The sequence below is a fragment of the Oncorhynchus keta genome, chromosome 22, assembly GCF_023373465.1.
Source record: "Oncorhynchus keta strain PuntledgeMale-10-30-2019 chromosome 22, Oket_V2, whole genome shotgun sequence".
Lineage (NCBI taxonomy): Eukaryota > Metazoa > Chordata > Actinopteri > Salmoniformes > Salmonidae > Oncorhynchus > Oncorhynchus keta.
In genome coordinates this window covers 19,582,660-19,654,748 of record NC_068442.1, presented here as the reverse complement: position 1 = coordinate 19,654,748, position 72,089 = coordinate 19,582,660, and the positions used below count along the sequence as shown (strand labels likewise).

Below are 72,089 nucleotides of genomic sequence, written 5' to 3'. Positions count from 1 at the left end.
GTAAACGCACCCCCCGCCAGCGGCCCGGGGCCAAGCCTGCACCCCCAGAGGACAGCATGGACGTGTTTGATGCAGACAGCGCCACGGCCCCACACTTTGTTCTGTCTCAGCTGGGCCCAGACAAAGCCAGCCCCAAGCCCAGGTTGGTTGAATATAATGCTAGTCTCCTTTTTAGGTGCCTTTGCTAAGAGCATGAGGATTTAAGTTGCCATACCATTGACTCTGTTGCACACACAGCAAAGCAGCGGCATCACCTGGAGGCCTAATAAAGAGGTCCTCTGAGTGAAGTATGTTGTGTGCTCTTCAGTTCTCTGGAGGCTGGGTGGCTGCTGAAGGGAGGCCTACTGTCAGGTCAGTGTCCCCAGAAGAGTGAGGGCAAGGAGCTGAAGATCCTGGTGCAGCCAGAGACCCAGCACCGGGCACGTTACCTGACCGAGGGCAGCCGCGGCTCTGTCAAAGACCGCACCCAACAGGGCTTCCCCACGGTCAAGGTGAGAGACACTTAATTAAAAAATATATATATATAAATATACCATTGGTTAACCGTAGACAATTGTGCTATGTTGGGTTGAGCTGTGTTGCCCTCTACTCAACATCTTCTCCCCTTTCTCTCTCCAGTTAGAGGGCGTCAGTGAGCCGGTGGTGCTGCAGGTGTTTGTGGCCAGTGACACAGGCAGAGTGAAGCCTCATGGGTTCTACCAGGCCTGCAGGGTGACAGGACGCAACACCACGGCCTGCAAGGAGGTGGACATCGAGGGAACCACCGTCATAGAGGTCCCTCTGGAGCCCAGCAGCGCCATGTCACTTGCGTAAGGGACTCATCCATTGAGTTAATGAACATTGAAATATCAGTGGGGTGTTGTTTGTTTCATCATCTGAATGTTCTGTAATGTTGAATCTTGACAGGGTTGACTGTGTGGGGATCCTGAAGCTGCGTAACGCGGACGTGGAGGCTCGTATAGGAGTGGCCGGGTCCAAGAAGAAGAGCACCCGGGCCAGGCTGGCATTCAGGGTCAACATCCCCCAGCCTGATGGGTCTGTCTTAACCCTACAGACCACCTCGTCACCTATCCTCTGCAGTGAGTCAACCAACTATCGCCCTATTCATACAAACACAAATAACTGGTTACCCAGTCAAAAGTACATTTGAATGTGGATGTGTTTGTTTGATGTTCATTAAATTCCGTATATTCTTGTCGGGCTGGAACGAAAGCTGGCCAACCACGTAGTGTCAATGGTAGGGTTTTGTGAACAGCAATTCTTCACACTCTGCGGTGTGCGTGTGCTTCCCCAGCCCAGCCAGCAGGGGTGCCAGAGATCCTGAAGAAGAGTCTCCACAGCTGTTCAGTGAGAGGAGGAGAGGAGCTGTTCATCATAGGGAAGAACTTCCTCAAAGGAACCAAGGTCATCTTCCAGGAGAACTCAGCAGGTACCAGCACTAACCTGCCTGTCTTCCTCCTTTCTTCCCAGTCCTCTTTTCCTTTTTTTCACATCCTTTTCTGCCTCTCGGTGGTGTCTGTGATGTCTCCTCATCGTGACCTTGTTAAGACATTGATTCCTTTTTTTCCAGATGATGAGTCGTGGCGGGCCGAGGCAGAGATTGACATGGAGCTGTTCCATCAGGTATCAGATTGATATTGATGCATGAGGAATGCATACGGGCTCGGCGCTGACTGTTCTAATTCTGACAATGTTCTGTTTCCTCCAGAACCATGTGGTGGTGAAGGTTCCACCATACCACAGCCTGTCTGTCTCCTCTCCTGTCTCTGTGGGCGTCTACATCACGACCAATGCCGGGAGGTCACATGACATCCAGCCCTTCATGTATATCCCAGACTCAGGTATGTGTGCTGATACTTTCCTTCAGTATTTGGATAGAAAGTAGTAAACGATGGGATGAAGAAGGGAGGGATGGGTTTGAGTAATGGCGTGGTGTATGCTGTATGTTTGTGCTCTACCAATAAGGTCCTCTCTTTTATTTGTCTGTGTGTTTGTTTCTGTTTTATCCCACAGTAGATAAGTCCCTGAACATGTCTGTGAAGACAGAGGGTTCTTCTCTGGCCAAGGCCTGCATCTTCCATGACCAGATCAATTATCTGGCCTCTGACCCTGCCCAGTCTGCTGGCGTACTGGTTAAACGACAGGAGGTCACCCCTATGGAGGTCTCCAGCAATACCCCATCCACAGCACTCTTCAAGGTAGGAGCCAATATACAGGTCATATTTAACCAAGGGTCCTTGTATGTACATTTAGATCAGATGGTTTGGCTGGGACATCACCCATTAGTTGTACAATCAAAGAAGACATCTTGAGTCATGGCCAACTTGCAGGGAAGTGTGTAGATTCTAGAAAATACCTCTATTCAAAATTATTTCATGACTCTCTTTTTGTCTCCTCCCTCAGCCACCCTCTGACACCCTTATCTTAGTCCAGCAGACCCTTGAGCTGAGCTCCAGTACCCCGCCTAGGAATGAGTCCTTCTCCGGCCCCATGCCCCTCCAGCCTGGGGACATGGACCTCCCCCATGCCCCTGTCTTTCCCTCCCTGGAGCCCTTCAGCACCATCCAGAAGCAGGACATCACCCCCATAACCTCCTTCCCCGTCTCCAGTGACACTACCACCCTCCCCCCTGTCCCCCCAGAGGTACCCCAGCAGTTCCTCCGGGACCCCCAGGAGAGCCTGCCTCAAGAGGCCTCCAACTCCTGCAGCGGGATGATGGGAGTAGGAATGTCCCAGATGGCGCCCCCCTCCCAGGCCCCCCAAGTTCCCCTGTTTCCCCAGGATGGGGTGGCCCAGCTGGAGAGGGCAGTAAGGGAGCTCCAGGCAGGGGGCAGCAGCCTGGTACAGCAGGTCCTAGAGGCAGCAGTGGCTCAGCAGCAACTCAACTCAGTGTTGTACAGCCCCACGTCCTCCACTGACTCCCTGCAGCAAAACGTACAGGACACCATGAACAGCCTGAGACTGGGGTGCACTGAGGGCTCTCTGGCCACACAACAGCAGTTGCAACAACAGCAGATCCTTGGCAACATGCAACAGATACAGCAGCAACAACAGATACAGCAGATACAGCAGCATCAAGTCCTTGGCAACATACAGCTACAACCACAATTATTAATACAGCCACAGGAGCAACAACAGATACTGGGGAACCTACAACAGCAACAATTACAACATCAACAGTTTCAACAACAGCAGCAGCAGGTCCTAGGAAACATACAGCTACCGGATCAACAACTTCAGCAACAAGTCCTGGGCAACCTACAACAACAAAACCAGGCAGTAGGCAGCATTCAACACTTACAGCAACAACAACAACAACAACACCAGCAGCAGGTGTTGGAGAACTTTCAGCAGCAGCTCCAGGCTGAGCTCCTCCAGCCCCAGATCCACTCCTCGTCTCATCCCCAGCAGCAGCCTGTGTCTCTCCTCCAGCAGGCTGGGGAGCTGCTCACCATCCAGACCTCCAGCTTCCACCACCAGCCGCCCTCCCACACCTCCCCCCAGCAGCTCCTCCAGTCCCCCAGGCCTCTGTCGGAATCCCCCAGCCCGCAGCACCAGGTCCAGGCCGCCCTGCTCCAGAACACTCTCACTGTGCTAACCAGTGGTAGCCGAGATCATGAGCAGCAGGGCACGGGGTCCACGCTGTTCCTCTCTCCCAACACTCTCTCGAGCCACGGTAGTCAGCAGCAGCTAGCATTCCTGTCCTCCATGGAGACTTCAGCCAGTGATCCCCAGACTGTGTCAGTGTTCCAGTCTCAGACCAGGCAGCAGCAGAGTACCCCCATGGACCAACAGCAGTCCCCTCAGCAGGCACAACCACAGCAAACCCAGCAGCAGCTTCCCATGGCACAACAAGGCTCCTTGTTCCAAACTAACACTCTGTCCTCCAGCCAACACCCTCAGCCCCAGCCCACAGATCTGCTCCTCTGCACCGCCTCCCTCAACCCCCAGGCTCTGCCTCCAACCCTCCTCTTCAGTACCCAGGGCCTCTCTATGGGCAGCAGCACCCCTCACCCCCAGGACACCCCTGCTCCCCTCCTGTTCTCCCAGCCCACCATGGTCGGGATCAGGGTAGGGGTGGCCCAGTCTGACCCAGCAGAGCCCATGTCCTTCCAGGACCAGAGCTCCACAGTAGGGGGGACCACAGCCTCCATCAATCCCCCTCAGCAGGGCCTGTTCCAGGCCCAGCAGCCTATGCAGGTGAGCTCCAGCTCAGGCAGTGGCCCTGACAGCCAGCAGGTGGAGCTGTTCCTGCCACAGGGTTCTCTGTCTGGTCTGCAAAGCAACATGGCTACGCAGGAACTAGAAAACCAGGCTGCAGCAGCTGCAACTATCTTTGTGATGCAGAGCGGACTGGGGGTGGTGGAGCTGCAGAGTACCGCCTCCCCCCCCGGTCAGAGACCCCCAGAGCAGCTGTTCCAGACGGGAGTGAGTAGGAATGTCGGCCAGCCAGGAGGACAACCCAACCTTTTTGTGTTCGGCCTCCAGAACGGTGAGACTGCTTTACCTGACAGGATCAGTACTCATTGTGGACTGTAATGGAGGAATATTTACGTATATATACTGTATAAATTGTTTTAAATGTTAAAATAATCTTTGTGACATCCTCCTCTTTCTCCTCAGATTCCTGCCAGCTGATGACGTCCACTGGTTCAACACTGTCAGCCCAGAGCCAACCCCAGAACGCCAACCCTGTGATGGCAAGCCACATCCAGTCTCTACTAGACTCAGACATGGCCCAGACAGCCACACCCATGCAGACCAACCTACAGACCCCAATGCAGACAAACACACAGACCCCAACGCAGACAAACACACATACTGCAATGCAGACCAATATACAGACTGCCATAGAACCTAGCCTGCCGACCCTTATGCAGACCAGCTTACAGAACGCCATACAGACCACCTCCCAGAAGATGGAGGACCTGCTGGACAGTCTTCAGAAGCAGTGATCATTACTGGGACCACAGACACATTGCTGGGGGTTCTTGTGACGTCTGCCCACTCTTAGACTGGGACAGGTTGTGTCTTCTGCTTACAGCACAACCCCCCCCCACAGATGCAGAGAATGGGATAGAGTCTCACTATGCTACGAGCCCCCTAGGCTAACAACATGTCATGATGTTTTTAAAGATTTTTATCAAATGTACTCTTGTGCCCTTGGCTCATATTTTGATGTGATTGTACATGCATTCATACAGACGGACAGGCACTGTGATGATGAGTTGGTTGAGTGACTGCACCTTTTGCTCAATCAGAGGAAAGTAACTCCGGTATCCATCAGTCTAACTTATACAGTGGTTCTTCTTTTTCATGCTGTACTGTGTTATTGATGGCCTAAGAGTGGAGGGAGGGAGGGAGGAGAGAGGGATACAGAAAGTTGGACCTAGAGAGAAAGACAGAAGAGATTGAGGGAAAGGGGTGAAAGAAGGGTGGCCAGAGAAGGGTATCTCGTCCTGTTCTTGTTTGTGATTGCAAGGCTTCAGTCCAGTCACACAGCAGTCTGTGTGTATCTGGTCACACAGCAGGCTGTGTGTATCTGGTCACACAGCAGTCTGTGTGTATCTGGTCACACAGCAGGCTGTGTGTATCTGGTCACACAGCAGGCTGTGTGTATCTGGTCACACAGCAGGCTGTGTGTATCTGGTCACACAGCAGGCTGTGTGTATCTGGTCACACAGCAGGCTGTGTGTATCTGGTCACACAGCAGGCTGTGTGTATCTGGTCACACAGCAGGCTGTGTGTATCTGGTCACACAGCAGGCTGTGTGTATCTGGTCACACAGCAGGCTGTGTGTAACTCGTGTTGCTTTGACATTTCAGTCTCCGTGTGGTCTCTTATTGTTACAAGTGGTTACAGATGCTTTCCATGTTTTTGAAGCATTTGCATATGTCGTGCGACTTTCGTTTGGGGGGATTTTAGAGTTGGACTTGGAAGTCTTTCCAGTTCATTGTGAATAGAATGGTGGTTTTAAACATTAAGCACTTTATAAACTGTTTTGTGTGACCAGCAAATCCTTATATCCATCCATAGGCGTTCTATGGTTAGTCACATTGTACTGGTTGTTGTCCATTTAAAAAAAAAATACTCTTTTTAAGTTGTCACGGTATACATTTAAACACATTGACCATGCATTCATACATTTTTCATTCACTATATTTTTGGAGTTATATATGAGATTGTTTGTGTCAAGTGTTCATCTAAAGCCTATTTATACTGAGCGGTCCATTCAGTGTCTCTGTCAATACCGTCATTCCCATAGCGAGTATACATTGTTTGTTTTAGTGTAACTAGCTACTATTCATAGGCTTTCATATCTCTGGCACACACCATTTTATTTTGGTCTGATACATTGTATGTGTACATTTATGTGTGTGTTATTTTTATGGAGAATGTACAGCACATTGCTATCTGTAGCCTACTATTTACCTTGTATTTTACAATCTGTGTAAGTTAACCACTGGTGTTTTACCTTGTCGTGTGTGTGTGTGTGTGTGTGTGTGTGTGGTTGATGTTTTTGGTTGGTTTCTGGTCCATGTACGGACAGATGTTGAACCATTACTGTCAGCGTTCAGGGCAGAGCTGTGTGAAATAGACACAGTACCTGTCCCGTGCACTGTCACCAGGGACTCACTGCTACACGAAAACTCTGCTACAATAGCCACTACCATACCACTTACTATAAAGCTATGTTTTGGGCATGTACTCTGTGGTATGCTAGTATGGACATTGGAATGTGGCCTAAAATCTGTTACTTAGGCTGCGTTTACACAGGCAGCCCAATTCTAATCTATTTTTTTCAGTAATTGGTCTTTTGAACAATCAGATCTGAAAAAGATCTGATGTGAGTGGAAAAAATGTCAGAATTTGATGCGTGTGTAAACATGAGAATAGCCATCTCTATGGCAAGTTATCTATGGTGCTATGTGCAGCAGTGATGGACACTTCTAATGTGATGTTTATACTTACATTTATACTCATGTCACATCAACAGTACTGATATTAATATTGTGGTAAAGTCTGAATTGTGTTTCTGGAGTAATTGCTGTGAGCAGGCAGTGTGAGGGGAGTGTGTCCTGTTTTCAAACTTGTCATATTTGTTCAATTTTTTAAATGTTTGTTTACTCATTTGTAATTGGTTTACTCATTTTAAATCATGCAGCTTTCATGGATAATATTAACATTGTTTTTGTACAAATTACAAACTTTAAATAATACAAATATTGGATAGCACTGTACATGTGGTAAGGTACTCTCCTCCCAAACGTTTTGCCTATGTCATATCCATCCAAATGAATATGCATTTTAAACCATGTTGCTCTACTTTGCTTTAGATGCAAGCAGCCTAATTCTGAAATTTCCCCCCACTAATTGGTCTTTTGACCAATCATTCCAGATCTTTTCCAGAGCTAATCTGATTGGTCAAAAGACCAATTACTGAAAATAAACATCAAATGGGATGCCTGTCTATGTTCAGCCATTGACACAAACGGATAAAACGAGAACCATTTGATTCCTACATGCTCATGTTTACATTCTGTCTTGAAAAAGTAGGATTATTCCATTTAAAAATGTAATTTAGAAGGTTTCTTACCCATGAGTCAGATTACATAGTATTTTTATAACAGATGTTCAGTTTTATATACATGCAGTATATAATTTTTCAAACGTCGGACTGAAACCCAGTGAGCAGTTTGGGGGTGTGTATACTACTATATCGCTTCATGTAGAACGTGGGCCAATAGTCACGATTATACTCTCATTCTGTGCAAACCATATAAATGGAATATATGCAAGGGACACCATTCTAAGCATTGACTTAGAATGAGTTGTAATTGTGTAGTTCCATATGAGATACAGCTTGTCAAAGATAGTGGCACATACTCTGAGACCACCCACAGAAAACGTCAACTATTTTCAACCTCCCATCTGGTTTCACCCATTCAAAATATCAAGTAGGCCTAAACACAATAGATAATCACCTCCATTACTGATGTCCAAGCATTCCATTCCATTTTTATTGGTGATTTTCAAGAGCACATGATGCCTCACTAAAGCCATACAAACAGAAAAAGCCAACCTCTGAGTATCTCCTCTGTGTGATGAATGTAACTTTATACTATATATACTGTTTTTAGAGGAAATATGAGGTAGCCTAATCTTGAATGTTCAGTGCATTGTACATGTGTGTAAATACATTGTTTCGTGGTTCTGTCTGGTTTCATGTTCCAAGGTCAAGTGCTCTTATTTGGCTTGATCGATTGCTTAGTTTAACTGTTTGAATGACTACATATTCATTTGAAAATACTAGTTGAAAATGTTAACTTTAAGGTGGCAAAATATCACACATGCTCTGTCATTAACTCATTAATATCCATGTTGAAATATGAGATGGGGGGTTATCAGTTGTGAATTTCTCAAGTGTGCCTTGACAAACCATCAGTGTAGTACGCTTACCAGATCCCCTTTGTCATCACTGTTCATGTCCCTTGTCTGATGTCCCTCTACCCTAGATGATCTGACTTCTCATACTTCAGTCTAGCCAGTGTCCGTGTTCTGCTTTTGGTTACATGACCACCTAACGTGTTTTCATTTCATCCATCCCTGGTTGCGGTTATGTTGCAAGTCTAAAGTGTGATCACTAACTCTATAGTGGTTTCCAATTCCAGTCCTCCAGTACCCCCAACAGTCCACATTTATATTGTAGCCCCAGACAAGCACAACTGAATCAACTCGTCAGCTTAATCATCAGGCCCTCAATAAGTTGAGTCCGGTGGGTTTTGTCCGGGGCTACAACAAAAATGTGTGCCGTTTGGTACTCAATGGCGAGTTGGGAACCACTGCTCAAGGACTTTGTTCAGCCTAACCCGTCGACTATATACCTGTGTGTGTGTCCCTACTTCATGCCTGTTGAGATTCATAATGGTGAGGTGAAAGGGAAAAGAGGTGGAGATTGTTCTGATCGGGTGTTGTGGAATTCTCTCTTAACTGTGTGTTTGTCAGCATAACTGTTGTTGCCGTGAAGAGCTTGACATGAGATGAAAAGGTGGTAATAAAGACTCCTATTGGAACAGTGTGAGCTGTGTTGTCAGTCAGTTTGCTTACTCACATTTCACCCCGTGTCTCACGTTTCCTCTGTTCAACTGTTCTTTGTAGAGCTTTAAGGCTACTAGATTCAATGAGATCAAGCATTAACCGGGGATGGCTGATTTCAGGGCGGGACTATGGTATTAGGTGCCCCGGGGGGTTGGTCTGATACGAGGCTGAGTTCAGGACCAGCGCCCTCATTACCTCTTAGTCGGTGACTGACAATCACCTGTATGTCCTAACACTAACACCCCCCCAATAACGTAACGTACATAGAATAAAATGTAAAAGAATTGCATTATATTCCAGGGGCCAGATTCTTATTTAGTATGCCTAAACAGTTTTACCAAAGGAACAAAAATGTGACGTGCTGGGTGAACGACTGTTAGGTTTCCTATAAATCATTGATAATTCAGTGCCAGTCTCTCTTTAGCCGTGTTCACATTGGCAGTTTAAAGTTAAAGACTCAAATCCTATTGATTTGCACATCCAATTAGAAATCGGTTATTTTTCCTGCAGTCTGAACAGCCAAAAAGCACATGGAATAGGATATAGGTTGTTTGAAGTCAAAAACAAATCTGATTCCTGGCCCTGTGACTTGTCTGAGCGGTAAAATCTGATTTATTTGCCCTCAAGTGGTTTTTAGACTGTTATTTGGCATATCTTGTTGCTTGCTAGCTACTCTGTTGACAGTTTGACAAGAACATATGGTAGAAAACTAGCTTGTTGTTTACAAACAAATAGTGAATGTGCCAGAAAGCTAAACAGCTAGCTAGTTGACTACTGTGGCCAAAAAGGACTTGTTTTGAAAGTTGGATCACCTTTTCCTTTGAGGATTTAGAAGTGTTCTTACACTATGATTTTGAACATTCAAAGCAACTGGGAAACCTCCATGGCAGGTATTGTCACCTGAGCCTGATTAGAAACCTCCATGGCAGGTATTGTCACCTGAGCCTGCTTAGAAACCTCCATGGCAGGTATTGTCACCTGAGCCTGCTTAGAAACCTCCATGGCAGGTATTGTCACCTGAGCCTGCTTAGAAACCTCCATGGCAGGTATTGTCACCTGAGCCTGCTTAGAAACCTCCATGGCAGGTATTGTCACCTGAGCCTGATTAGAAACCTCCATGGCAGGTATTGTCACCTGAGCCTCCTCCATGGCAGGTATTGTCACCTGAGCCTGAAAAACTTAGGTATTGTCACCTGAGCCTGCATAGAAACCTCCATGGCAGGTATTGTCACCTGAGCCTGCTTAGAAACCTCCATGGCAGGTATTGTCACCTGAGCCTGATTAGAAACCTCCATGGCAGGTATTGTCACCTTAGCCTGCTTAGAAACCTCCATGGCCGGTATTGTCACCTGAGCCTGATTAGAAACCTCCATGGCAGGTATTGTCACCTGAGCCTGATTAGAAACCTCCATGGCAGGTATTGTCACCTGAGCCTGATTAGAAACCTCCATGGCAGGTGTTGTCACCTGAGCCTGCTTAGAAACCTCCAATGGCAGGTATTGTCACCTGAGCCTGATTAGAAACCTCCATGGCAGGTATTGTCACCTGAGCCTGATTAGAAACCTCCATGGCAGGTATTGTCACCTGAGCCTGCTTAGAAACCTCCATGGCAGGTATTGTCACCTGAGCCTGATTAGAAACCTCCATGGCAGGTATTGTCACCTTAGCCTGATTAGAAACTTAGAAACCTCCATGGCAGGTATTGTCACCTGAGCCTGATTAGAAACCTCCATGGCAGGTATTGTCACCTGAGCCTGATTAGAAACCTCCATGGCAGGTATTGTCACCTGAGCCTGCTTAGAAACCTCCATGGCAGGTATTGTCACCTGAGCCTGATTAGAAACCTCCATGGCAGGTATTGTCACCTGAGCCTGATTAGAAACCTCCATGGCAGGTATTGTCACCTGAGCCTGATTAGAAACCTCCATGGCAGGTATTGTCACCTGAGCCTGATTAGAAACCTCCATGGCAGGTATTGTCACCTGAGCCTGATTAGAAACCTCCATGGCAGGTATTGTCACCTGAGCCTGCTTAGAAACCTCCATGGCAGGTATTGTCACCTGAGCCTGCTCCACAAGCACCACCACCAATCAGCCTACACCACTGCACACACACGTTGTTACAATGACAACTAGTGTAGTCTTTTCAGAAAATGCTGCTGTCTGAAAACACACAAATCCGATTTAGTCAGTTGCTGTTTGGACAGTCAGTAGTCTAAAAACATTTAGCATTAAGGCCTGCAGTGTGAACAAGGGTTTTCACTCATCAGGTGGTTGATAGTATATCAGTCTATTACAGAATTTAAACTGAACTACAAATGTATCGGGATGCATGGGAAGGATTATAATGTGTAGGTGTAATTTTCCACCTGTAGCCCACCTTTAGATCTAGCCAGAGTACATTTGTATAACATTTCCATAGACAATAATAGAATACCACTGTATTATTTTCAAAGCTGATAGAGCAGCTGAATTCAACTATTCACATGACAAAAAAGAAAAGTCCATAAAGCGCTAAGCAGCTCAATATCTCCATCGTCCACAGCGCTCCCCAGCCTGATGTCCAGAATGAAGGTGAGCAGGTGGTGGAATTGACACCCAATAACGGCATCCAGCTCCGAATAAAATGGGCATTGGGTTTCCAGTTCCCACTCCTGCTATTACAGTCCTTGACCTTTCTGTACAATGTTTTCAAATATTTTATTTTGCATTGGACATGGGATCAGGAGAACCACTTCTCTCTCATTTGGGACGAGATCGCTCATAAATAGCCTATCAAATTTCGATTGGACTATGGCATCTGACTGCAGTGCCAATAGTAGGTGCTTGGTTTTTAATGTCGACCATGATCTTAATTCAGGAGGAATTGTAGAGGCATCGTTGTCCATAGGCCAATTACTACCATCCCTGTATGATTTATTTTTAGAGGGCGGGACAACCGTACCCTTGGCCAGAATGAGATGCTTGTGTTGTCAGGATTCGTTGATAGGCTACTTCAAATCCATCAACATGCTTCTTTGACAAGGGCAAAGTATAAATGGGATCCTTGGGATGGCCCAACTCTGACGTCACCCCATAAACTTTTACATTTAAAAAAGGTAAGGTTTAGGGTAGGGCCGGCCCAAGGGTTGCACTAACCCACGTGTCAATCTCATTCAACTGAGGTCCAAGTGTCTGCGGGTTCACTCCTCGCTTGTACTTGATTGATGCATTAAGCTCACTAATTAGTAAGGAACTCCCCTCACCTGGTTGTCTAAGTCTTAATTGAAAGGGAAAAAAAACAGAAAACAGAAGACTACTAGGCCCTCCATGGAATGAGTTTGACATCCCTGCATTACTGGAGGTGGTCAGGAAGATCCAATCAAAATTGGTTCAATGTGTCTTTTAATAGTCTACACCTGTCGAAAAATGTGGGCACAATCAGGGCTGCATTCAGTACGTTTCTACGTCCTGGAACGTTCTAAACGGTGCTGTACTGAAAGACCAGTTGAAAAACGGGAGGGGTTGGGTTGTGGGTTCGGGAACCGCTGTCTTCTTTGATGAGATTTCATGTTTGTTGGCATCCAATAAATGTTGCATTACCGCCACCTACTAGACTGGAGTATACATCCCTTATACTTTGCTGTTTTTACTTTGTCATTATGTGGTTTTGTGTGGAGATTGATGAGAAAGAAAAAAAAATGAAATAACAAAATGTGGAAAAAGTTAAGGGGTCTGAATACATTCCGAATGCAATGTAAATAGTCCAGGTGGCCATTTGATTAATTATTCAGCAGTCTTATGGGTTGGGGGTAGAAGCTGTTAAGGAGCCTTTTGGACAAAGACTTGGTGCTCCGGTACCACTTGCCGTGCGGTAGCAGAGAGAACAGTTTGTGACTGGAGCCTTTGACAATTTTTTGGGCCTTCCTCTGACATCGCCTAGAATATAGCTCCTGGATGACAGGAAGCTTGGCCCAAGTGATGTACTGGGCCGTACGCAGTACCCTCTGTAGCGCCTTACAGTCAGGTGCCGAGCAGTTGCCGTACCAGGCAGTGATGCAACCGGTCAGGATGCTCTCGATGGTGCAGCTGTATAACTTTGAGGATCTGGGGACCCATGCCAAAGTCTCCTGGTGGGGAAAAGGTGTTGTCGATCCCTCTTCACGACTGTCTTGGTGTGTTTGCACCTTGATAGTTTGTTGGTGATGTGGACACCAAGGAACTTGAAACACCTGCTCCTTCAATGTGAATGGGGGCATGTTCGGCTCTCCATTTCCTGTAGTCCATGATCAGCTCCTTTGTCTTGCTCACGGTGAGGGAGAGGTTGTTGTCCTGGCATCACACTGCCAGGTCTCTGACCTCCCTATAGGCGGTTTCATCGTTGTCAGTGATCAGGCCTACCACGGTTGTGTCATCAGCTAACTTAATGATGGTATTGTACAGTTGATAACCATTGCTATAAAACTTTAAAAATCCAATCTTACTGAATCATATATCACTTGTTTTGCCTATTTTTTATTTCACCTTTATTTAACCAGGTAGGCTAGTTGAGAACAAGTTATCATTTGCAACTACGACCTGGCCAAGATAAAGCATAGCAGTGTGAACAGAAAACAACACAGTTACACATGGAGTAAACAAACAATAAACAAGTCAATAACATAGTAGAAAAAATTATATTTACATTGTGTGCAAAAGGCATGAGGTAGGTAGGTAATAAATAGGCCATAGGAGTGAATAATTACAATTTAGCAGATTAACGCTGGAGTGATAAATGATCAGATGGTCATGTACAGGTAGAGATACTGGTAGGCAAAAGAGCAGAAAAGTAAATAAATAAAAACAGTATGGGGATGAGGTAGGTAAATTGGGTGGGCTATTTACAGATGGACTATGTACAGCTGCAGCTATCGGTTAGCTGCTCAGATAGCAGATGTTTAAAGTTGGTGAGGGAGCTTTTTTTTAAAGGCAATTCGTTCCAGTCGCTGGCACCCGACTGGAGCATACAGGTCGCAGTGGTGGGTGGTATAAGGTGCTTTAGTAACAAAACGGATGGCACTGTGATAAACTGCATCCAGTTTGCTGAGTAGAGTATTGGAAGCTATTTGTAGATGACATCGCCGAAGTCGAGGATCGGTAGGCTAGTCGGTTTTACTCGGGTAAGTTTTGCGGCGTGAGTGAAGGAGGCTTTGCTGCGAAATAGAAAGCCGACTCTAGATTTAATTTTGGATTGGAGATGTTTGATATGAGTCTGGAAGGAGAGTTTACAGTCGAGCCAGACACCTAGGTACATATAGATGTCCACATATTCTAGGTCGGAACCATCCAGGGTGGTGATGTTACTCGGGCGTGCGGGTGCAGGCAGCGAACGGTTGAAAAGCGTGCATTTGGTTTTACTAGCGTTTAAGAGCAGTTGGAGGCCACGGAAGGAGTGTTGTATGGCATTGAAGCTCGTTTGGAGGTTAGACAGCACAGTGTCCAAGGAAGGGCCAGAAGTATACAGAATGGTGTCGTCTGCATAGAGGTGACATGTATGTGTAACTGATAGATGCACACATACATTGCATGTTAATGTTTTTAAATTTACATTTTACATTTAAGTCATTTAGCAGACGCTCTTATCCAGAGCGACTTACAAATTGGTGCATTCACCTTATGACATCCAGTGGAACAGCCACTTTACAATAGTGCATCTAAATCTTTTAAGGGGGTGAGAAGGATTACTTTATCCTAGACCATAACAACATTAGACCATAAGACCATAACAACATTAGACCATAACAACATTAGATCATAACAATATTAGACCATAACAACATTAGACCATAACAACATTAGACCATTAGACCATAACAACATTAGACCATTAGAACATTAGATCATAACAATATTAGACCATAACAGCATTAGACCATAACAACATTAGACCATAACAACATTAGACCATTAGACCATAACAACATTAGACCATAACAACATTAGACCATAACAACATTAGACCATTAGACCATAACAACATTAGACCATAACAACATTAGACCATAACAACATTAGACCATTAGAACATTAGAACATTAGACCATAACAACATTAGACCATTAGAACATTAGACCATAACAACATTAGACCATTAGAACATTAGACCATAACAACATTAGACCATTAGAACATTAGACCATAACAACATTAGACCATTAGAACATTAGACCATTAGACCATAACAACATTAGACCATAACAACATTAGACCATAACAACATTAGACCATAACAACATTAGACCATAAATAACATTAGACCATTAGAACATTAGACCATAACAACATTAGACCATTAGAACATTAGACCATTAGACCATAACAACATTAGACGATAACAACATTAGACGATAACAACATTAGACGATAACAACATTAGACGATAACAACATTAGACCATAAAACATTAGACCATTAGAACATTAGACCATTAGACCATAACAACATTAGACCATAACAACATTAGACCATAACAACATTAGACCATAACAACATTAGATCATTAGAACATTAGACCATAACAACATTAGACCATTAGACCATAACAACATTAGACCATTAGAACATTAGACCATTAGACCATAACAACATTAGACCATAACAACATTAGAACATTAGAACATTAGAACATTAGACCATAACAACATTAGACCATTAGACCATAACAACATTAGACCATTAGAACATTAGACCATTAGACCATAACAACATTAGACCATTAGAACATTAGACCATAACAACATTAGACCATAACAACATTAGAACATTAGATCATTAGAACATTAGACCATAACAACATTAGACCATTAGAACATTAGACCATAACAACATTAGACCATTAGAACATTAGACCATTAGACCATAACAACATTAGACCATTAGAACATTAGATCATTAGAACATTAGACCATAACAACATTAGACCATAACAACATTAGACCATTAGACCATAACAACATTAGACCATAACAACATTAGACCATAACAACATTAGACCATAACAACATTAGACGATAACAACATTAGACGATAACAACATTAGACGATAACAACATTAGACGATAACAACATTAGACGATAACAACATTAGACCATAACAACATTAGACCATAACAACATTAGACCATTAGAACATTAGACCATTAGAACATTAGACCATAACAACATTAGACCATTAGACCATAACAACATTAGACCATTAGACCATAACAAAATTAGACCATAACAACATTAGACCATAACAACATTAGACCATTAGAACATTAGATCATTAGAACATTAGACCATAACAACATTAGACCATAACAACATTAGACCATTAGAACATTAGACCATTAGACCATAACAACATTAGACCATTAGAACATAACATTAGACCATAACAACATTAGACCATAACAACATTAGACCATAACAACATTAGACCATAACAACATTAGACCATAACAACATTAGACCATAACAACATTAGATCATTAGAACATTAGACCATAACAACATTAGACAATAACAACATTAGACCATAACAACATTAGACCATAACAACATTAGACCATTAGAACATTAGACCATTAGAACATTAGACCATAACAACATTAGACCATTAGAACATTAGACCATTAGATCATTAGACCATAACAACATTAGACCATTAGAACATTAGACCATTAATCCTTTAAAACATTAGACCATTAGAACATTAGACCATAACACCATTAGACCATTAGAACATTTGACCATTAATCCATTAAAACATTAGAACATTAGACCATAACAACATTATACCATTAGAACATTAGACCATAACAACATTATACCATTAGAACATTAGACGATAACAACATTAGACCATAACAACATTAGACCATAACAACATTAGACCATTAGACCATTAGACCATAACAACATTAGACCATAACAACATTAGACCATTGTAAATGTATGTACATTGTAAAGTCTTTTGTCCGTCGGACCTCAGTAAGACTAGCTGTCGCCATTGGTGTCAGCTAATGGGTATCCTAATAAATCAAATCAAGGGAAATAAAGCATTCTTTCTAACAAACATATCTGCATATATTTCAAATAGTTGTGTATCCCTGGAAATAATTAGAATTCATGTAAACATTACAATTTTGAAAACAGCTTGTCCTGAAAAAGTGGTCTCTTGGCACAATTTACCCCAGATATGGGGAACTTAAGCCACCTACAAATGTTTGATTTTTTTTATTTCACCTTTATTTGAGCAGGTAGGACAGTTGAGAACAAGTTCTCATTTACAACTGCGACCTGGCCAAACAACAGTCACACATGGAATAAACAAACATACAATCAATAATACAATAGAAAAATCTGTATACAGTGTGTGCAAATGAGGTAAGGGAGGTAAGGCAATAAATAGGCCATAGTGGCAAAATAATTACAATATACACTGCCTTGCGAAAGTATTCGGCCCCCTTGAACTTTGTGACCTTTTGCCACATTCCAGGCTTCGAAAAAAAAAAGATAAAACTGTAACAACAAGTGGGACACAATCATGAAGTGGAACGACATTTATTGGATATTTCAAACTTTTTTAACAAATCAAAATTGAAAAATTGGGCGTGCAAAATTATTCAGCCCCCTTAAGTTAATACTTGGTAGCGCCACCTTTTGCTGCGATTACAGCTGTAAGTCGCTTGGGGTATGTCTATCAGTTTTGCACATCGAGAGACTGACATTTTTTCCCAATCCTCCTTGCAAAACAGCTCGAGCTCAGTGAGGTTGGATGGAGAGCATTTGTGAACAGCAGTTTTCAGTTCTTTCCACAGAATCTCGATTGGATTCAGGTCTGGACTTTGACTTGGCCATTCTAACACCTGGATATGTTTATTTTTGAACCTTTCCGTTGTAGATTTTGCTTTATGTTTTGGATCATTGTCTTGTTGGAAGACAAATCTCCGTCCCAGTCTCAGGTCTTTTGCAGACTCCATCAGGTTTTCTTCCAGAATGGTCCTGTATTTGGCTCCATCCATCTTCCCATCAATTTTAACCATCTTCCCTGTCCCTGCTGAAGAAAAGCAGGCCCAAACCATGATGCTGCCACCAGCATGTTTGACAGTGGGGGTGGTGTGTTCAAGGTGATGAGCTGTGTTGCTTTACGCCAAACATAACGTTTTGCATTGTTGCCAAAAGTTTAATTTTGGCTTCATCTGACCAGAGCACCTTCTTCCACATGTTTGGTGTGTCTCCCAGGTGGCTTATGGCAAACTTGAAACGACACTTTTAATGGATATCTTTAAGAAATGGCTTTCTTCTTGCCACTCTTCCATAAAGGCCAGATTTGTACAATATACGACTGATGGTTGTCCTATGGACAGAGTCTCCCACCTCAGCTGTAGATCTCTGCAGTTCATCCAGAGTGATCATGGGCCTCTTGGCTGCATCTCTGATCAGTCTTCTCCTTGTATGAGCTGAAAGTTTAGAGGGACGGCCAGGTCTTGGTAGATTTGCAGTGGTCTGATACTCCTTCCATTTCAATATTATCGCTTGCACAGTGCTCCTTGGGATGTTTAAAGCTTGGGAAATATGTTTGTATCCATATCCGGCTTTAAACTTCTTCTCAACAGTATCTCGGACCTGCCTGGTGTGTTCCTTCTTCTTCATGATGCTCTCTGAGCTTTTAACGGACCTCTGAGACTATCACAGTGCAGGTGCATTTATACGGAGACTTGATTACACACAGGTGGATTGTATTTATCATCATTAGTCATTTAGGTCAACATTGGATCATTCAGAGATCCTCACTGAACTTCTGGAGAGAGTTTGCTGCACTGAAAGTAAAGGGGCTGAATAATTTTGCACGCCCAATTTTTCAGTTTTTGATTTGTTAAAAAAGTTTGAAATATCCAATAAATGTCATTCCACTTCATGATTGTGTCCCACTTGTTGTTGATTCTTCACAAAAAAAATACAGTTTTATATCTTTATGTTTGAAGCCTGAAATGTGGCAAAAGGTCGCAAAGTTCAAGGGGCCGAATACTTTCGCAAGGCACTGTTGCAATTAAACACTGGAGTGATAGATGTGCAGAAGATGAGTGTGCAAGTAGAGATACTGGGATGCAAAGGAGCAAAATAAAAATGAAAAATAACAGTATGGTGAAGAGGTAGTTGGATGGGCTATTTACAGATGTGTACAGGTGCAGTGATCTGTGAGCTGCTCTGACAGCTGGTGCTTAAAGCTAGGAAGGGAGAGGAGTCTCCAGCTTCAGTGATTTCTGCAGTTCGTTCCAGTCATTGGCAGCAGAGAGCTGGAAAGAAAGGTGGCCAATGGAGGAATTGGCTTTGGCCAGTGAAATATACATGCTGGAGCACATGCTACGGGTGGGTGCTGCTATGGTGACCAGTGAGCTGAGATAAGGCAGGGATTACCTAGCAAAGACTTACAGATGACCTGGAGCCAGTGGGTTTGGCAACGAATATGAAGCGATAGCCAGCCAACAAGAGCATACAGGTCTCATTGGTGGGTAGTATATGGGGCTTTGGTGACAAAACAGATGGCACTGTGATAGACTGCATCCAGTTCTGAGTAGAGTGTTGGAGGCTATTTTGTAAATAACATCTCCAAAGTCAACGATCGGTAGGATAGTCAGTTTTACGAGGGTATGTTTGACAGCATGAGTGAAGGATGCTTTGTTTACGAAATAGGAAGCCGATTCTAGATTTAGTTTTGGATTGGAGATGCTTAATGTGAGTCTGGAAGGAGAGTTTACAGTCTAACCAGACACCTAGGTATTTGTAGTTGTCCACATATTCTAAGTCAGAACCGTCCAGAGTGGTGATGCTGGATGGGCGGGCAGGTGTCGGTACTGAATGAAATATTACCACTACCTTTTTAAAACTATTTCTATCTTTATTTACAATTTAACACAATAGCTTTTTTTTCTTTTAATAATTTTAAGCACCTTTTAACACAGGCTTAACACCTAACAAACACTTTGTATAATTTGTACACTTTAACATATCCCAGCAATAATACCTTGCATTACATGTGAGAAGAAAACACTTTAATTTGCTAAACTTACCCCATGATTGTTGGCTCAACTTACACCAAGGCAAACATTTTGACTATATTAGCACACACAGCTACAAGGAAGCTGCTTTCATGCTATGTTTAGGACCTCATATTGTAGCTTACGACCCCAACTGATGTATAGAACAATCTTAAAGTATCTACTTTTTGATTTAAATACAAGCATCATAAAACCTCCAACACAACACAATTATTTGGCTTGGACCTAACTTGCCTACCACTTTTTCCATGTGGTGTCTTTCTTCAGACATATTTTTTTACATTTACCATTTAGCAGACGCTCTTAACCAGAGTGACTTAAATTGAGTGCATAGATTTTTGTGCTGGTCCACCATGGGAATCAAAACCACAACCCTTTGCATGCACCATGCTCTACCAACTGAGCCAGACGGGACCATTTGGTCAAAGGATACATTTTGTGTATGGTTTCCTACAAACAAGGGAGGCTCAACTTACCCAACTATTTTGTATGTACTTATCCTTTATTTAACCAGGTAAGTCATTGAGAACGCATTCTCTTTTACAATGAGAACCTAAAACATTGATAACAAAAATGCATTCACTTTTTTAACCAATTTTTTTGAAAACTTTATAGTTCAACTTGAGGATATTTCTTTTTTATATATAAAATACAAGATCTAGGGACATAAGTAGGCCCAATAGTTATACATTTGAATCAATTATCTGCACAGGTATACAAAACATTTGACACAAAATGTGTTAAAGTAAATACATCAGAAATATACTGTATATTTAAACTTTTTAGGGGAATTACAGTCTCTTTCATGCAATTTTCATTGACTTCATAAGGGTTAATTTGAGGTTGATCACAGCCGAGGCTCCTGGGTCATTGAGCAGAATTCTGGAGAAGGGTTTTAGCCAAACCAGTCACTCTGCAGAGAGAGAAAGAACTGTTCTTTGACATGCTTTTTGTGAGGCTAGTTACTGATAATACATTTTCTTTTTCGGTGAGTGATTGATGATAATTTTTCGGAACTGTAAACTTTTGCAACAAACGGAACCAACATGAGACACTTAAACATCGTACTCCATAATTTTGTTAGAAGAAAATGTAATGTTGAGGGTTCCAACTCTTTGGTGTTGTGGTTAGTGTCCACCCTGAGATTGGAAGGTTGGTAGTTCAGAGTCATACAAAGACTAAAAATGGGACCTGGTGTTAAGGAGATTTAGGGTAATGGACTAGCGTCCTGTCAAGCTGCCTCATGCTACAGAAACAGGAGATAAGCTCCTGTTCCAGCTCGCACATTTCTTACATCAATATGTTTTATTCTGTACAGACTTTCTTTTCACTCTGTCATATCAGTTAGTATTGTGGAGTAACTAACTACAATGTTGTTGATCCATCCTCTGTTTTCTCCTATCACAGCCATTAAACTCTGCAACTGTTTTAAGGTCAGCGGTTTCCTTCCTCTCCATCAACTGAGTTAGGAAGGACGCCTGTATCTTTGTAATGAGAGCAGTTGGAGGCCACGGAAGGAGTGTTGTATGGCATTGACGCTCGTTTGGAGGTTAGACAGCACAGTGTCCAAGGAAGGGCCAGAAGTATACAGAATGGTGTCGTCTGCATAGAGGTGACATGTATGTGTAACTGATAGATGCACACATACATTGCATGTTAATGTTTTTAAATTTACATTTACATTTTACATTTAAGTCATTTAGCAGACGCTCTTATCCAGAGCGACTTACAAATTGGTGCATTCACCTTATGACATCCAGTGGAACAGCCACTTTACAATAGTGCATCTAAATCTTTTAAGGGGGGTGAGAAGGATTACTTTATCCTAGACCATAACAACATTAGACCATAAGACCATAACAACATTAGACCATAACAACATTAGATCATAACAACATTAGACCATAACAAGACCATTAGACCATAACAACATTAGACCATAACAACATTAGACCATTAGACCATTAACAACATTAGACCATAACAACATTAGACCATAACAACATTAGACCATTTAGACCATTAGAACCATAACAACGTTTAGACCATAACAACATTAGACCAAAACATTACCATAACAACATTAGACCATTAGACCATAACAACCATTAGACCATAACAACATTAGACCATTAGACCATTAGACCATAACAACATTAGACCATAACAACCATTAGAACATTAGACCATTAGACCATAGACAACATTAGACCATTAACATTAGACCATTAGACCATAACAACATTAGAACATTAGACCATTAGACCATAACAACATTAGACCATAACACCATTAGACCATAACAACATTAGACCATTAGACCATTAGACCATAACATTAGAACATTAGACCATAACAACATTAGACCATTAGAACATTAGACCATAACAACATTAGACCATTAGACAACATTAGACCATTTAGACCATAACAACATTAGACCATTAGAACCATAACAACATTAGACCATAACAACATTAGACATTAGACCATAACAACATTAGACCATTAACATTAGACCATTAGAACATTTAGACCATAACAACATTAGACCATTAACATTAGACCATAACAACATTAGACCATAACAACATTAGACCATTAGAACATTAGACCATTAGACCATAACAACATTAGACCATTAGACAACATTAGACCATTAAACATTAGACATTAGACCATAACAACATTAGACCATTAGAACATTAGACCATAACAACATTAGACCATAACAACATTAGACCATTAACAACATTAACATTAGACCATAAAACATTAGACCATAACAACATTAGACCATAACAACATTAGACCATAACAACATTAGACCATAACAACATTAGACCATAACAACATTAGACCATAACAAGACATTAGACCATAACCAACATTAGACCATAAGACCATTAACATTAGACCATAACAACATTAGACCATTAGAACATTAGACCATTAGAACATTAGACCATAAGAACATTAGACCATTAGACCATTTAGAATTAAAACATTAGACCATTAGACCATAACAACATTAGACCATAACATTAGACCATTTAGACCATTAGAACATTTGACCATTAGACATTAGACCATAACAACATTAGACCATTAGAACATTAGACCATAACAACATTAGACCATTAGAACATTAGACCATAACAACATTAGACCATTAGAACATTAGACCATAACAACATTAGAACATTAGACCATTAGACCATAACAACATTAGACCATAACAACATTAGACCATAACAACATTAGACCATAACAACATTAGACCATTAGATTAGACCATTAGAACATTAGACCATAACAACATTAGACCATTAGACCATTAGAACATTAGACCATAACATTAGACATTTAGACGATAACAACATTAGACCATAACAACATTAGACCATTAGAACATTAGACCATTAGAACATTAGACCATTAGACCATAACAACATTAGACCATAACAACATTAGACCATAACAACATTAGACCATTAGAACATTAGACCATCAAACATTAGACCATTAGAACATTAGACATAACACCATTAGACCATAGACCATTAACAACATTAGACCATAACAACATTAGACCATTAGAACATAACAACATTAGACCATTAGACCATAACAACATTAGACCATTAGAACATTAGACCATAGACAACATTAGACCATAAACATCATTAGACCATTAGAACATTAGATCCATTAGAACAACATTAGACCATAACAACATTAGACCATTAGAACATTAGACCATAACAACATTAGACCATTAGAACATTAGACCATTAGACCATAACAACATTAGACCATAACAACATTAGACCATAACAACATTAGACCATTAGAACATTAGATCATTAGAACATTAGACCATAACAACATTAGACCATTAGACCATAACAACATTAGACCATTAGAACATTAGACCATTAACAACATTAGACCATTAGAACATTAGACCATTAGACCATTATTAGACCATTAGAACATTAGACATAACCAACATTAGACCATTAGAACATTAGACCATTAGACCATAACATAACATTAGACCATAACAACATTAGACATAACAACATTAGAATAACAACATTAGACCATTAGACCATAACAACATTAGACATTAGACCATTATTAGACCATTAGACCATAACAACATTAGACCATTAGAACATTAGACCATAACAACATTAGACCATAACAACATTAGACCATAACAACATTAGACCATTAGATCATTAGACCATTAGACCATTAGACCATAACAACATTAGACAATAACAACATTAGACCATAACAACATTAGACCATAACAACATTAGACCATAACAACATTAGACCATTAGAACATTAGAACATTAGACCGTAACAACATTAGACCATTAGAACATTAGACCATTAGATCATTAGACCATAACAACATTAGACCATTAGAACATTAGACCATAACACCATTAGACCATTAGAACATTTGACCATTAATCCATTAAAACATTAGAACATTAGACCATAACAACATTAGACCATTAGAACATTAGACCATAACAACATTAGACCATTAGAACATTAGACCATAACAACATTATACCATTAGAACATTAGACCATTACAACATTAGACCATTAGAACATTAGACCATAACAACATTAGACCATAACAACATTAGACCATTGTAAATGTATGTACATTGTAAAGTCTTTTGTCCGTCGGACCTCAGTAAGACTAGCTGTCGCCATTGGTGTCAGCTAATGGGTATCCTAATAAATCAAATCAAGGGAAATAAAGCATTCTTTCTAACAAACATATCTGCATATATTTCAAATAGTTGTGTATCCCTGGAAATAATTAGAATTCATGTAAACATTACAATTTTGAAAACAGCTTGTCCTGAAAAAGTGGTCTCTTGGCACAATTTACCCCAGATATGGGGAACTTAAGCCACCTACAAATGTTTGATTTTTTTTATTTCACCTTTATTTGAGCAGGTAGGACAGTTGAGAACAAGTTCTCATTTACAACTGCGACCTGGCCAAACAACAGTCACACATGGAATAAACAAACATACAGTCAATAATACAATAGAAAAAATCCGTATACAGTGTGTGCAAATGAGGTAAGGGAGGTAAGGCAATAAATAGGCCATAGTGGCAAAATAATTACAATATACAGTGCCTTGCGAAAGTATTCGGCCCCCTTGAACTTTGTGACCTTTTGCCACATTTCAGGCTTCGAAAAAAAAAGATAAAACTGTAACAACAAGTGGGACACAATCATGAAGTGGAATGACATTTATTGGATATTTCAAACTTTTTTAACAAATCAAAAATTGAAAAATTGGGCGTGCAAAATTATTCAGCCCCCTTAAGTTAATACTTGGTAGCGCCACCTTTTGCTGCGATTACAGCTGTAAGTCGCTTGGGGTATGTCTATCAGTTTTGCACATCGAGAGACTGACATTTTTTCCCAATCCTCCTTGCACAACAGCTCGAGCTCAGTGAGGCTGGATGGAGAGCATTTGTGAACAGCAGTTTTCAGTTCTTTCCACAGAATCTCGATTGGATTCAGGTCTGGACTTTGACTTGGCCATTCTAACACCTGGATATGTTTATTTTTGAACCTTTCCGTTGTAGATTTTGCTTTATGTTTTGGATCATTGTCTTGTTGGAAGACAAATCTCCGTCCCAGTCTCAGGTCTTTTGCAGACTCCATCAGGTTTTCTTCCAGAATGGTCCTGTATTTGGCTCCATCCATCTTCCCATCAATTTTAACCATCTTCCCTGTCCCTGCTGAAGAAAAGCAGGCCCAAACCATGATGCTGCCACCAGCATGTTTGACAGTGGGGGTGGTGTGTTCAAGGTGATGAGCTGTGTTGCTTTTACGCCAAACATAACGTTTTGCATTGTTGCCAAAAAGTTCAATTTTGGCTTCATCTGACCAGAGCACCTTCTTCCACATGTTTGGTGTGTCTCCCAGGTGGCTTATGGCAAACTTGAAACGACACTTTTAATGGATATCTTTAAGAAATGGCTTTCTTCTTGCCACTCTTCCATAAAGGCCAGATTTGTACAATATACGACTGATGGTTGTCCTATGGACAGAGTCTCCCACCTCAGCTGTAGATCTCTGCAGTTCATCCAGAGTGATCATGGGCCTCTTGGCTGCATCTCTGATCAGTCTTCTCCTTGTATGAGCTGAAAGTTTAGAGGGACGGCCAGGTCTTGGTAGATTTGCAGTGGTCTGATACTCCTTCCATTTCAATATTATCGCTTGCACAGTGCTCCTTGGGATGTTTAAAGCTTGGGAAATATGTTTGTATCCATATCCGGCTTTAAACTTCTTCTCAACAGTATCTCGGACCTGCCTGGTGTGTTCCTTCTTCTTCATGATGCTCTCTGAGCTTTTAACGGACCTCTGAGACTATCACAGTGCAGGTGCATTTATACGGAGACTTGATTACACACAGGTGGATTGTATTTATCATCATTAGTCATTTAGGTCAACATTGGATCATTCAGAGATCCTCACTGAACTTCTGGAGAGAGTTTGCTGCACTGAAAGTAAAGGGGCTGAATAATTTTGCACGCCCAATTTTTCAGTTTTTGATTTGTTAAAAAAGTTTGAAATATCCAATAAATGTCATTCCACTTCATGATTGTGTCCCACTTGTTGTTGATTCTTCACAAAAAAAATACAGTTTTATATCTTTATGTTTGAAGCCTGAAATGTGGCAAAAGGTCGCAAAGTTCAAGGGGGCCGAATACTTTCGCAAGGCACTGTTGCAATTAAACACTGGAGTGATAGATGTGCAGAAGATGAGTGTGCAAGTAGAGATACTGGGATGCAAAGGAGCAAAATAAAAATGAAAAATAACAGTATGGTGAAGAGGTAGTTGGATGGGCTATTTACAGATGTGTACAGGTGCAGTGATCTGTGAGCTGCTCTGACAGCTGGTGCTTAAAGCTAGGAAGGGAGAGGAGTCTCCAGCTTCAGTGATTTCTGCAGTTCGTTCCAGTCATTGGCAGCAGAGAGCTGGAAAGAAAGGTGGCCAATGGAGGAATTGGCTTTGGCCAGTGAAATATACATGCTGGAGCACATGCTACGGGTGGGTGCTGCTATGGTGACCAGTGAGCTGAGATAAGGCAGGGATTACCTAGCAAAGACTTACAGATGACCTGGAGCCAGTGGGTTTGGCAACGAATATGAAGCGATAGCCAGCCAACAAGAGCATACAGGTCTCATTGGTGGGTAGTATATGGGGCTTTGGTGACAAAACAGATGGCACTGTGATAGACTGCATCCAGTTCTGAGTAGAGTGTTGGAGGCTATTTTGTAAATAACATCTCCAAAGTCAACGATCGGTAGGATAGTCAGTTTTACGAGGGTATGTTTGACAGCATGAGTGAAGGATGCTTTGTTTACGAAATAGGAAGCCGATTCTAGATTTAGTTTTGGATTGGAGATGCTTAATGTGAGTCTGGAAGGAGAGTTTACAGTCTAACCAGACACCTAGGTATTTGTAGTTGTCCACATATTCTAAGTCAGAACCGTCCAGAGTGGTGATGCTGGATGGGCGGGCAGGTGTCGGTACTGAATGAAATATTACCACTACCTTTTTAAAACTATTTCTATCTTTATTTACAATTTAACACAATAGCTTTTTTTTCTTTTAATAATTTTAAGCACCTTTTAACACAGGCTTAACACCTAACAAACACTTTGTATAATTTGTACACTTTAACATATCCCAGCAATAATACCTTGCATTACATGTGAGAAGAAAACACTTTAATTTGCTAAACTTACCCCATGATTGTTGGCTCAACTTACACCAAGGCAAACATTTTGACTATATTAGCACACACAGCTACAAGGAAGCTGCTTTCATGCTATGTTTAGGACCTCATATTGTAGCTTACGACCCCAACTGATGTATAGAACAATCTTAAAGTATCTACTTTTTGATTTAAATACAAGCATCATAAAACCTCCAACACAACACAATTATTTGGCTTGGACCTAACTTGCCTACCACTTTTTCCATGTGGTGTCTTTCTTCAGACATATTTTTTTACATTTACCATTTAGCAGACGCTCTTAACCAGAGTGACTTAAATTGAGTGCATAGATTTTTGTGCTGGTCCACCATGGGAATCAAAACCACAACCCTTTGCATGCACCATGCTCTACCAACTGAGCCAGACGGGACCATTTGGTCAAAGGATACATTTTGTGTATGGTTTCCTACAAACAAGGGAGGCTCAACTTACCCAACTATTTTGTATGTACTTATCCTTTATTTAACCAGGTAAGTCATTGAGAACGCATTCTCTTTTACAATGAGAACCTAAAACATTGATAACAAAAATGCATTCACTTTTTTAACCAATTTTTTTGAAAACTTTATAGTTCAACTTGAGGATATTTCTTTTTTATATATAAAATACAAGATCTAGGGACATAAGTAGGCCCAATAGTTATACATTTGAATCAATTATCTGCACAGGTATACAAAACATTTGACACAAAATGTGTTAAAGTAAATACATCAGAAATATACTGTATATTTAAACTTTTTAGGGGAATTACAGTCTCTTTCATGCAATTTTCATTGACTTCATAAGGGTTAATTTGAGGTTGATCACAGCCGAGGCTCCTGGGTCATTGAGCAGAATTCTGGAGAAGGGTTTTAGCCAAACCAGTCACTCTGCAGAGAGAGAAAGAACTGTTCTTTGACATGCTTTTTGTGAGGCTAGTTACTGATAATACATTTTCTTTTTCGGTGAGTGATTGATGATAATTTTTCGGAACTGTAAACTTTTGCAACAAACGGAACCAACATGAGACACTTAAACATCGTACTCCATAATTTTGTTAGAAGAAAATGTAATGTTGAGGGTTCCAACTCTTTGGTGTTGTGGTTAGTGTCCACCCTGAGATTGGAAGGTTGGTAGTTCAGAGTCATACAAAGACTAAAAATGGGGCCTGGTGTTAAGGAGATTTAGGGTAATGGACTAGCGTCCTGTCAAGCTGCCTCATGCTACAGAAACAGGAGATAAGCTCCTGTTCCAGCTCGCACATTTCTTACATCAATATGTTTTATTCTGTACAGACTTTCTTTTCACTCTGTCATATCAGTTAGTATTGTGGAGTAACTAACTACAATGTTGTTGATCCATCCTCTGTTTTCTCCTATCACAGCCATTAAACTCTGCAACTGTTTTAAGGTCAGCGGTTTCCTTCCTCTCCATCAACTGAGTTAGGAAGGACGCCTGTATCTTTGTAATGACAGGGCATATTGATACACCATCCAAGGAAAAAAGAACAACTGGGTCGCGTCTCTGGCAACCGAACTAATAGAACGAACGACCAGCCGGCTTGGATAGCAACCCTAGATGTGTGTCGGGACAATATATTGTGGAAGGCTGAAATAGTATGAATAAATAACATTTAATGAAAATATATCAATCATTATTTGAATATGTTGGTAACCCGTTGTATAAAAGTGATAATGCCCAAGAAGCCAGTGTTTGGAGGATATATTGACACGGTTTGTCTCGGACCTAACAACCCCCATGCCAATTTCTCCTCCAAACACCAGCTTCGCAGGCATTATTACTTCCATAGAATGCACTTCAGAACGTGACCTACTGCTTGCATATCAATGTCAGACTTGGATGAATTTACATTTGCGATCTTCCGCTATCTGCAAGCTTAGCCAATGAAATTACACCTTATTGGCATCTGACTTGACCAACCAATTAAAATACCTAAACATTAAATACACATTTCTACAGTGGCAAGTGGAAACATAACTAACCTTGTTACATATCGTTAAAGCTCATAAATGTTTCCCAAAATCATTGTTAACATTGCACTTGAAAACACTCTAAATCTAACGCCTCAGACCACGTAGATCGTTAGATGCTTTTTTTTACCCTCCCGCATCACTTTGTACACAGAAGATCTCCACCAAACATGGATAAACCATGTGATTCTATATCTCTGTGACCACTTCAGTACAATGTTGTCTACGAATACAAAGTTGCCAATGTCTTTGAAATTGACATAAACAAGTGATGTATAAAAAGATGTCAAATGAAAACCAAGATGACTGCATTAAAATATAAACAGTAGGCTATAGGCCCATTTCAATCATATTGAATTTCATATTGAATCAATTGAGTTGTATTTTGCTACTTGTCGGCTACTGCCTATACCACGTCTCAATATACAGTGCATTCAGAAAGTATTCAGACTCCTTCCCTTTTACCACATTTTGTTACTTTAAAGCCTTATTCTAAAATGGATTAAATTAAAACAGAAATAACTTAATTGCAAAAATATTCAGACCCTTTGCTATGAGATTCGAAATTGAGCTCAGGAGTAACCTGTTTCCATTGATCATCCTTCAGATGTTTCTACAATTTGATTGGAGTCCACCTGTGATAAATTCAATTGATTGGACATGATTTGGAAAGGCACACACCTGTCTATATAAGGTCCCACAGTTGACATTCCATGTCAGAGCAAAAACCAAGCCATGAGGTCGAAGGAATTGTCTATAGAGCTCCGAGACAGGGTTGTGTCGAGGCACAGATCTGGGGAAGGCTACCAAAAAAATTCTGGGGCATTATTGAAGGTTCCCAAGAACACAGTGGCCTCCATCATTCTTAAATGGAAGAAGTTTGGAACCACCAAGACTTTTCCTAGAGCTGGCCACCCAGACCCTTAATTACTCACCAGCCTAAAGCAGCCCCAATTAGTCCTGTCCGTAGGACCTGTCGAGACCTGACACGTCCAGCAGAGGGAGCCACTGCCACGTGATCCATCTCACCACGCCTCGACAAGTCTCCCCCTGGTGGCTTGTCTGCGGTACGCCACACCTAATACATGTCATATTCAAACAGCTTTAAATAAAAACACACCACTCCATAATACTGAGGACAACGTCCCGGACAGAGGGTCCCAAATTGAAGACAGTGTGGCAGTCTTAAAAGAAAGTTAAATGCAAAAATGTAAGTCGAAGATTTCATATTTCCCAGTTGTTTTGAACACGGCATTAGTGTCAGCAGAAGGAGGGAGGGAGAGAAGAACAGAGGGTACGTTGCTCACGGTTCATGCTCTCTCCTTCCTTTCCTCCAGTGAGACTGACGATTAGGAAACTCAAGTCACACCGCATTTGCCTCATGCACAAATTCATGTTGTTCCAACGTCCAGAGAAAGTGACAAGCTACTAATAATAATAAAAATGCAGGGCCATTGATACTTGGCTACTTTTTCATTGCAGCAGCAGCGCGGGATAAGTGTACATGGCTCCTACCGCCATCATTGCAACACAAAGAAATAAAGCTTTTACCACAGCATTCATCGTTGGGTTTTCTACACAAATGTTTGGTGATTGACTAGGAATGCCTTGAAGATCGTCCAGTTGGTGACCACTGCAATAAAGTGACAAAATATTATATTGTTCAAAAGTGGTGTCTGTCATATCATTCCTACAAACAGTGTTAGAAATGGGTGTAATCTGCTAATCTCTTCCTCTTCTCTGCAACTGCACACTTGGTGTGAGTTTGAGTGAGTAACAGAGAGAATTGGGAGGCACATGACTCACCAAGAGAGGAGCCTTGAATCAGGACAAGGGTTTTGCACCTGGAAAAAGAGAAGTTAAAATAGGATTTAAAATTGTCTTTACAATCTAATATTATTACAATCAGTGCTATTTCATTTGGATCTACTTACTTACACCACTCTTAGAAAAAAGGGTTCCAAAAGGGATTGTCCCCATAGGAGAACACTTTCTTGTTCCTAGCAAAACCATTTTGGGTTCAAGGTAGAACCCTCTGTGGAAAGGGTTCTACATGGAACCAAAGGGTTCTACCTGGAACCAAATTAGGTTCTTCCAAAGTTTCTCTTATGGGGGCAGCCGATTAACCCTTTTAGGTTCCACCTTTTTTTCCCAATAGTGTAAGATCAGACAATCATGGGCAGCTGAATAGCATGTCTCTTGGAGAATCCAGTCTCAGTGAGACATGATGCAGAGAATGTTTTTATGATCATCAGCATAGCTAGTACAAACCTAGCTCTTACCAAGCTGGTTAGTAGGAATCAATACACATTAAAAGATCAGAGTATCAAACAACATTTTGCACACAACTTACTGTCAATATGTATTTAAGGAGTGGTGGTTCTGGACTCTCACTGGGTTGTGGCAGAATAGGTCACTTGGTAGCGGAGTGGGTGGCCAAGCACTGCTGTATAGGCCATACATAAGGTCATTGACATTTTTCAGGAACTGTAAAGACAGATTAATCATGATTAACCATTACCTAAGGTCTTCACTAAGTTACTCTTAGCCTGGCAAGTACAGTGCATTCAGAAAGTATTCAGACCCCTTGACATTTTCCACATTTAGTTCCGTTATAGTTTTATTCTAAAATGGATTAAATCTTTTTTTCCCCTCAATCTACAAAAAAATATCCCAAAAACAAAAACAGGTTTTAAGAAATATCACAAGTATCCAGACCCTTTACTCAGTACTTTGTTGAAGCACCTTCGGCAGCAATTACAGCCTGGTGTCTTCTTGGGTATAATGCTACAAGCTTGGCACACCTGTATTTGGGGAGTTTCTCCAATTCTTCTCTGCAGATCCTCTCAGGTTGGATGGGGAGTGTCGCTGCACAGCTATTTTTCAGGTCTTTCCAGAGATGTTCGAACGGGTTCAAGTCCGGCCTCTAGCTGGGCCACTCAAGGACATACAGAGACTTGTCCTGAAACCACTCCTGCGTTGTCTTGGCTGTGTGCTTAGGGAAGTTGTCCTGTTGGAAGGTGATCCTTCGCCCCAGTCTGAGGTCCTGAGTCCTCTGGAGCAGGTTTTCATCAAGGATCTCTTTGTACTTTGCGCTGTTCATCTTTACCTTGATCCTGACTAGTCTCCCAGTCCCTGCCACTGAAAAATATCCCCATAGCATGATTCTGCCACCACGTCTCACTGTAGGGATGGTGCCAGGTTTCCTCCAGACGTGAAGCTTGGCATTCAGGCCAAAGAGTTCAATCTTGGTTTCATCAGACCAGAGAATCTTGTTTCTCATGGTCAGAGTCTTTAGGTGCCTTTTGGCAAACTCCAAGCAGGCTGGCATGTGCCTTTTACTGCTGTCTTGCCTTTTACTGAGTTCTGGCCACTCTACCATAAAGGCCTGATTGGTGGAGTGCTGCAGAGAGGTTGTCCTTCTGGAAGGCTCTCCCATCTACACAGAGGAACTCTAGAGCTCTGTCAGCGTGACCATCGGGTTCTTGGTCACTTCCCTGACCAAGGCCCTTCTCCCCCCGATTGCTCAGCTTGGCCAGGTGGCCAGCTCAGTTTGACTATGTTGCCCCTCATCAATCTGGCAGTCAGGCAGATAAACAGAGAAAGCTAGACAGCAAATCATAGGCTATTTAGTCAGCAGGCTGAATAACTTCTGTACTCCTTCTCTTTGTTCCCTTCTTCATCCAAGCTAGAAGATTACTGAAAAACAAGATACTCAAGAATTTAAAATGGCAGTTGAGAGGTGTAACGTTAGAATGAGTGTTGCGCGGGAGCAGGTTAAGCAAAATGTGTCATTCTTTACCTTTATTTAACTAGGCAAGTCAGTTAAGAACAAATTCTTATTTTCAATGACAGCCTAGGAACAGTGGGTTAACTGCCTATTCAGGGGCAGAACGACAGATTTGTACCTTGTCAGCCCGGGGATTTGAACTTGCAACCTTTCGTTTACTAGTCCAATGCTCTAACGACTAGGCTACCATGCCACCCCATATATACAAAATACAACGACCTCTGATGAATCAAGATCTTACATGCTGGTAGCCTAGAACAAATGCTATGTAAGTGAATGTGCACTTTTCAGTTGGGTGGACTGCAAACTACAGAAAACACTGGCATAGCCTGTAGTAAAAGTAAAAGCATTTATAGCATCAGAGATTCTCTAAATTAGGGACCATCTCTGATACCTACAGGACCATCTCTGATACCTACAGGACCACAGAGATGTCAGAAATGTATGCTTTAAATGACCTTGTAATATTTCAACTCCCAAGTCATCAAATTTACATTTCTTTGATTTTTTTACACCTGCCAAATAAATACCTCAAATGGACTTGCTCCTGAACATTTTTAATCTGCCCGGATAAGCTGATGTGTACTCTGCCTGAGTACCATTAACCGGAGCTCAGAGTAATATGATTCTACTGGATTTGGGAATAGCTCGCATGAAGCCACCCGCCCCCGGGTCTCAAACAGAATAGACCCGAGCCCAGTGTGCTGACTGGGTACAGTTTGCCCAGTGTGCTGACTGGGTACAGTTTGCCCAGTGTGCTGACTGGGTACAGTTTGCCCAGTGTGCTGACTGGGTACAGTTTGCCCAGTGTGCTGACTGGGTACAGTTTGCCCAGTGTGTTGACTGGGTACAGTTTGCCCAGTGTGTTGACTGGGTACAGTTTGCCCAGTGTGCTGAGCTCATGCATACCCTGCTGAAAACTAACACGTATGTTTATAATTGTAATGGATCTAGTGTCTCATGTGCAATGGGTGCATGGCCCACAAACACTATGCACGTTTATATAAATTGGTTTCTATTACTGGGGTAGCACTTAGATACCTGGGCCAGAGTTGAATCAGATTTCAACCAAAATGAGATGACTTCTTCACGACGTCAAAAAGACAGGATTTTAATAGAGAAAGCTGACAAAATAGCAACGCTCCCTTGATTTTGATCCTGTCAGTATCGACACGTTCCAACTACGCACTTTGCGATCGCTCTCTCTGCGTGGTATTTTGGGAAGCGCATGTTACACATTAGGCAGTTGTAGGAAAGATGCATCATTTAAAAAAAACTTGGTAAACCTGAGTTCCATCTCTAAAGGGAAGCCAGGCCCTGACATACACCTGTAGGCCAGGTGTGTCAAACTCATTCCATGGAGGGCTTAGTGTCTGCTGGTGTTTGGTTTCTCCTTTCAATTAAGACCTAGATAACCAGGTAGGGGAGTTTCTTACTAATTAGTGACCTTAAGTTCTCAATCAAGTACAATGGAGGAGCGGAAACCCACAGACATTGGGCCCTCCGTGGAATGAGTTTAAAGACAATCCATGAAGTCAGCTTTGACAAACACACACACACACACCCCCCAGCAAAAGGTTTCAGGATGAATAATATTGCTGTCAATGAGTGGTGAAAGAAAACAGGCATCACATTTCCATTGTATATTAAACAAAATTATGTTACAGTACATTCCAGCAGTATTTGTTTGTAGTTTATTCAATGCAGTAAAAGTGTTTGATACATGACTTTAGACTCAGAGTTCACTGTGGATATGCACAATCTGACACGCTGTGGATTGTAAATCAATATTCACTACCAGTGGAGATTGTAGCATATAAATCAATGGTGGGGCAAACACATTTTTTGGTGGGGGGGATGCATGCCACCAAAGCCCCTACACAACACTAAACAATACATTCATTGCACGATAACGGTGACAAACGGTACCAACAAACTGTCCCAATACCTTACCACTGCTACACCTTGCTATCAGCAAATCAAATCAAATTTATTTATATAGCCCTTCGTACATCAGCTGATATCTCAAAGTGCTGTACAGAAAGCAGAGCCTTGTCTGGCAGTGAAACAGTTCATTCTGCCTCATTTACTGCCTTTTAAAAACCATAACTAATATGTCTGACTTGCTAAAACAGATGTGGTATCTACTGACAATTGAGATGTACAAACTATGGCATCAAGTGGATAAGAAGCAATCCGTAACCAGCAAGTCAAAACAGGAGGCGAATTTAAGGGGAAATTTACCAAATGATTAGGGTGAGGCACACAGGCTACTAGCGGGTTACTACACAACATGCACTTAGTATTACTTTCTTAGCTACAGTATAGATCTCCTTGGCATACAACATCATTTATGCAGCAGCATACAATACATTTTTGGACTCACCTTGTTGTGCTGTGCTCACTTGAACATGGTGGTGCGGCCGTCCTTCGTGGGCAAATTTTGTCATCAAAATCTGACTCTCTGGATTTATGGTGCTTTCAAGACAACTGGGAACGCAGAAAAAAAACAGGGTTGAATCATGATGACGTCAGTGATCTTCAGGTCGTAGCTCTAGAAAGAGGCCCGAGTTCCCGACCTACAATTCCAAGTTTGATGACCTTACATAACGTATTTCCCCAGTCTTGAACTCACTGAAGTCAGATTTCCCAGTTAACAGGTGTTTTGAGCGCGGCAGAAATCATGCTGGATTGACAGCATGTTGAATGTTAATCCTTTTAAGCTTGGAAAAGAGACCCTTAAACCCAGACTTGGGACCACACAGCCTCCCCACTGAATAGCAGGCTACTGGTTGCTTTGCACTGCTTGCAGTTAGCCACTGATTCATTCTAAACCACTCATTGTTGAATTTGCGATTTCCAACTTGTGTAATGTTTATTTCCAATGAGCACCAATACATCTATAATTTCTCTTGATATGACAAGGATTAAAAAGGATTTGCCAGTAGATTGTCAACTTGATTCATGATGACTGCTATCTAAGATTTTGAAAGTATGATGTTGACCTGTCCAATTAAAGCTACTGTAGATATAACGTGATTTGACACCATTTTGTCTGTGGCCAATGATCTTGAGCCTTCTTGGATGGGCACTTCTAATGTAACTATGGCAGCACCCAAGGGGCTTAAATTTTCGAGCTCTCCTTGTAGATTTTGCGGTAACGTAGTGTCCCCATGAGTGACAGAACCCTGAGCCAATCACAGCGCAACTAGAGAACATTACCAACCCCTACGCTCTGTATTTTCCACTGGCTGCCCCACCTTCACAGCACTGAGCTAGACTGAAACATCTGCGTTTTGGAGCTGCCTTACTCAAGAAAGCAAAAAGAGACCAAGTTTGTAGACGGCTTTATTAACTCAATGATTAGATTTACCATTTATTGTTTTACATTGTTTACAAACTGATGTGACACGTATCAATGACAAAACAACATGCAAAACAGGCAATCCCCCCTAAAAATGTGGGGCTCAAAACAGGTGGGGCTCAAAACAGGTGGGGCTCAAAACAGGTGGGGCTCAAAACAGGTGGGGCTCTGCCACACCTACCCTGAATGGCAGGTCGCCACTGTTCACTATTACTAACGTAATCAGACTAAGAAGCCTTCAAGGCCCCAAGATAATATATAAAATACATTGAAATTATAATAGTGTAATATCTCCCATAACCATCTTTACACGAGTCCTCCTCTACTTAAAAAACACATTACTCATCCCACTCCTTCCAGGGCAACAATCATTTTGAAAATAAGAAATAAAAAATGTTCTCAAAGAGCATCTTGCAAAGTGAATTCACAATCCATGTGTTCACATAGAATACCAATGTATGAATCATAATCCCCATTACATCCAGCGGTCAAACAAAAGTGGTTCCAAACGGTATCTAAATGGTGGAAAACCGATTGGAACCATTTATCTGGTTGACCTCTAGATTATATAGGTATTATGACACCACCGTGGGGCTCTATTAAGTATGTAAGTAGGATCCATGAGTAAAAAATAAATAAATAAAACATTTGGTTCAGAACCCCAAAAATCTCAATTTTCCTAGTGTTTCATCCAAAGTGGTTCATCCATCTGTCCATTGCCTCCTCTTCAACTCACACTTTGTACTTCACCTTTGCTTTCTCGTTCAGTATACAGATGTGCTGCACAGAGCAAAAACACATGGTAACAAGTGTGTGCGCACGCGCGTGTGAAAGAATACACCAACGACAGACTTGATTTAACAGATCTTATATTTAGGTCCTTCCCTAACACTCAACAAACTGAATCTTGGATAGAGAATATGACCAAATATCAGGATCATGTCTAACCCAGACAACTTACACCGAGATCTCTGAAGTACTCGTTGTAGTCCAGGGCATATCCCACCAGGAACCAATCAGGCACCTCAAACCCCATGTCTGGGAAATACAGAGACGGAAACAAAAGACAGAAATCACTCTACAAATACATGCAAAAAAGCTATGTGCAACACGTATTAACATATTGATATGAGTCTCCAGTTCCTGGCATGCTGAATATCAAGAAATCCGTGTCATGACTTTATGGGATGTGTTTTAGTGTACATTTCTCCTTTACAGCTATATGCATTAGTATTACATAACAACATACATAAAGTATGTTGCTCTTTTCTCTCTCTGGACTCCTGTTGTCTGTGACTGGGGTTGACCCTTTAGCTGCCAGGGACATAGAGCAAGTCTAAGGTAAACAGCTTTTCCTGCAGCACCATCTTTAAAAAGCTTAGCCAAGTCCGACTTAAAAGCATTGCATAATCTCTAACCGTGTGTAGCATCCTAGTACTAGAGTACCATGTTCAATTACACATTTAAAGTAGATTTTCAGATAAGCATATTAATCTCATGTAGAAAATATAACTACATTATGTGTGGTCATCCTGCCTAAGGCGGAGGCTCTTTCTAGTACATCAGTGTGCACACACACACAACCCCCAACAACTGCACCGTGGACATCGATTAAGGCAGCCCCCTGCATCTCTCTGATTCAGAGGGCGTGGGTTAAATGCAGAAGACATTTTGGTTGAATGCATTCACTTGTACAACTGACTAGGTATCCCCTTTCCCCAACACACACACACAGCAAAACTCACAGTCTGGTCTGTATCCTGAACTCCTTGGTGTTCTCTTAACTAGAAGGCTGAAATGACAAAGCATACAACCAGAGATATTAATAAGACATCTAGGCAAACCATGCTCTTAATGGCATGGGATGTTCTCAATGACATGGTCTACACAGCAAAAAAATACAATCCACTCAATGGCCTCTCAATAATATACTGTACTACAGTGCACTCAAGAACATTACCATTTACAACCTAAACTAGAGTCAAATAGTCCCTTCGATAGCAGAGGGTTATCCCGTCCTGCCACACATCAGTTAACAGTGCATAGATGAACTCTTAAGCTGTTCCAGTCACATAACATCTCTAAATCAGTGCTTAAGGGGAAGAGAGAGCATTAGGGTAGACAGAGAGTGCCGTCATTCACAGTGCTGTCTGGATTGGAAAAGTGACTGACATTCTGAGCTGCAACACTTCTGTCTAAATCAGGGCAACACAGTACTTGTAGAGAATGTTCAGTAGGCATGATATGGGAGGAAAGAGAGTACTGTATACAATGGTTCTCACCTGACCACTTTGACCATCTTTGGATTGCATTCACTCAGCAGTGATAGCAGTGTCTCCATAGTCCTCCCAGTCTCCACAATGTCCTAAACCAATCAGCAGGACAGATACCGTTGGATAAGGGGTTTCAAGTCAAGGCGTGCAAATCAGTCCTACAACAATTCAAGGCGTGCAAAGCAGTCCTTCAACAATTCAAGGCGTGCAAAGCAGTCCTTCAACAATTCAAGGCGTGCAAATCAGTCCTACAACAATTCACGGCGTGCAAATCAGTCCTACAACAATTCACGGCGTGCAAAGCAGTCCTACAACAATTCAAGGCGTGCAAAGCAGTCCTACAACAATTCAAGGCGTGCAAAGCAGTCCTTCAACAATTCAAGGCGTGCAAAGCAGTCCTTCAACAATTCAAGGCGTGCAAATCAGTCCTACAACAATTCAAGGCGTGCAAAGCAGTCCTTCAACAATTCAAGGCGTGCAAATCAGTCCTTCAACAATTCACGGCGTGCAAAGCAGTCCTACAACAATTCAAGGCGTGCAAAGCAGTCCTACAACAATTCAAGGCAGTCCTTCAACAATTCAAGCAAAGCAGTCCTTCAACAATTCAAGGCGTGCAAAGCAGTCCTTCAACAATTCAAGGCGTGCAAAGCAGTCCTTCAACAATTCAAGGCGTGCAAAGCAGTCCTTCAACAATTCAAGGCGTGCAAAGCAGTCCTACAACAATTCAAGGCGTGCAAAGCAGTCCTACAACAATTCAAGGCGTGCAAATCAGTCCTACAACAATTCAAGGCGTGCAAAGCAGTCCTACAACAATTCACGGCGTGCAAAGCAGTCCTACAACAATTCAAGGCGTGCAAAGCAGTCCTACAACAATTCAAGGCGTGCAAAGCAGTCCTACAACAATTCACGGCGTGCAAATCAGTCCTACAACAATTCACGGCAAAGCAGTCCTACAACAATTCAAGGCAAATCAGTCCTACAACAATTCACGGCGTGCAAATCAGTCCTACAACAATTCACGGCGTGCAAATCAGTCCTACAACAATTCACGGCGTGCAAAGCAGTCCTTCAACAATTCAAGGCGTGCAAAGCAGTCCTTCAACAATTCAAGGCGTGCAAAGCAGTCCTTCAACAATTCAAGGCGTGCAAAGCAGTCCTTCAACAATTCAAGGCGTGCAAAGCAGTCCTACAACAATTCAAGGCGTGCAAAGCAGTCCTACAACAATTCAAGGCGTGCAAATCAGTCCTACAACAATTCAAGGCGTGCAAAGCAGTCCTACAACAATTCACGGCGTGCAAAGCAGTCCTACAACAATTCAAGGCGTGCAAAGCAGTCCTACAACAATTCAAGGCGTGCAAAGCAGTCCTACAACAATTCACGGCGTGCAAATCAGTCCTACAACAATTCACGGCGTGCAAATCAGTCCTACAACAATTCACGGCGTGCAAATCAGTCCTACAACAATTCACGGCGTGCAAATCAGTCCTACAACAATTCACGGCGTGCAAATCAGTCCTACAACAATTCACGGCGTGCAAATCAGTCCTACAACAATTCAAGGCGTGCAAAACAGTCCTACAACAATTCAAGGCGTGCAAAGCAGTCCTTCAACAATTCAAGGCGTGCAAATCAGTCCTACAACAATTCACGGCGTGCAAAGCAGTCCTACAACAATTCAAGGCGTGCAAAGCAGTCCTACAACAATTCAAGGCGTGCAAAGCAGTCCTACAACAATTCAAGGCGTGCAAAGCAGTCCTACAACAATTCAAGGCGTGCAAAGCAGTCCTACAACAATTCAAGGCGTGCAAATCAGTCCTTCAACAATTCAAGGCGTGCAAAGCAGTCCTTCAACAATTCAAGGCGTGCAAATCAGTCCTACAACAATTCAAGGCGTGCAAAGCAGTCCTTCAACAATTCAAGGCGTGCAAATCAGTCCTTCAACAATTCAAGGCGTGCAAAGCAGTCCTACAACAATTCAAGGCGTGCAAAGCAGTCCTACAACAATTCACGGCGTGCAAAGCAGTCCTACAACAATTCACGGCGTGCAAAGCAGTCCTACAACAATTCACGGCGTGCAAAGCAGTCCTACAACAATTCACGGCGTGCAAAGCAGTCCTTCAACAATTCAAGGCGTGCAAATCAGTCCTACAACAATTCACGGCGTGCAAAGCAGTCCTTCAACAATTCAAGGCGTGCAAAGCAGTCCTTCAACAATTCAAGGCGTGCAAATCAGTCCTACAACAATTCAAGGCGTGCAAAGCAGTCCTACAACAATTCACGGCGTGCAAAGCAGTCCTACAACAATTCACGGCGTGCAAAGCAGTCCTACAACAATTCACAGCGTGCAAAGCAGTCCTACAACAATTCACGGCGTGCAAAGCAGTCCTACAACAATTCACGGCGTGCAAAGCAGTCCTACAACAATTCACGGCGTGCAAAGCAGTCCTACAACAATTCAAGGCGTGCAAATCAGTCCTACAACAATTCAAGGCGTGCAAAGCAGTCCTACAACAATTCAAGGCGTGCAAAGCAGTCCTACAACAATTCAAGGCGTGCAAAGCAGTCCTACAACAATTCAAGGCGTGCAAAGCAGTCCTACAACAATTCAAGGCGTGCAAAGCAGTCCTACAACAATTCAAGGCGTGCAAAGCAGTCCTACAACAATTCAAGGCGTGCAAATCAGTCCTACAACAATTCAAGGCGTGCAAAGCAGTCCTACAACAATTCAAGGCAAGCAATAAAATATTCATGTGGACAGCCATAGCGATGGTACACCCAAGAGTGAATGTGATTTGTGCCCTGGTCATATTGCTACAGTTGATGTGAGAGGTAGCATGCTCCACATTTATTTACAGCAGTTTTAACATTTAGAGAGATCCAATATTCAGATGAAGTGCTAGAAAGACAGAGGGAAATTGTCCTTACCTCAACTATCAAAACATTCTGCAAAGGAAATGAGGAAACAATTCAATACACAAATATACTGTTGATGAATATGTACATAATCAGAACATTTGAATTATAAAAAAATAAAAATACATAGCCTGTAAAAGGGTTACAATTTCACTCCTAAGATGTAAGATATTTGATCAGTAGTTATGGCAAGCAATCAAATCTCACCTTCCCCGTTAGAGTAGAGAGCTCATCCCCTCCAATAACTTTGACACTGTTTGTAGACTGGTCATTCTGGGGACAATACACACCAGTAAAACTACACCTCACCCAGGATGAGGGTGATGGTCTAAATCTGTCACAAGGTGATTTCATGGTGATCTAAATATACCTCAGAACAGTGTTGGCAAATGGCAGTGTTATCTGCTCACGCATCAATAGCACATCCGAGTTGTGCTTTAGCCAACCTGTGTTGTGTGTGTTGGCATGAGAACATTTAACAAAGGAGTTGGCTAAACGCACAAACTGATCTAAGAACAGGCTAGACAACATCATTCTCCAGCAACAATACCCAGAATAAGCATGTAACCCAGCATTTACTGTACATAAAGATTGCCATCGAGTGTATTTAACTGATTTGGAAGCTATTGAAGGAGGAAGATAAATGTGGAATGGTTCACTCACGCAATAGCTCTTTAGTCTAATGAAATCCACAGTCAACGGGACAGACTTATCACAGTTCTGATTTAGGGCCTTGATATAGTCCAGCAGGTCAGAAAAGAATTTATAACCTCCTTTGAGAACACACAGTGCTACTATATGGTGTCCCCCCATGTCCCGGACTATATCACGAGCCAGGCGCTCAGTCCTAGAGAGAGACAGAGGGGACAGAGAGAAAAGGCATGGAGTTAGAGAAGGAGAGAGGAAGATACAATAGCACATGACCTGTAATTTCTGTGAAGGCTCATCAATCTTCAGTTGATTTGTGATCTAGTCAGTCAAAACAATAATGGTTTGTGGTTAGTCTGACCAGGTGGACACCTTTTTTCTTTCTTTGAAATTCAGTTTGTTAGTGTCCCAACTTGATTTACTAGTTGTCGTTTTTATTTTAGATAAACAATATAAAAATGAAATAAATGTTTAAGTTTTAGTGTTAGTGTTGGGGACGGAAAGTAGCCTCCTATGTGTGGGAGGCTAGGAGCCATTTATGTGTTGTAGGTTGTAATTCTGTTAGCTAGTGACAACAGAGAGGAAAAAGGCGAAGCGAGAGGGTCGACGCCAACCCTAAATCTGTCTGCGTGAAAATTAGCATTAACTAGTAGAAGTGGGGAAATGATGTATGGAGGTCAATGAGAGTGTCGAGTTTGGCCAACAAAAAAATGTATGAGTAATTTGCTACGTTATGCTTATTTGATGATCGAATAGAAGTTTCGTAATGGTTAGGTTTTTACCAATGCACTGATAAGGGGACACACGTGGCATTTCCGCAACTTTGAAAATTAGACTATTGGAGTTGTGCCTGTTGTTCACACGAGTATCTGCCCCCTCATCGGCTAGAATGATCCCACCTGATCTTTCCTCCTCCCGCCTGCATTCCATCTTTGTGGACCTGTATTGCCATTGTTAGAGCAGTCACTCGACTAGCTTGTCAATATAATAGATCATCTTTGGTGATATCTAGTAGTCTCGAAAATCCCAGACTCCGAGAAACAGCACTTGGTCTGGGGAAGATGTAGGATTCTCTTGGACATTTCAGAAAAAAAAATGTTCCCGGGGAGGTGCCTCAGACAAATCTCTCAACAAATAGGAGTTTCTGTAGCCTGTAGCCAGACATAACCTGGCTTGGAGGTAGATGATGCAAACTACCCACTTGCTAAATGCACTCATTAAAATAACCTCCGCATTCTCCATCTCGCTAGCTAGTTATTACTTTGTGTCCGGCGGGGTTGTTTATGCAACAAGCAGATAAGGTGGTGACGTCACCGGATGTGACGGGCTTCTCTGTTCCGACTCCTCCGCTCTATTCCAACTGACGCAGGTACTTGTACATACTTGTTTGATGGAGCATTGTGGAAGGCAACCCATCTGTCTAGCGAGACCAGATGGCTAGTGATGCACAAGCTAAAAAACTAGCTAGGCCTATTTGAAACGTCGCCATCTCCCGGCAGCATTTACCTGCCAAATTCAGAAGTTTCAAAACCCTATTAGAGGAAAGAAATCTTGAAAATCCCATTTGATTTTTGCCAAAAGATTAGAAGAGAAAAAACTAAAACTGAACACAATTTGTTTTTTTATTTTAGCTCCTTTTAGAGTCAAAGTTGTAGTATAGTTTTTCAAACAGATTGAAATAAAATTATTAGGCAGTTTACTAAATAGTTCTCATGATTAGCTTTTGTTTCATTTTTTTGTTTACTAGAATAACCTTGACGCAGCATTGTGCCCTGGGATTTGATGATGATGCTACAGTACAGTAGCCTACCCAGGTTCCAAGAGTGCCAGTCCAGTGGTGATGGTTTGACTTACCTGTCCATGATCAGTCCATGAGGGATGATGACCCTGTCTAAATCCTCCTCATAGTGTTTGGGGACACAGAAGAGGTCCAACTCATACCCCTTCTCATCATCTGGTATCTGACGGAGCAAAGCGATAAAACATTTAGGAAATCGTGACCTTGGGTTCTATCTGTGCAAAGCATAGTTCTGAGATATTGAGCATCAAAGTTCTCACATCCCAGATGCCGGAACTGGTTTGTAGTGAATTCTTCTTTCATAAAGGCCTCGCCTTAAAAGGTACCTAAATTGCAAAGTATCGAAATCCTGAGACATTTGTAAATCCATTTTTTTAGGGGGGGTGCAATCACAGATAGAACCTTATAGTTCTGAAATGTCAATCAGTGTTTAGTAATATGGTTCTGACACTTCTGGATTAGACATTCAGTAAAGAAAACTGTGGCTTTTTGAATAGATACAAATGTCAGAATAACTATTTGACCAAGATAGTCAGAACACATCAAATACATTAAAAAATATATTATGATCATCCCGACGAATTGCTATCAACACTGAACGATGTGGCAACATATACTTTAAGATTTCTGACATTGTTGTGGTTTGTTTGGGTGCCATTATTGCTGGCTCGACAAGTCTACAACACAGGTCAAATTCATGTTGCATGGCCCGGTCATTTTAAACCTTTCCATTCGTCCAAAGAGAAGTCTCCACCCACCTGAGGTACCCGGCCAAGAAAAACAAACTCCGCCATTCTTAGAGAGACATGGCAAAGACATTTTCTGATTGGTCCGACTTTTTGTTCAGGCTTGTAATTGGATTTCAGCTAGAACCTTAAACAGCCAATTTGAAATGGGTTTATGCAGAACTTCCTAGTTTTCAATTTGTTTCACTTAAAATAACATTTTTTTAAATCATAACAAATACATATTAAGAACCATTAAATATAAATTATTTGACACTGAAGCACATACGCACACACACGTCATCCTTGCAACATTTAAAATTGCTTTCAACCACCTGTTTCTGGGTGAGCGAGATAAGAGGGTGCGATCCGCTTTCAGGACTTCATACTAGGTCTGACAGGCTGCGTGACTTGTGAAATTGTGTCAATTGACAAGGTAGTTAACACATGTCAGATATGTATTCACACCGGTCCTGTCCCGCAATCCTGATGTTATGAAACCACACCGACACATAAATCAGAAACGTCCATTCTGCAGAATATCATTCTGTCGAGACAAAACGAGGAATCTGTCTGACTGACATTGCAAATAGAACATAGGGTACACTTTACCTGGTGATAGGTGGCCATGTTACCGCTCGTGCTGGTTCACGCCTCACTCGGGTGATATTTGAGGAGCCATGCCTGGATACATAGTGAAGAAAGAATGTTATTTAGTGTAATGGGTGGTGCGTCTGTCGTATGTGCCCTGTCAGCCGACTACCTACTTTACCGTGGGCGAGGACATGCGATGCTAGCCCTCCCCCGGGATTTTAAACCATCACGTCACAATCCATTTTACCATAGCCAGCCTTTTACCGTCCAATAATCTGATTTACCGGACGCAACCTGCGTTTAATGCACTGGCTGCTGCACATTGTAGAATAACGCCGTATTCATTGCTGGTACGAATTAGTCGAATTGGCTGAAAATAATTGTAGCCTAGTGCATTTTTTTTGTCATAAACCACCGTCCGTTATATCGTATGTTACAATATAAATGAACACATCCAAATCTATGCCTATAGCTGCACCATGAAGGATTATCATACATTTGGGAGGCTTGCTGTCAGTGACATGCTGCGCAATGATGATCTGTATACAGCTTCCATTACTATTTAGTTCATTGTCTGAAAGCTTGTCCTCAATTAACCCAGTATAGGTTCTATCAATAGTTCATCTAAAATTAATCCTAATGGGAAAATCAACTTCAAACCATTCTTTTCACTTGGTATAGCCTGTGTTTTGTTAGATTCATAATAGGCAGTCCATCACCAGCCTTGAATGTATGGCCGTGTTAGAATCAAAACCATAATGTATATGGGTAAACTTTGACTGACAAATAATAGTTATTTATGATGCAAGGTTGCCTTGCCTGCACTGTCAGCTGCAATGTAAAACAAGCCCTATGTCTTCCACACAAATGCCTGGCAAGGCTGCAGGGGAGACAGCTTATCATCACAATTCTCCTCCCTGTGTTTCTATGACATTACATATTATACAGTACAAAACACATCCAAGGGACAAAAAATACATTTGCCAATTGGAAACATAAAATTATTTAATAGGACCCCACTTTAATGAGCGATACAGAAATGTAATGTTCCTTTTCACCATATGAAAGATAAGAGCTCCCAGGCAATTGTGTGTTTCTGTATGTATGTACATACGAGACACACCATCAGGGTCGCATTCAGGAGGGGGGAATTTACTGAACGTTACCGATAGAAATAACAGAATAGAGAGGATGTGATTGCTCACATCAGAGGCATGTCGGTTCTACAATATGCATTTCTATCTGAGCGTTCCTTAACGTTGTGCCCTACTGAACGCAGCCCAGACAGTGCAGAACAATCATTCTCATTGTAGAGAACATCCAATACACATAACCATCCTCTCACCCTCAGCACTATAGTTATTATGCCAGTTATGACAAAGTCTCAAATGACACCATACAGAGCACTACTTTTAGCTAGACCTTATACACAGATATGTAGCTCATGGCCAAAAGTAGTGCACTATCCAGGGGAAAAGGGTGGTTTATAAGACACACAAAAATAGTGTGCACTTATTTTTTCTTCTTCTCATCTTTCTTGGATGAGGAGTCACCCTTCTCCTTCTCTTTCTCGTCCTTCTTCTCCTTGTCCTCTTTCTTCTCCTTCTTGCCCTCTTCTTTCTCCTGTCCCTCCTTCCGCTCTGCGTCACGGTTGGAGATCTTGTTGTTGATGAGGTTGTGGAGAGCCACCACTGAGCGGATAAGGGAAGCCAGGTAAACCACCAGCATCTGGTCATTGGTCTTTAGGTAGAAGGCCTTAGTGAACTCCTGCAGGGAGAAGTGGCAGGATTATGGCATTGTGAATTATGATTAACCAGGGGATTTGATCAGCACAACATGGAATCTGGTGGAAAATGCCAGGCTACTTGTTCAATGTACTGAAGTAGTAGGTCCTACAAACCTGAATGTATTTTAATTGAGAATGAAAATGTATCAATGTGCCCTCTTTCCCCAGAAAATAAGAATGAATGGTAATCGATTACCATGCCTGCCCCTATCCCCCTTGCTCCCACACACACTCCAGCCTACCCCCACACCCCATCATACCAGTAGGTTGACGTCGGGAAGCAGGTTGAAGACGTCCTGTAAATGGTAAACGATTTGGTGGTTGATGGGAAGCTTGTCTGCAGCCACTCTCTCCAGGTAAGACCTGATGTCCAGCAGCTTGGAGTTGAGTCCCTTCAGGCCATGTACCTGGTTGGTGATCCGCTGAGACAGAGTACCCACTGTTGTGTCCTTGATGTCTCTGTGGACACGAGAATATATCAAAGGAGAATAGAAAAGGGTGTCGAATTCAGTGTGGTGTTAAACTGGAAGTCAGAAGACTCCCTGAAATGCTTTATTGTACGTGTGAGTAAAAGAGAAAGACAGATGGGTATGTGGAATGTGTGTGTGTGTGGTCCAGTTAAAAGATCATGCGTACCTGAGCAAGTGCTCCACGCCCACCTCCTCTGCTTCCTCTGCTCCGATCTCACTGGTCACATGTTCAAACGTCTTGGAGGTCGGAGTGCCGTCCTGGAAAAGTAAAGTAACAAGAACTTGTGTGATCACTTGTATAACTAGTCCAAAAATCAGCCCAGTGACCTCGGGGTTGGCTGGTCCAGGGTTTGACTGATTTGGGCATTTTGGCACATACAAGTCTATGCTCCACTTACATCATGTATTTCCTCCACAGAAAAGTAGGCTTCTGTTGGCAGGCCCAGGTCCTTAGGCTTTACATCAATTATCACTAATACCTGAGAGGGAGAAAGTCCCATACAAAACAGTCATTGTTAAATTCGCGGCTGCATTATCAATACAATTTAATAATTTCAACAGGAGATGGAACATATGTCTTAATGGTATTTATTCATGTGGAATATTTACAGGGTTGAAATCACTTACGGAATTGGTGCAGTATTGCTTGATGAGTTCATTGATGGCAATGTCATTCTTATGTAGTTTAGGACCTGTGTGATACCAACCCACTATCCTCTCTCTGGCTGGAAAGAAGAGAAGGGAAAGGTTTGAGAATCTTATAGGATGCCAGTAGAAGTCGATGAGACTGAATTTACATAGTTAAAAATGTACCAATGTATAGTGTGTTCTCACCATTGACTTTCTTGAACATGCTGTACATATTCTCCAAGTAATCATGATCCAGGAACCACACTGAATCATCCTTGTCATCCTCATCAAATGGCACTGGAGAAAATCCAATCAATATTGCCTCCAACTACAGACTTGTGTAGCTAAATATTTTGTCATCATAATTACACTGCCGTCACAAATTTTTTAAACTAGCCACATGACATAACAGGTTATTTTGGTAACGTTACAAGATTAAAGGAGAAGAACTCACCTGCAAAGCTGTTGGACACATCAAGGACTTTCTTATGCCAAGAGCCGAGGAGAACACCCACTACTCGCTTCTGGTTTCCTACTTTCCCTATTCTGTAAAAACAACATAACATTTACACAATCAATACCATAGGATGTCTTGGAGGAAATCAAACATTTCCTCTAAGACTAAAGTCAAAATAACTACTTTTACCCCGGCACTAGCTAAGTTACCTACCCTGATACATAGTGACGTTGTGCTCTACGAAACTAACTGAATGTTTTTTTCAATTATTCCATCATTTAGAAATCAGTTGTTACTTGCTAATACTAACAGGTAGTGAGTGGCCTGTAAATACAATTGACTAGCCAAAATTAACTAGTTAGCTATGCTACTGTCATGGCTAACAAATACACAGCTTCGTATGAGTTTCTGACTCAGCAGGGTTAGCTGGCCAGCTAGCCTAGCTAGGCCTGGCTGCAACATCATCTAGTACAAAAAGTGGCAAGTTAGTAAAGAGGTAACGAATTGATAGGATTGGAAACATTTGGAAACATATAATTAAATGACATACCTATTAAAATGATCCACCACGCTGAGCAACACCAGTGGATGGACAACCACATTTTCTACCGCTAAGTCCGGCATTTTTTTGTGAAGTGTTTGAGGATGCAACCAAATTCTGTGATGCTAGCTGTCTAGCTAGGTAGCTACTTCCTGTCGAATGCCTAGCTACTTCCGTTTCTACGTAGCAACATAACCACTGAATAGAACGCGACGGTAGTGTAGAAGGAATATCTTTGGAAGCAGTTTGCTGGACTACAACAACATTGATTTGACAGCTAACGTTAGTCAGCACCTGCAAATATGGTAAAAATAATTATTTCATTTAACATGAAAGGTTTTGTTTCATGTAGTTAGCTAGTTCAATAATAGTTATGTAAAGGGTGTGTTACGTGCAGGCAGGCCGAACAACAAATAGTGATGACTTATGTCATTGCCAATCCATTCATGGAAGCATGAAGATGTTTTGAGTAGTGCTGAGGAAGTAAATACAATCATAGAAAATATGTCACCAGAGAGTGTGACTTAGCCACGGAGGATCATTAGCTTATTTTAAAGCTGTGGCTTGTTTTAAATCACAAGCATGTAGGTCTATATGCCTAGTTGTGAAGACTTCAATTTGGGCAGAGGGCATGGCAATAGGCCTAGCTGATTATTGAGATGTGGCTGTCAGTGAAAACCAATGCATCTAAAAATGTGTGTGAAGATAATGTATCTTGGGCTCCCGAGTGGCCCAGTGGTCTAAGGCATCTCAGTGGAAGAGGTGTCACTACAGTCCCAGGTTCAAATCCAGGCTTTATCACATCTGGCCTTGATTGCGAGTCCCATAGGGAGGTGCACAATTGGCCCAGTGTTGTCTGGGTTTGGCTGGGGTAGGCTGACATTGTAAATAAGAATTTGTTCTTAAATTTCACCTTTATTTTTTATGTTTAGACAAGGGGAGGGGTGTGTGGCGAGTATATTGGCATGTCTCTCTCCAGAATGCTCTCAGCTCTCCAAAATGTACGGCATTCACCCATAGAATGATTAATTAAAAGGGTTATACAAATGTTTTATCCATCCAATAGAGAATTCCATCAGAAAAACAATAATCCCAACCCCATATGGTTAAAATGTTAGACGATTTACTGAGAATTTAGCATGTGAATGGAATGTCATCACAGGTTTGAGTAAAAACATGGGCTTTTTCTAAATTAAATCTGTTGAATACAAGACTAAATGGGTACTAAATATATGTATTTACAAAGCTAAGAGACTGAATTTCAGTATCCATCCTCCCCGAAGACAATCTGTTCCTGTTTGGTGTATTTTGAGTCTTTCCCTTTATAATCGTCATAGAAATGTCTATCCATGTAGATTGATTACCAGTATAGGCAATGAAACCCAAGGATCTGGAGGTGTAAATTACAAAGGTATCAAGTCGATTTTGTTTGGTCCACCGAGCGGAAACACCTCCTAAACGGTACCACCTCATGCCAAATATAGAAGCGATACAACCAAGAGCAGTGCAGTCTAAACTAGCAAATTAACATTCTTATTTCATCAACACTGCCAAGTACATTAAGGTTATAATATTGTAGAGAACAATTATGTCATTTATAATGACATGGGGCAAAGAAAGCTAAGTTGACATTAATTTTGCAGCACCCTCTTGAATTTGCCCTGTTTTTCTCTACATTATACAACAGTGAGTGAACGCCCTACAGAACGCGCTGAGCTGTCTCCCACAAATTCTTGCAAATTCATTGTTTTGTCTGGTTTGCCCTTTATTTTTGTCAATTCCCCATTACATATGTCACCAATAGTACATTTACCGTTAATCCCCATTTGGTTACATACATTTGTTAATGCATGGATTAATTAGGCCTATAGTCATTTACCGTTCTCATTCTCTGAGTGGAAAGTGTTTGCAGAGTGCACAACCTGTTACACTTGTGAGGAACTTGTTTTGGTTTATTTCATACCATCAATTTTTTCATTGTATTTTCTTTTGAGCGCTCCAAATGAGCATGTGTGGTTTCTCTGTCCTACTTCTACACCTGAGCATGCATAGGCTAACTGGCCTGCTGCACACAAATGTAGGAAAGTGCCCATTTGGGGATTTCTGGTTGTCTTATCACCACTAATAAAGGTGAACTTCAGTCATTTTTTTTCCTCTACCTTTTTTAATCCATTGTGAATGATAGTTCCTCCCAGTATTTGAAAAATATTTCATGGCCAAAAGTTGAGAATGACACATTAATTTTCAAAGTCTGCTGCCTCAATTTGTATGATGGCAATTTCCATATACTCCAGAATGTTATGAACAGTGATCAGATGAATTCCAATTAATTGCAAAATCCCTCTTTGCCATGCAAATGAACTGAATCCCCCAAAAAACATTTCCACTGCATTTCAGCCCTGCCACAAAAGGACCAGCTGACATCATGTCAGTGATTCTCTCATTAACACAGATGTGAGTGTTGACGAGGACAAGGCTGGAGATCACTCTTGTCATGCTGATTGAGTTTGAATAACAGACAGGAAGCTTCAAAAGGAGGGTGGTGCTTGGAATCATTGTTCTTCCTCTGTCAAACATGGTTACCTGCAAGGAAACACATGCCGTCATTGCTTTGCACAAAAAGGACTTCACAGGCAAGGATATTGCTGCCAGTAAGATTGCACCTAAATCAACCATTTATAGGATCATCAAGAACTTCAAGGAGAGCGGTTCAACTGTTGTGAAGAAGGCTTCAGGGTGCCCAAGAAAGTCCAGCAAGCGCCAGGATGTCTCCTAAGGTTGATTCAGCTGCAGGATCGGGGCACCACCAGTACAGAGCTTGCTCAGGAATGGCAGCAGGCAGGTGTGAGTGCATCTGCATGCACTGTGTGGTGAAGACTTTTGGAGGCTTTTGGATGGCCTGGTGTCAAGAAGGGCAGCAAAGAAGCCACTTCTCTCCATGAAAAACATCAGGGACAGACTGATATTCTGCAAAAGGTTGGACTGCTGAGGACTGGGGTAAAGTTATTTTCTCTGATGAATCCCCTGTCCGACTGTTTGGAGCATCCAGAAAAAAGCTTGTCCGGAGAAGACAAGGTGAGCGCTACCATCTATCCTGTGTCATGCCAACAGTAAAGCATCCTGAGACCATTAATGTGTGGGGTTGCTTCTCAGCCAAGGGAGTGGGCTCACTCACAATTTTGCCTAAGAATACAGCCATGAATAAAGAATGGTACCAACACATCCTCCGAGAGCAACTTCTCCCAACCATCCAGGAACAGTTTGGTGATGAACAATGCCTTTTCCAGCATGATGGAGCACCTTGCCATAAGGCAAAAGTGATAACTAAGTGGCTCGGGGAACAAAACATCTATTTTGGGTCCATGGCCAGGAACCTCCCCAGACCTTAATCCCATTGAGAACTTGTAAAGAAATAAAACAATAGTAAAAAGACATTTGAAAAAAAGAGTAGCAAGGCTATATATAGACAGCTCTTAGTCAGGCTTATTGAAGTAGTATGTACATGTAGGTATCGTTAAAGTGACTGTGCATAGATGAACAGTAGCAGAAGTGTAAAAAGAGGGGTTGGCGGGTGGTGGGACACAATCCTCAAGAGGTGGGTGGACAAACAAAACTCCACAAATTCTGACAAACTCCAAGCATTGATTATGCAAGAATGGGCTGCCATCAGTCAGGATGTGGCCCAGAAGTTAATTGACAGCATGCCAGGGCAGACTGCAGAGGTCTTGAAAAAGAAGGGTCAACACTGCAAATATGGACTCTTTGCATCAACTTCATGTAATGGTCAATAAAATCATTTGACACTTATGAAATGCTTGTAATTATACTTCAGTATTCCATAGTAACATCTGATAATAATATCTAAAGACACTGAAGCAGCAAACTTTCTGGAAATTAATATTTGTGTCATTCTCAAAACTTTTGGCCACGACTGTACAGTATCCCCCTTCATAATCTCCAGGCATCGGTGTGAAAGAGCAAAATGTCATGTTCTGAGGATCCCATAGCCCTATATCGAATGGGGATTTCTTAAAATACATGAACACATTTCCCTTTGTGCAAAAACAGTTATGTCTGTCGCATGCTCACTGGTGCTGGAAACTGAGAGCTCGGAACAGGCGAGTTGATACAACGTTGCAAGTTCTCTAGCGACAGCTTCGGGCCGGACCTTTATATATACAGTCATTGGGCTGGACCCAGATTTGATAGGCTACCATGGTCCACTTCACTAGGGATAGCTCAAGACCAATAGAAAAGGCAGACAGGCCTAGGGAGATGAATTAGTAGAGACGACAAATAAAATGCAGGTTCTTTCAAATTGCATTCTATTTGCCACGTGCTTTATACAACAGGTAGACCTTACAGTGAAATGCTTACAAGCACTTAACCAACAATGCAGTTAATAAAAAAGGGTTAAAGTATTTACTAAAATAAACTGATGTTTTTAAGAATAACATAATTAAACAATAAAATAACAGTAGCGAGGCTATATACAGGGGCTACCGTTAGAGTCAATGTGCGGGGGTACAGGTTAGTCAAGGTAATATGTACAGTTCCAGTCAGAAGTTTGGACACACCTACTCATTCAAGGATTTTTCTTTATTTTTAATATTTTCTACATTATAGAATAATAGTGAAGACAAACTATGAAATAACACTTGAAATCAAAATATATTTTGAGATTCTTCAAAATAACCACCCTTTGCCTTGATGACTGCTTTGCACACTTGGCATTCTCTCAACCAGCTTTACCTGGAATGCTTTTCCAACCGTTTTGAAGGAGTTCCCACTTATGTTGAGCACTTGTTGGCTGCTTTTCCTTCACTCTGCGGTCCAACTCATTCCAAACCATCTCAATTGGGTTGAGGCCAGGTCATCTGATGCAGCACTCCATCACTCACCTTCTTGGTCAAACAGCCCTTACACAGCTTGGAGGTGTGGTGGGTCATTGTCCTGTTGAAAAACAAATGATAGTGGGACTAAGTGCAAACCAGATGGGATGGCGTATCGCTGCAGAATGCTGTGGTAGCCATGCTGGTTAAGTGTGCCTTGAATTCTAAATAAATCACAGACAGGGTCACAAGCAAAACACCCCCACACAAATCACACCTCCTCCATGCTTCACAGTGGGAACCACACATGCGGAGGTCATCCATTCACCTACTCTGCGTCTCAAAGTCACAGTGGTTGGAACCAAAAAATCTCAAATATGGGCTCAGAACAATGAACAGATTTCCACCGGTCTAATATCCATTGATCGTGTTTCTTGGCCCAAGCAAGTCTCTTATTGGTGTCCTTTAGTAGTGGTTTCTTTGCAGCAATTCGACCATGAAGGCCTCAGTCACACAGTCTCCTCTGAACAGTTGATGTTGAGATGTGTCTTACGTGAACTCTGTGAAGCATTTATTTGGGCTGCAATCTGAGGTGCAGTTAACTCTAATGAACTTATCCTCTGCAGCAGGAAGTAACTGTGTCTTCCTTTCCTCTGACAGTCCGCATGAGAGCCAGTTTCATCATAGTGCTTGATGGTTTTTGCGACTGCACTTAAAGTTTCTTCTAAAGTTCTTGAAATGTTCCGTATTGACTGACCTCCGTCTTAACGAGGGACGGTCGTTTATCTTTGCTTATTTGAGCTGTTCTTGCCATAATATGGACTATCTTCTCTATACCACCCCTACCTTGTCACAACAACCGTTTGGCTCAAACACATTGAGGAAAAAAATGCCATACCTGTTAATTGAAATGCATTCCAGGTGACTACCTCATGAAGCTGGTTGAGAGAATTCCAAGAGTGTACAAAGCTGTTAAGGCAAATGGTGGCTACTTTGAAGAATCTCAAATCTCAAATATATTTTGATTTGTTTAACTCTTTTTTGGTTACTTCACTTTTTTGGTTACTTACATTTACATTTAAGTCATTTAGCAGACGCTCTTATTTAGCAGACGCTCTTATCCAGAGCTTACTTCAAGTGTTTATATTTCATAATTCATTCTACAATGTAGAAAATAGTAAAAATAAAGAATAATCCTGGAATTAATAGGTGTTTCCAAACTGTACATGTAGGTAGAGGTAAAGTGACTATGCATAGATAAACAGAGAGTAGCAGCAGCATAAAAATTAGTGGGGGGGTGGGACAATGCAAATAGTCCAGGTAGCCATTTGATTAGCTGTTCAGGAGTCTTACGGCTTGGGGGTAGAAGCTGTTAGGAAACCTTTTGGACCTAGACTTGGTGCTCCGATGCCGTGTGGTAGCAGAGAGAACAGTCTATGACCTGGATGACTGGAGTCTTTGAAACATTTTTGGACCTTCCTCTGACACCGCCTGGTATGGAGGTCCTGGATGGCAGGAAGCTTGGCTCTAGTGATATACTGGGCCTGCACACTACCCTCATTAGTGCCTTGCGGTCGGAGGCCAAGCAGTTGCCATACCAGGTGATGCAACCAGTCCGGATGCTCTCGATGGTGTGGACAGCTCTCAAACTGCTCCACTACAGATCCGTCTGGGGGGAGTGCTCGGTTCTCCTTTTCCTGTAGTCCACAAATAATTTCATTCATCAGGATATTTTCTGTTTTTATTTGTCGGCTTTATGTATTATTACTTAGTTGACAATTATAGGTCTACTGATACATTGACGGAGGCTCTCTCTTAGTTCTATGCGTTCATTTCTTTAGCCACCAATCATTGCGTCCATATAGCAGAGGCTGGTCCACTGGCATTAGTGGAATTTTTACTTTTAGATGTATCATTTTCATTCCGATTTGTATTTGTAACCAGTTGACAATTATTATTTTTTAAATGAATGCACATATGAAAATCAGAATTGCCACGCAGATCAGTAGAAGTGGTAGGACAAATTGTAAGCTTCCCCAAACTTGCGCGCCACCTAGTAATATACCATCGTCAACAGAGCGCACATTTCTTTGTATTGCATAATTACAACAGGTGTGTGAGAGGGGTGTTGTTACCAAGATTGTGCCTATTATTAAAACTGAGCAAATGGACAGCAATGCGATCCATCGCGGAGAAAAGCGCTCACCTCGATCTAGCACCAGCTGGTGGAAAGCACCACTCACTGTGTTACTTGCTAGACTAATGGGCTAGTACACCTACGTGTATGACATAGGCAAGAGCAGGCCTGCGAACCGAGGGCGAGAGAATGCCACGTTCCTTGATATTGTTCCCATTCCATTTTTGCCAAGTTTAGAATTCTGAACTAATAGAAAATAATGTGGAGAACCTGTGAGCATTACTCTAGATCACTTGATATCCACCACAAGGGTGAGAGAAGAGGGAGTGAGAAAGAACCGACTTAACTTGTCAGTTGGTCTGCCAGATGGTGAAGCATGATTTATCACTCCAGAGAAAAACGTTTCCACTGTTCCAGAGTCCAATGGCCTCAAGCTTTACAACACTCCTGCCGACGCTTGGAAGTGTGCATGTTGATCTGAGGCTTGTGTGCGGCTACTTGGTCACGGAAACCCATTTCATGAAACTCCCGAACAGTTCTTGTGCTGAGGCTGTTTGGAACTCGGTCGTGAGTGTTGCAACCGAGGACAGATGATTTTTACGCACTTCAGCAGTCCCGTTCTGTGAGCTTGTGTGGCCTACCACTTTGCGGCTGAGCCGTTGTTGTTCTTAAACATTTCCACATGACAATAACAGCACTTACTGGGGCAGCTTTAGCATGGCATAAATTTGATGAACTGATTTGTTGGAAAGGTGGCATCCTATGACGGTGCCACGTTGAATGTCACAGCTTATCAGTAATGTCGTTCTACGCCGATGTTTGTCTATGGAGATTGCAAGGCTGTGCGCTCTATTTTTTTTTTTACACTTTTCAGCAACTAGTGTGGCTGAAATAGCCAAATCCACTAAGTCCACATACCTTTGTAAATATAGTGTAGCTAGCTAATGTTAGCTATGCTATTAACTGTCAGTAGGAATGGCTAGCTAACGTAAGCTAATCAGCTGCTTTGCTGTCTCTGTCAGACTTTTTTCCCCACATTTAACATTTATTTAACTAGGCAAGTCAGTTAAGAACAAATTCTTATTTACAATGACTGCCTACCCCGGTGACGCTGGGCCAATTGTGCGCCGCCCTATGGGACTCCCAATCACGGCCGGATGTGATACAGCCTGGATACGAACCAGGAACTGTAGTGACGCCTCTTGCACGGAGATGCAGTGCCTCAGACCACTGTGCCACTCGGGAGCCCAAGTGAGGCAAAGCTGCTGTACTGACACTTTATCTTCTTCCATAAACAGGCAGAAGTCGAAGAGACACTAAAGAGAATTCAAACTCACAAAGGTGTAATTGGAACAATAGTTGTTAATGCAGAGGGTAAGCAAGACACCACTGAAGTAACATCATCCCTCCCTCTCTACAATCCCATGTTTACATCCTCTTCTAGGAGCTGTACCTTTAGCCACAACATGATGATTACTTTTATTTGTCAGGAACCATGTACAACATGCCATTGTACCAGATTTAGCTAGATTGCTAATTTTCATCTGTAGCCCCTGGGCATCAAAGACATACCATTTGAATTTATGTAGCAGGTAATAGTCTCATCACTTCTCTATTATAAAGTTGATGCTGTGTGTTGGTCTTTCTCAGGTATCCCAATCAGAACTACCTTAGACAACTCCACCACGGTGCAGTATGCTGGCCTGCTGCACCAGCTCACTATGAAAGCCAGAAGCACAGTCCGAGACATCGACCCTCAGAACGACCTGACCTTCCTCCGCATCCGCTCCAAGAAGCATGAGATCATGGTGGCACCTGGTGAGTGTAGCAGAGGTGGTTTAGGTTCTCAAGGGACGCCCATCCACGAGAAGATCATCTATGTATCTGACATGTTGATATTGTGCTTTTGATTCATTGTTAATATTTCAAATGTAATGAAACACATTTAGGGATTTTACAGTTTCTCCTCCCCTCTCTTTTCCAGACAAGGAGTATCTATTGATAGTCATCCAGAACCCCAGTGAATAGCCCCAGGAGGTTCCTGTGAGAGTCAGGCAGTAGCTCCTCACACACTGATCTTTGTCTCTTAAGAATATATGTTTTGTGAAACTGGACCACATATTTTGCTTTGTGCATTTTCTCCTTTTTCCATTCTGCAATGTTTCCTTATTCTATTCATTCTCCTTCTTAGCCATCATCATTAACAAATAAAAAAAATGAAGAAACAATATAACATTTGGAGCATTGTGTATGTCCTATTTTCCTATGTCCCGTGCCCACCCCGTATGTTGATATGAATATAGTCTATGTAAGGAGGGTAGATAGACTGAATCTGAATGACTTTATTCTGAGTTCATGTAGAAGAACTGAGGAAGGTCAATGTGTAAGAGACAGAGCTGTAGTGTATGGTCAGAGTAACCACTGAGCAGCAGTATCAGACATGTTTCATTTTCATTCAACTGTTTGTTCTAAAGAGCTTCCTGGGGCCTGATTTGAGTTTGCTAGCAAGCTGTCCAAAATAGTTTGAAATAAGTATTTTTGGGGGGAATTATAGAATTGGAATTTACAAGGTATCATTGACTTAACAACCCATGTATCTTTCTTAATCAGAAAATCACAGTTTATATGTGGCTGTTTTATCAAAGTTGGCTGGCTAATTTAATAATTCTGCTTTTATAAATCTATGGTGTAGACTCAAATCAAATACCAGATCAGGCCAGCAAAGGGCATATGTGGGCTGTCACAGCACACTCTCAGTTTTGTGATTTTACATTTTAGCAGACGTTCTTATCCAGAGCAACTTACAGTATTGAGTGCAAAAATGTATACTTGTTTTTTACACTTTCAAAACAGATGTTCAGAATTGAGCCTGTATGTGGGTGTGATAGTGTAAAGAGAATGAGGGAAATGTTACTAATGACCATAGCGAGTACATATCCACCACAGCCACTACATATCCACCACAGCCACTACTTCTGGAGGTGGGGGATGTGGTCTACATGTGCCTCTCCTCGGGTTCCAGGTATTGGCTCACTTTTATTAGGCTAGAACAAACTTTGTTGTTTTCCTTTACAATGTGTCCCTAATACGTAGCCTAATTATTTACATGGTAGTTAAATAGGATATGATGGTCATCCGTTACGCAAGTACAGTATTACAGTGTTGTTGAAGAGCACTTCAAGGGATAGTTCACTCATGACAAAATGACATTGGTTTCCTTACCCTGTAAGCAGTCTATGGACAAGGTATGACAGCAATTCATGCTATGGTTTAGTTTCCCTGGCACTGTTTCCACATGCTATCGTTTTAGCATGTGTGGTAAAAATCCCATTTAAGTCTTAGGACCAATATTAGCATTTTTCATGCATCAAACTAAGCATGGATTGCTGTCATATACTAAAACGTTTCCCTGTGAATGTACAGCATTATACTGGAACCAGAGTTGGGATGCTGTAATATGTTTTATGGTAAGGAAAATAGCATATCTGCTGTAAAGCAAAATGACAGTATTAAACTGGCAACTCTGGTGCCAGTGTAATGCTGTAAATTTACAGTAATTCTCCCTGAAATCTAAATGTAAGAAAAACCAATTTGTACAAAATACATTTATTCAAATTGGTAAAAACATTTTTAAAATGTTCAATAGAAGTAACAGTTAACATGTAACAAAATGAGAGCATCATTACAACACACATTTTAAAACTATATTGTGTGCCTGGTTGTGGAGAGAGACAGAGACGAGCTGAGGGCCGAGTGATCCAATCACACAGGGTTGTGACAGCTGAGGAGGAAGGACACTGTGTCCTGGTGTTGCCTTTCATGCTCTCCCCATTAAGTAGACTATCACAGTGGCATCTCGATGGGTACCTATATTAGTTATTTTTGTGTAGGTGGCTATCCTACTTGAAACTATAATACTGGGAGGGAAAGGTTGGCCATGCTACCTAGGTCGGGAGGCCCCTCGATACAAAACCGGTGCATGGGTCATTCGCATCGGTTTTAGTGGTTTGCGAGTAATTTAGTGGCTCATGCCGTGGTTGCTCCGGTAGTTTACCACAGCCACAAAGTCAATTGTGGCTAAACCCTGTCTAATTCTACAATTTCTTCTTAAAATCTCATTTTAAACCTAACCTTAACCTCACTGAAACTTGTGCCAACCCTTAAGACCAAAAAGCAAATTTTTGTTTGCATGAATTTTTACAATGGTAACTAGTGACAACCATCTTTTGAACCGCTAGAAACAAGCAATTATCTCTGTAGTCATGGTAAAAACATAACGGTCACGAATCGGCGCTCAATTTATTCTCTAAGGCACTCAGAGGCTGCAGTACAGGCAGCGAAGCCTACCATCACAACAGTTATCTGGGTGTTTTTTTTTCTAGGTCGCACAGCAAGATATTTACAACCGATTTAGAGCAGACCGAAAGAGCTAGCTGGGTTAGCCAAGAAAACATGCAGCAATTCAATGTTGGCTAACAATAAAAAATACTTAAACAAGTCAAAGTATCAACCCAGCAGCTGCTGAAAATATTCTCCCACTTCAAGATTTACTAAAATAGTCTGAGCTTCATGTATCTTGGAAGGAGGCTTCCAATTACAGTTAATAACAGTATTTTTCTGCATTTTACCCATAATGCATTGCAATCTACAGCATTAATGCTGTAAAACACATTTATGGTATTTTACTGTGCATTCTAGAGTGTTTTACTGTTGTAATGACAGAAAAGTCTTAGTGTACCTTACAGCTGTGACGACCTGCCATCTGCCGAATTCTCCCTAATAGGATGTCGGTGGGCGGAGCCGGGAGGGTCGTCAGCGAAATGGGACACCCCTGGGCTAGGGTGTGTCCCGGGGATAAATACACCTTTCCCCCATTCATTTAGACTCTGTGCAGGCACTTATTTTTGTTTGTTTTGGCACTGCGACACCCCTCATTATCACCATCTATGCATATAACCACTCACTTACACTACTGAATACTGACTACACGAACACCACTGTTAATTGTATATGGTTTACTTCAGTTAAAAATAACAAAAATATATTATCTCCATGTTGTCTCCCTCTTTTACTTGCTACGAGCCAGTTCATGACACAGCACAGGTGTCAAACTCATGCCATGGAGGGCCAAGTGGCTGCAGGTTTTCACTCCTACCCTGTACTTGATTGGTAAATGGTCACTAATTAGTAAGGAACTCCCCACACCGGGTTGTCTTAGGGCTAAATGAAAGGCAAAACCAAAAACCTGAAGACACTAGGCCCTGCATGGAGTGAGTTGACACCCCTGGATTATAGGTTAAGGAAACTAATGTGTAATTTTGTAATTTAGCTGAACTATCCCTTTAAAACAGATTGTTCTTTAGATCGTGTACAGTGATATTGATACACCTAACAATTGAACATAGAAATCGAAATAGATGACACTGAGTGTGAACCAAAGTACCTCCACTTCATGAAATGGTTCTTCTACTTCATTTGACACAAACATTATACAAAATACAATCTTATATTCATTAAGGCACACATTCAACATACAGTATAAAGTACTAGTTTCATTAAAGATGTAATAATGTCCCAAATACACACTTTTTGATTAGTGCAACAGCCAAGCCAAAATACTTGATAATCAAGTATAATTGATTACTACCCTGGAATAGGTCGTTTAGCATCTGCAACTTTTTGAGATCTGATAGAATTGGATAGGTGTCCCACAATGACATCAATTCCACATGGCCTTTCAGACCAGATGGAGCAAGATTCAAAGTTTATTTGCCAAGTGCACAGGAGTAAAACAGTACGGTGTACTACCATACCAGACAGCATGCAAATTAAAACGGGAATATATACAGTACCAGTCAAAGGTTTGGACACCTAGTCATTCAAGTGTTTTTATTAATGTTTTACTATTTTCTACTCTGTAGAATAGTGACGACATCAAAACTATGAAATAACACATGGAATCATGTAACAACCCCAAAAAGTGTTAAACAAATCTAAATATATTTTATATTTGAGATTCTTGAAATTAGCCACCCCCTGTGTACTGTGTGGAAAGCACAGTACACAGTATCTAGTGCCCCACCGAAGAGAACCAGGATTCCGTTTTAATAATGAATTGACAACACTGCACTAACGGACAGTGTGTGTAGCAGAATAACAGAGACAGAGTTTCCTTCTTTTCCTGTTTGTGCTGAGGAGTAGTAGTAGCTTCCTAGTTCTGTCCGTGATGTCAGGGATGTGGTCCGTCACTGGACTGGGAATAGATATGCAGAAAGCTCACAACAAATCTTTGTCTCATTTTAGAGTAAGTTGTAAAGCATCTGAACTTATCCTTCACTGTACATATTGCCAGTGGTGTAAAGTACTTCAGTAGTACTTTAAAGTATTTTTTACTTTGTATTCTTTTACCTATTTTTACTTCACTACATTCCCTTGACACCCAAAAGTTATATATTGACAGGAAAATGGTCCAATTCACACACTTATCAAGAGAACATCTCTGATCATCCCTACTGCCTCTGATCTGGCAGATTCACTAAACACAAATTGTTAATTTCTAAATTAGGTCTGAGTGTTGGAGTGTGCCCCTGGCTATCCATCAATTAAAAAAAATATATATGCAATTGTGCCGACTGGTTTGCTTAAAGCTTGGTTGCAAATGGGTCTTCCAAATGGACAATGACCCCAAGCATACTTCCAAAGTTGTTGCAAAATGGCTTAAGGACAACAAAATCAAGGTATTGGAGTGGCCATCACAAAGCCCTGACCTCAATCCTATAGAAAATGTGTGGGCAGGACTGAAAAAGCGTGTACGAGCAAGGAGGCCTACAAACCTGACTCAGTTACAGCAGCTCTGTCAGGAGGAATGGGCCAAAATTCACCCAACTTGATGAAATAAATAAAGGCTGAAATAAATAATTCTCTCCTATTATTCTGACATTTCACGTTCTTAAAATAAAGTGGTGATCCTAACTGACCTAAGACAGGGAATTTTTACTATGATTAAATGTCAGGAATTGTGAAACTGAGTTTAAATATATTTGGCTACGGTGTATGTAAACTTCTGACTTCAACTGTATTTCGTACAAGGTTAGTCCATGTTGAAATTTAGTTAACTTGATTATATAGTCCTGTGGTTTAAATTTCATCCTCAAAATAACAGTTGACTTTTTTCAAATCCAATGTATCTGAATGTTTTGACTCAGTTTCATCTTTCTCCATCTTCTCCCTCTGCCTTCCCATTGGAGTTCCTATCCTTACCAAATATTGTAAGAGAGGAAGCCCCCTGGCCATTTAAGAACCATTTAAATATAATGAATTGGAAGGTTGTGTAGGACTATGGTAGGTGAAGAAACCAATCTTTTCAGACTGTTAGTATTTATCTGGTCAATATGGCAGTGTATTAAGCTTGTTGCTTGTAATAGTTTTTATATGTGAAATTGTGATTGTAATATAAATTGTATTTTCATGTTTAAGGACTCTTGGAAGATTAGTCCAACTCAGGACTCAAAGGGATCCTAATCAAATAAAATCGGACAGTTTTTTTTCTCTGTGAGAAATCTTGCTTTTTCATTACAATTTGTGATATGACTGAACAGTCTGTCAGCTAAAATGTGTTGGACTTACAACTGATTGGATGACCACTTTCAAATTGAACCTATCATTCTCTGTTTTGTATGCAGAACCAGAGGTATCAACCTATAAGATGGAACATGAGGTAGCAAAAAGTTATCAACAGGCTATGTAACAAAAATGGGCACTATCAGACTGTTTTTGCTAGTTAATGAACTATGTGGGAGTCTCTCTACTCTTCTTATTACACTATTCTCAGTCACTGGTCTCGATGTCAGGCTAAAATAAAAACAACTCATGTTAATATGTAGCTAGATGGGTAAATTTGAATGTTCCCATCTTTCCCCATTTCTCAGTCCTTTCAGCTGCAACTGAAACTGTATCATGGCCTATATGTTTATCCATCACACACAGCAGACAGATACAATGCTGATCGGTACGGCATGATGAGAGGGGATCTTCTCCTCTAGTTGTCCAGTGGCATTAACCAGCATGTGTTTTTTTTCCTGGGCTGAGTGCATTATAAAGTTTCAGGTGAGTCTCGCAGTAAGAGGCCAGTGACATCAGACAGGACTTGACAGCTATGGGTTTTCTCCCAGTGCAGATGTCACACCCCACACCTAAAGGTCCAGCACAACAGTGAAGGGGAGGAGCAGTCGGGAGTCCTGTCTTCATCAGTTATTCCACTAATTCAGTAAGTAGAGAGTTTTTCCTCAGAAAAGGCATTGGGCAGTGGAGGCTCATCCGAAGAGAAAGGAGAGGACCATCCTCCTCAGTGAATTTCATAAAAATTAAAATAGTAAGTTAGTTATCCTTTTTAGATAAAACTATACTAAATATATTCACATCACCAAATAATTTACTAAAACACACTAATTGTCAATGAAGGTCTGCAGTAGCCTCAACAGCACTCTCTGGGGTAGCACCATGGTGTAGCCGGAGGACAGCTAGTTTCCATCCTCCTCTGAGTACATTGACTTCAATACAAAACCTAGGAGGCTCATGGTTCTCAGCCATTCCATACACTTACACCATTAATATTATAATTTCCCAAAGACGTCCTATCAGCGCTCTTGCAGTATGAACTGTATGAACTGACATTTTGTCCACCCAATCAAAGCATCAGAGAATTAATCTAGTACTGAAAGCATAAGCTAAAGCTAACTAGCACTGCAGTGCATAAAATATGGTGAGTAGTTGACTCAAAGAGAGAGAATGACAATAGTTGAACAGATTTGAACAAAAGAGAGAGAGCTTCTTGCTTTATTGCTTCTTTAATTTTTACTTTTTAATTTTCACGTTTTCACTTTTACTAACCTAGCTAGAAAATGCAGCTAACTAGTTTAACCTTTTCAAACACCCGGCTCAAACAGAGGGATGCTACCTTAGCTAGCTGGCTATGGATACCCAACACTAAAACTAGTCAACAAGAAGCTGATGGTCACTCTCACCGAGCTTCAGAATTCCTCTGTGGAGATGAGAGAACCTTCCAGAAGGACAACCAACTCTGCAGCACTCCACCAATCAGGCCTTTATGGTAGAGCCTCTTGCAGTATGAACTGTATGAACTGACATTTTGTCCACCCAATCAAAGCATCAGAGAATTAATCTAGTACTGAAAGCATAAGCTAAAGCTAACTAGCACTGCAGTGCATAAAATATGGTGAGTAGTTGACTCAAAGAGAGAGAATGACAATAGTTGAACAGATTTGAACAAAAGAGAGAGAGCTTCTTGCTTTATTGCTTCTTTAATTTTTACTTTTTCATTTTCACGTTTTCACTTTTACTAACCTAGCTAGAAAATGCAGCTAACTAGTTTAACCTTTTCAAACACCCGGCTCAAACAGAGGGATGCTACCTTAGCTAGCTGGCTATGGATACCCAACACTAAAACTAGTCAACACTAAAACTAAGGTAAGCTTTTGGTTTTATTAATTTATTGCCAACGGGCCTGCCGTTTTGTAACTGCTAAACTGCTTGCTATACACTATGCTTGCTATACACTACTGCATGATTGTAGTGGGTTGATGTCTTAGTTCTAGTTCTAGCTACAATGCATTCGAAAAGTATTTAGACCCCTGGACTTTTTCCACATTTTGTTACGTTACAGCCTTATTCTAAAATGTATTAAATAAATAAAAAATCCTCATCAATCTACACACAATACCCCATAATGACAAAGATAAAACACATGTATTAAAAATGAAAAACATAAATACCTTATTTACATAAGTATTCAGATTCTTGCTATGAGACTCGAAATTGAGCTCAGGTGCGTTCTATTTCCATTGATCATCCTTGAGATATTTCTACAACTTGATTGGAGTCCACTAATTCAATTGATTGGCCATGATTTGGAATGGCACACACACCTGTCTACATAAGGTCCGACAGTTGACAGTGCATGTCAGAGCAAAAATCAAGCCATGAGGTCAAAGGAATTGTCCGTAGAACTTCGAGACAGGATTGTGTCGAGGTACAGATCTGGGGAAGGGTGCCAAAACATTTCTGCAGCATTGAAAGTCCCCAAGAACACAGTGGCCTCCATCATTCCTAAATGGAAGATGTTTGGAAACACCAAGACTCTTCCTAGAGCTGGCCGCCTGGCCAAACTGAGCAATCGGGGAGAAGGGCCTTGATGAGGGAGGTGACCAAGAAGCTGATGGTCACTCTCACCGAGCTTCAGAATTCCTCTGTGGAGATGAGAGAACCTTCCAGAAGGACAACCAACTCTGCAGCACTCCACCAATCAGGCGTTTATGGTAGAGCCTCCAGACAGAAGCCACTCCTCAGTAAAAGGAAGTTTGCCAAAAGGCATCTAAAGGACTCTCATACCATGAGAAATAAGATTCTCTGGTCTGATGAAACCAAGATTGAAATCTTTGGCCTGAATGCCAAGCGTCACGTCTGGAGGAAACCTGGCACTATCCCTACAGTGAAGCATGGTGGTGACAGCATAATGCTGTGGAGATTTCTTTCAGATCCAGGGACTGGGAGAGTAGTTAGGATCGAGGAAAAGATTAATGGAGTAAAGTACAGAGAGATCCTTGATGAAAACCTGATCCAGGGTGCTCAGGACCTCAGACTGGGGCAAAGGTTCACCTTCCAACAGGACAATGACCCTAAACACACAGCCAAGACAATGCAGGAGTGGCTTCGGAACAAGTCTCTGAAATGTCCTTGAGTGGTCCAGCCAGAGCCCGGACTTGAACCTGATCGGACATTTATGGAGAGACCTAAATATAGCTGTGCAGCAACGCTCCCCATCCAACATGACAGAGCTTGAGAGGAGCTGCAGAGAAGAATGGGAGAAACTCCCCAAATAAATGTGTGCCAAGCTTGTAGCGTCATACCCAAGAAGACTTGTGGCTGTAGTCGCTGCCAAAGGTGCTTCAACAAAGTACAGAGTAAAGGGTCTGAATACTTTTATGTAAATGTGATATTTCAGTATTTTATATGTAATAAATTTGCTAAAAATTCTAAACCTGGTTTTGCTTCATCATTATGGGGTATTGTGTGTAGCTATTTAATCCATTTTAGAATAAGGCTGTAACGTAACAAAATGTGGAAAAAGTGAAGGGGTCTGAATACTTTCTGAATGCACTTTATGTTGACTATGACTTTAGCTAATATGGTGACAACGATGTAGCAGTTAGCGGTTATGGTATAAAGGTTTGGCTTGGAAAGGTTTTTTCGGCTGTTCAGACAGCTGTTGTATTGTGCACTGAAATCCACAAGCAAATGGAAAAGGTGAGATTTACATTTACATTTAAGTCATTTAGCAGACGCTCTTATCCAGAGCGACTTACAAATTGGTGCATGCACCTTATGACATCCAGTGGAACAGCCACTTTACAATAGTGCATCTAAATCTTTTTAGGGGGGGGGGGTGAGAAGGATTACTTACCCTATCCTAGGTATTCCTTGAAGAGGTGGGGTTTCAGGTGTCTCCGGAAGGTGGTGATTGACTCCGCTGTCCTGGCGTCGTGAGGGAGTTTGTTCCACCATTGGGGGGCCAGAGCAGCGAACAGTTTTGACTGGGCTGAGCGGGAACTGTACTTCCTCAGTGGTAGGGAGGCGAGATGAGGGGGAGCGTAGATGCCAGAAGGACATATACAACGAGCAAAATGAGCATCCCTTTTTTATGTGATCAGGGGTGTATTCATTACGTCGATTCTGTTGAAAAACGTTTCTTAAACGGAAGCAAACAGAACTAAATGCGAATAAACATAACTGAATTTGTCCACTAAAAACTCTCATTTGCAAATGTTGGACTAATGATTACACCCTAGCTAGATGCAGGCAAGAGTGTGCAAGGCGGTATTGAATGTGTCACTATCTGTCACATTCATTACTCAACATTTTATCTTGTCCTATGCACCTACATTGCAAACTTTCATTCGTAGGCTAGGTTGTAGCAACCGGTTCTGTGTGAACTCCAATATCAGACAGTGTCTGGCCAGCAGAGGGCATATGTTGTCTGTCACATCCAGAGAGAAACCCTGATGATGGTTTATTGATACTGAAACATTGGTATAAAATCATTAAATCTGTGGAGCATTAAGATCAGAATGTTGGAGTATCTTTTCATTACAAACAGATAGAAAATCATCTCAGAGTCATCGCCTGTGGCTGCTAATCAACGTGATTCATTCTAAACAGAGAGAGAGAGAGCGGAGGAGGGAGAGAGGGAGCGATACCAAGAGAGTGAGAAGGAGAGGAGAGCAGGGGGAGAACAATATACGTAGGCAGAAAAAGAGAGGATAGAGAGTGTGAGAGAGAGATAGAGAAAGAGAGTATGAGTCTCCCCTGTGGCTGTACTGGGCTCTACTAACAACCCAGGTCTGCTGGCTATCAGACAGATGGGGAATTAACACTGATTACCCCACTAACACCTGATTTTCTCTGACAGCTCAACACACACATATATTCACACACTCATGCACACATGTGTGTGTAAGTGATTGTATCTAAACAGAGCATGCAACAGAGTTGGTTAAAGGATGCGGTTAATGTGTACCTATTTCTAAAGGACAGCACATTATGTACATTATGGTCTAGATAGAAAACAGCCCACAAGCTGAACAAATACTACACATTGGAACAGCATGGAAGCATCCCGTTTCCAATTCTTTCCCTCACTCTTCCGTTTCCTCTCCCCCACAACTCTCTCTCCCTCCCTCTCTCTTTCTACAAGTAGGCCTATGTGCAACTTATTCCAAACCTATGATATGTGTATGTTTGCTCTAGGGAATAAGACACGATTCTCTCTCATAACAGAATGCTATTTATCTGTTTTACACTAACAGTGGATGGACAGTTTAGAAGCTGTTTTTATGTTCTACACATATCACCAAGTCCCCGTTGTGATGGAGAAGCCCCCAAATGCTCACACAGTAGTCATTCATGTTGGTACAATCGACTACAATCTTTGTAAATTAAAGGTTGACTTCAGATTGTCTATAAGCAAACTAAAGGAGACAGACAAATGGATTCTCATTTCCGGTCCTCTACCTACCTACGGAATGGAACACTTTAGTCATCTACTGGCTACACTACTGGCTTACCTCCTACTGTTCCTCGATGGATTTGGTGAACATTTTGACCACCTTTGGGAGAGGGCCCAGTTTTACAAGAGGAATGGCTTGCATCCAAATATAAATGGGCAGAATTTATCTCAGCCAACATCGAGAAGGCTCTTGTAAAACATTGCCCAACCCATGGTGAGGTAACTTTTTTCCGTTCCCTGTATTTCACGGCATTGTGAGTAATAATCTTGTAACCATAAAATTGAATTCCACTGTTCGATCTGTTCCTGTTAGCCCATTCGGAAAAACACACTGTGGTAAGCTTGTACAGTGCTATTATAGCATCAAAATGTATACCCCCACTGTTTTCAAATCGGGTAGAGGATTTGGGCTGTTCCATATCTACCTACGAAGTTTGATGTCAAAGATGGACCTTCTTGATATCTGGGTGCATGACACGAGCCTGGACATTTTGGTTGCTAGCTATATTTGTGAAATCAACTCTTGTGTTCTCATGTTCTCTAAATATCACTAACCCCCCAAAATGTTAGCTTTTGGTTAATGTGGCCATAAGCCAAAATACACATGTATATGTTGCAAGGATTTACCACCCCATTTTAAGAATATTTGTCTTGACTTGAACCTGACTCGACTGATTGAAAAACCCACATGGATGAATGTAAAAAAATCCAGTAAACTCCTCACTGATTGACCTAATTCTGACAAATACTTGCCTAGTGATGTATTTTCTAATGATCTCAGAGATCACTATCCTATTACATGTACTAGAGATCCCAAACAGATTAACAATGATCCTCGTTTAATTATAGTTAAACATTTTTCCCCACAAGCTTTTCTTCATGATATATATTACTCTGACTTCTCCTCTATCAGCTGCATGCCTGACTCTGAATTAGTTCTAGAATTGTTCTCATCTAGTTGTATCTCTCTGGCAGATAAACATGCTTCCCTTAAATGTTTTAGAGTAAAAAATAAAACAAATCCTTGTCTCTCTACAGAACTTTCAGATCTTCTTATGATGACAAATCAAGCCTAGTCCAAGGCTAGATAAACTAACTCTGCAGCTGATTGGCAGTTTTCAGGCAATTGAGAAATAGATGCACTTCCTCAATCAAGAAAGCTAAATCTAGCTACTTTATAAGTTCTATCTCAGACTCTGCTGATGATTTGTCAAAGGTTTGGAAAACAGTTAATGCTCTGAATCTTTCCCCTGCCTAAGCTAGTTGTCAGACTCTGTTAGAGGAAATTATGGTTGAAATGACTAATTATGTATACATTCCAATCAGAACTGACTAGTCCAAATGCTATGAGGTACTGTACATGTGAATTTTCTCTCTTGCTCCCATTCCCAGTTGTATATAATGTAGTCAGGAGTTTAGTAACAATGAAGGTCTGTTCCTTAGTTCATACATTTGTACAATCTCCAGGTGGCAGGAACGGCCCATCTCCAGACTGTCTAGAATGTTGATTTATACTGACTGACCTTGACTTCGTGCTGATAACGCGAAGGCTCGAGAGCTAGAGGGCCCCTCTACTTATAGATAGAACGTTTAGAAAACGCTGACGTCATTTTCAGTTTATAACCTGTGGAAATATGTGTATGTGTTTAGTACTCTCTTGAATTAAACGCTGTTTACCTGGCTTTTAAGATTGGTCTCGATCTACTTCATGCATAATTAATGAACTTACACCTCATTAATGAACTAGACAGAGTGTGAATCTGATTTTGGCTATAAAAATTTAGAAATTCCACTAACAGACTCTCAAATCATTTATTTTATTTGGTCACATACACTTGGTTAGCAAATGTTAATGTGAGTGTAGCAAAATGCTTGTGCTTCTAGTTCCGACAGTGCAGTAATATCTAACAAGTAATCTAACAATTTCACAACAACTACCTTATACACACAAGTGTCCCGTTGTTGTTGGTAATCAAGCTTACCACTGTTGTGTCGTCTGCAAACTTGATGATTGAGTTGGAGGCATGCATGGCCACGCAGAGTACAGGAGATGACTGAGAACGCATCCTTGTGG

At 41.5% G+C, this 72,089-nt stretch overlaps 4 protein-coding genes and 1 long non-coding RNA gene across 10 annotated transcripts in view; 2 read left to right on the top strand and 3 right to left on the bottom strand.

Moving 5' to 3' along the window:
* Window positions 1-9,079, top strand: part of LOC118376236 (nuclear factor of activated T-cells 5-like) — a 19,753-nt gene extending 10,674 nt beyond the window's left edge. For 2 of the 3 annotated variants that reach the window (XM_035762930.2, XM_035762932.2), the window contains 10 exons: window positions 1-142; window positions 308-491; window positions 619-809; window positions 907-1,079; window positions 1,295-1,429; window positions 1,571-1,623; window positions 1,709-1,841; window positions 2,014-2,198; window positions 2,404-4,492; window positions 4,624-9,079. The exon at window positions 1-142 is cut by the window's left edge. In XM_035762930.2, coding sequence (XP_035618823.2) covers window positions 1-142; window positions 308-491; window positions 619-809; window positions 907-1,079; window positions 1,295-1,429; window positions 1,571-1,623; window positions 1,709-1,841; window positions 2,014-2,198; window positions 2,404-4,492; window positions 4,624-4,955 — 3,617 coding nt within the window. In that variant the 3' untranslated portion in view covers window positions 4,956-9,079. The remainder of the gene's footprint in view (window positions 143-307; window positions 492-618; window positions 810-906; window positions 1,080-1,294; window positions 1,430-1,570; window positions 1,624-1,708; window positions 1,842-2,013; window positions 2,199-2,403; window positions 4,493-4,623) is intronic. The other variant, XM_035762931.2, reaches the window with a different exon arrangement.
* Window positions 9,080-20,006: 10,927 nt separating this feature from the next.
* LOC118376232 (uncharacterized) lies at window positions 20,007-33,961 on the bottom strand. Of its 3 annotated transcripts, XR_008075428.1 has the most exons (6): window positions 32,780-33,961; window positions 32,329-32,421; window positions 31,782-31,819; window positions 31,527-31,608; window positions 30,911-31,053; window positions 27,821-28,874 (listed from the first exon to the last, which is right to left on the bottom strand). It is a non-coding gene; the product is annotated as an uncharacterized LOC118376232 (long non-coding RNA). The 3 variants fall into 3 exon arrangements; XR_008075427.1 differs by lacking the exon at window positions 27,821-28,874 and adding an exon at window positions 20,007-21,074 and having other exon boundaries at window positions 32,329-33,961; XR_004823999.2 differs by having other exon boundaries at window positions 32,329-33,961.
* Window positions 33,962-37,095: 3,134 nt separating this feature from the next.
* Window positions 37,096-46,931, bottom strand: LOC118376234 (hypoxanthine-guanine phosphoribosyltransferase-like). 2 transcript variants are annotated; one of them, XM_035762928.2, is made up of 10 exons: window positions 46,255-46,931; window positions 46,100-46,171; window positions 44,819-44,925; window positions 42,980-43,163; window positions 42,524-42,589; window positions 42,329-42,346; window positions 39,412-39,494; window positions 38,875-38,921; window positions 38,091-38,167; window positions 37,096-37,909 (listed from the first exon to the last, which is right to left on the bottom strand). In XM_035762928.2, exons 2-10 carry the CDS (start codon window positions 46,115-46,117, stop codon window positions 37,862-37,864), a joined length of 648 nt encoding a protein of 215 aa, XP_035618821.1. In that variant the 5' UTR covers window positions 46,118-46,171; window positions 46,255-46,931; the 3' UTR covers window positions 37,096-37,861. The 2 variants fall into 2 exon arrangements, with proteins under 2 accessions (XP_035618821.1, XP_035618820.1); XM_035762927.2 differs by having other exon boundaries at window positions 46,260-46,931.
* Window positions 46,932-47,068: 137 nt separating this feature from the next.
* On the bottom strand, window positions 47,069-50,120 carry LOC118376233 (26S proteasome non-ATPase regulatory subunit 7-like). The gene is made up of 8 exons (XM_035762924.2): window positions 49,975-50,120; window positions 49,422-49,513; window positions 49,172-49,264; window positions 48,965-49,062; window positions 48,736-48,816; window positions 48,504-48,595; window positions 48,128-48,326; window positions 47,069-47,848 (listed from the first exon to the last, which is right to left on the bottom strand). Exons 1-8 carry the CDS (start codon window positions 50,046-50,048, stop codon window positions 47,594-47,596), a joined length of 984 nt encoding a protein of 327 aa, XP_035618817.1. The 5' UTR covers window positions 50,049-50,120; the 3' UTR covers window positions 47,069-47,593.
* Window positions 50,121-50,131: 11 nt separating this feature from the next.
* Window positions 50,132-59,175, top strand: LOC118376235 (dynein light chain roadblock-type 2). The gene is made up of 4 exons (XM_035762929.2): window positions 50,132-50,270; window positions 58,233-58,308; window positions 58,585-58,752; window positions 58,919-59,175. Exons 1-4 carry the CDS (start codon window positions 50,268-50,270, stop codon window positions 58,960-58,962), a joined length of 291 nt encoding a protein of 96 aa, XP_035618822.1. The 5' UTR covers window positions 50,132-50,267; the 3' UTR covers window positions 58,963-59,175.
* The last annotated feature ends 12,914 nt before the right edge of the window (window positions 59,176-72,089 follow it).

Excerpts from the sequence above, each read along its gene's own strand:
- LOC118376234 (XM_035762928.2), bottom strand. Across the intron at positions 43,164-44,818 it reads CATGGACTGATCATGGACAG|GACTGAGCGCCTGGCTCGTG; the intron begins GTAAGTCAAACC and ends GTCTCTCTCTAG. Across the intron at positions 38,922-39,411 it reads AAGATGGTCAAAGTGGTCAG|CCTTCTAGTTAAGAGAACAC; the intron begins GTGAGAACCATT and ends TTGTCATTTCAG.
- LOC118376233 (XM_035762924.2), bottom strand. The coding sequence starts at position 50,048 with ATGCCGGACTTAGCGGTAGAAAATGTGGTTGTCCATCCACTGGTGTTG. Across the intron at positions 48,596-48,735 it reads CTGTGGAGGAAATACATGAT|GACGGCACTCCGACCTCCAA; the intron begins GTAAGTGGAGCA and ends TTACTTTTCCAG. Across the intron at positions 47,849-48,127 it reads TTCCCGACGTCAACCTACTG|GAGTTCACTAAGGCCTTCTA; the intron begins GTATGATGGGGT and ends TTCTCCCTGCAG.
- LOC118376235 (XM_035762929.2), top strand. Across the intron at positions 58,309-58,584 it reads AATAGTTGTTAATGCAGAGG|GTATCCCAATCAGAACTACC; the intron begins GTAAGCAAGACA and ends GGTCTTTCTCAG. Across the intron at positions 58,753-58,918 it reads TGAGATCATGGTGGCACCTG|ACAAGGAGTATCTATTGATA; the intron begins GTGAGTGTAGCA and ends TCTCTTTTCCAG.